At 49.8% G+C, this 70126-nt stretch overlaps 2 protein-coding genes across 10 annotated transcripts; both read right to left on the bottom strand.

Moving 5' to 3' along the window:
• Positions 1-588: 588 nt before the first annotated feature.
• Positions 589-31030, bottom strand: ILF3 (interleukin enhancer binding factor 3). 6 transcript variants are annotated; one of them, XM_027547729.1, is made up of 20 exons: positions 30868-31030; positions 19178-19277; positions 18400-18629; positions 18068-18245; positions 15891-16038; positions 14435-14526; positions 13940-14035; positions 13111-13222; positions 12586-12683; positions 11918-12029; positions 11704-11814; positions 10962-11161; positions 10447-10614; positions 9907-10044; positions 9624-9800; positions 9364-9517; positions 9168-9221; positions 5474-5839; positions 4744-4869; positions 589-4157 (listed from the first exon to the last, which is right to left on the bottom strand). In XM_027547729.1, the coding sequence occupies exons 2-20, from the start codon at positions 19178-19180 to the stop codon at positions 4021-4023; spliced, it is 2700 nt and encodes an 899-aa protein (XP_027403530.1). In that variant the 5' UTR covers positions 19181-19277; positions 30868-31030; the 3' UTR covers positions 589-4020. The 6 variants fall into 6 exon arrangements, with proteins under 6 accessions (XP_027403530.1, XP_027403533.1, XP_027403532.1 ...); XM_027547732.1 differs by having other exon boundaries at positions 9907-10032; positions 19178-19384; positions 30868-31022; XM_027547731.1 differs by having other exon boundaries at positions 9907-10032; positions 30868-31019.
• A 6261-nt stretch (positions 31031-37291) lies between these two features.
• On the bottom strand, positions 37292-70069 carry SLC44A2 (solute carrier family 44 member 2). Of its 4 annotated transcripts, none has more exons than XM_027547736.1 (22): positions 69949-70069; positions 51409-51457; positions 48241-48314; positions 48028-48112; positions 47397-47481; positions 47083-47193; positions 46935-46995; positions 46724-46847; positions 46507-46590; positions 46310-46422; positions 43682-43813; positions 43491-43590; positions 43313-43405; positions 43052-43136; positions 42181-42443; positions 42001-42095; positions 41362-41465; positions 41182-41255; positions 41022-41092; positions 40769-40857; positions 39293-39377; positions 37292-38868 (listed from the first exon to the last, which is right to left on the bottom strand). In XM_027547736.1, the coding sequence occupies exons 1-22, from the start codon at positions 69977-69979 to the stop codon at positions 38747-38749; spliced, it is 2130 nt and encodes a 709-aa protein (XP_027403537.1). In that variant the 5' UTR covers positions 69980-70069; the 3' UTR covers positions 37292-38746. The 4 variants fall into 4 exon arrangements, with proteins under 4 accessions (XP_027403537.1, XP_027403539.1, XP_027403536.1 ...); XM_027547738.1 differs by having other exon boundaries at positions 37292-38506; positions 69949-70068; XM_027547735.1 differs by lacking the exon at positions 69949-70069 and adding an exon at positions 51917-52147.
• Positions 70070-70126: the final 57 nt, after the last annotated feature.

Consider the following 70126-nt stretch of genomic DNA (forward strand, 5'->3'; position numbering starts at 1 on the left):
AGTACAGTGGACTTTTGCCACTGTATCACACTGAACCTCAGCTCAGTTGTTGCAGAACTCAAGCCGTTTTGTCCGTCTCTCAGCCTTTATTTTCACCTCTACTACACACAGGTTCTTTACCCAAAAATTGCTCTGGAGTACCACTCAGCCCAAGTTCTTTCTAGCTCTTTCCACAGCTCTCCGTTGTCCTCAGGATGAGGTTGAAAAGTCCTCTGCTTCCCAGTCAAGCCCCTGCACTGGATGGCTCCAGGCTTACATCAAGCCACACTTTTCCCTTCTCATGACCACAATGCTCACTCACCTGAATATTAGCTCCTTGAATTCCACTGACACCTCCCAGAATTTTCTGAGCATGCCAGTCCCTTGGCTAATCCTCAACACACCTTTTGGTCCCACTCAACCATACTGTCTCACTTGAGACACAGAATGCCTTCCTATAACACTCTACCCGAGCTGGGAAAGGGCACTCTTGGTGCCTGGAAGCTCCTTGAGGGCTAGGACCAGGTTCACTGCCATATTCCCAGCGCTCAGTACATGGCTGAAACATAAGCAATACCCAATAAACACATTATGTGAATGAAACAAATGAGCACAGTAAGTTTTCATTTATTCTGGAGTGGGTTAGAATGAGCATTTCAGCCAAAAATGCGTGCTGCATTGCTACCCAAAATTGTGTCCACACGTTTTAGAACAGGCCTGTGAAGGGAAGGAAGAGCCCCATGAGGCTCACACCTGGACACTGAATCCTGAGGCTCGACAGCCCAGCTGACTACACCAGAACAGGTTAACGGTGAGAGAGAGAACAAATGAATGTTTCCCTGTCAGGTAGAGGGCAGTCGGGCAGCTCAGGCTGCACCTAGGCACAAACAGGGCCCCAGTGACTACAAATCTACAGAGGTGTATGTCTCTGATTTTTGTCTCCACCATTGCTACTAAAGGCCCTCTTTCATCTGAGGTCACTAGTCCCCAGTACTTACACCCTGTGATCAGTTCAAATTGCTGGCAAGGCCCTGTCCTTCCCTGTGACATCATCTCCTACCACCATGAGGTGTTAAGTCATACTTTCTCCCTTCCTACCTTCCCTCCAAAAGCACCCTTCAGGGTGATGTCTGGTCCCAGGCCATTGACCCCCATGGCCTATCCACCAGTTGACCCTGTCCTGATCAACTCGCTGAGGGTGTAGGCCACCAATCGATCCTCGTGCTGAGGCTCCTGGTGCTGTCTGCTGGCGACTCAGGAACACGACACCATCTTCCAGCAATACATGGGCCAACGTGCCTCTCCATAAGCCAGCTGTTGCCTACCATGGCCATAGCTGAGGAGGAGCTGGAGACTACCTCCTCCACACTGGCCTCCAAGGCTTAGAGGACAACAGGCCTGGGAAAGCCTGGATCACATCTGAAGAGCTGAGGTGTGAGCAGCAAGGCCTTCTCCATGCTAAGGTATAGCCACAACTTGCTGAATCCAGCTTCCTGGGGTGGTAGGTCCCAAGGGCTGGGATACTGTCCATGGTCAGCTGCATCACTGCCACCAAGGTCCTTGAGTGGAATCAGGGTGACAAAGGACCTGTGATTCCAAGTGGGCTCCTCAGACAGGTACTCACTTTGCTGACAAGATGCTGTTGGCTCTGTGCTGTCCACACCTGACTACAGTAATCCTGATTGTGGCTGATGAGCTTCCAGGGCTGACAGCAGCAATGGTCGGTAGAACCTTTACCCAGCCTTGTACTGGGTCAAAATGTGTTCCCCCCAAAAGGCCTGTCCAATTCCTAACCACCGATACCTGTGAACCTAACTTTACCTGGGAACACATCTTTTTAGATTTTTTTTTAAAAAGGATCATAGGAAGAATGCATCCTAGACCAGGGTACGCCAAAATCCAGTGACTGGTGTCCTTACACAAAGACTCACAGGAAAAGTTCATGTGAAGACAGAGGCGGAGACTGGCATGATGCTGTTACAAGCCAAGGGATGCCTGGAGCCACCAGGAGCTGGAGGAAGCAAGAAGGCAATCCTGCTTCTTCCCAGTTAATTTGTCCTGACTGTGGGAGGGACTCGGTCAGGCCTCCATCAAAGATAAGCCACCCAGGCCCCGGCCCTTCCCCCAAGAGAGGACCATGGCAGCAAGTCCCAAGTCCCTGAGAACATGTCACCACAGGGACATCTTCCTCCGCTGCCTTCTTTGATCTTGAGATGCTTTCCCCTGTGGTGTCAGCATCCAGAAATGTGAATGGTGGCAGCAGATGCTGTTGAGAAACCCACGGTGAAAGCTGTGTGGAGAATGCAGGTCCAGAGCAAAAGTCATGTGGCAGGCAGTATGGGAGTGTTCCTCGCCATGGACTTCTGAGTGACACGGCTTCTGCCCACACCTTTATTATCTCAAATACAGGATCCCAGGGATCTCGTGTGGGCCTCTCTTTGTGGAGCCCCTGAATCGGTCTCCACTAGCACACATACTGAAGGGATACCAGGGCACTTCAGGCCCCATTCCCCAAGCTGGACCATTTGATATCCAGGGCCGCATCTGCTCTGGCAGTTGACAAAATTCTTACGATGTTTTTTTATTTAGTGCAATCACCTTTCCTTCACCTCCCCAAGGAGGCAAATCTTTATCCTCTGAAGGCATACTGGATGGCTTCTGCCTCGGCTGAGTGACTCTGCATCAAGAATGGTTCACACTTCTCCCAACGGTCAAGGTTAACCAAGCACGGGAGGCCAAGGTCCCACCTGGAGCTCAGAACTTGAACAGTACGTGGTCTGAGAGTGGAGAGGCGACAAAACTAGATAGGTTTCTGCAGAGAGGCAGTCCCAGGCCTCACCGAGGGGCTCCTTCCAGATAGGCAGGTAACACCACTCTCCCCCTGGGGCAGGACCGGAGTTGAAAAGGGCTGCTTGGGGAGGGGGGTGCCGCTCCTCCACTGCACACTGATGACCCGTAGGTGACAAATGTCCCCCAAACACTGTGCAAATGCCCAAGATGGAGAGGCATCCCAAAAGTGTACTCAGTGGAACAGGCCCCAGGAGGGGGCTGCTGGAGACACCAAGTGCCCTACTTGCAGGGATGGTTCTGGGGCTGCATTTCCCAAACCTTGGGAACCTTCAGCCAGATTCAGCTGGGCTTCTTCAAAGTCAGCTAGTGTACTGAAGTACAAGATCACCTTACTCCACGGTGATTTGAAATTGCACTTAAAAACTCTATTAGAATTCATGGAGCAGAAAATGAACCCTGCCCAATTATGTATGAGCAAAACCCAAACAGCAGTGTGGGCCTCCAGAAGCTGCCCTGCAGGCCGTCGGGAGAATGGTTTCGGAGCCACTGCAACACTGGGTCTCTGGCCCTGGACTTCTCTGGTGACCAGGAGCTGCCCTGCCCCCCACACCCTGCCTTCCTGCGCTGGGAACAGGGTGGAGGCACCCTGCCCATCCTGCTGCAGGTGGGCCAGACACCCAGGGCTACGACGGGCGCAGAGTTTTGTTTTTCTTTATTTGTCTACATTCAGCTCAATTCAGATGTACTGCTTGAATGATGCAGACATACCAAAAAAAAAAAAAAAAGAAACCCCACTCTTTCCCACTGGTTTTTAAAATAAAATCTTCACTTATAAAACTGAAACACTAAAGCATTAAAATACAGAAAGCTCGTTTAACTCACTTCACAAAAGCATTAACAGATGACGTATCCCTTCCGTGACTATTTAAAGACAAACTGAGTTAACACTAACACCAATCGTAAATAGACAGAGGGATACTTAACTGCAAGAACTCAAAAAACTCTACTCAGACAAAGTTGTAATGGCAACTAACAAACCATTGAAGACACGGAGTCCCAAACACGGCTAAATATGGGTCACAGGACGGGTCACAGGGGTGACCAGCTGCACCTCACGACACGGCAACGTGGACAGGGGAGGGCGGAGGGGCCTGGAGAGGCCGGTTGACATGTTAACTGTGATGCATAAAACTGAATCTTACAACGGGAGGGTTAAGTGCAGAAGGTACAAATCTTCACCCCTCGGGGGCTTTATCTGTATTGGTAGTTCATGCTGTGGTCTGCGTTTCTGCCATAGCCCCCTTGTGATGACTGGTAGGAGCTGGGAGGACCGCTGTAATTCTGGCCGGACCCTGGAGAGTTGTAGTTTGACTGTGACGAGTAGCCTCCTAATTGAGAGAGGAATGGGTCAGAAGTGAGGGGCACAAGACCCACCCCGTGGTCAGTGCTCGGGCATCAGCCAACACTCAACAGAGCTGTGTCTGTCCATGAGATACAGCAGCAGAGCAGCCCTGGAAGTGCCACTTTGTTAAGTGCCTTTCCAGGGTCAGCGGGCCTAGTTCTCACATGAGCCCTGAGAGGTGGGGCCATCAAGCAGGGCTTACAAGGAGTAGGGATCTGTCCAGTCACAGATGCGTCAGCCATAGGAGCTATGATCAGGCACTGCCTGAGCGCAAGGCTGAACTCACCACCCCCAACCAGAGTTCACACAGCAGGCTATTTGGCCCTCACTGTTCTCAGCATTTTCCCCTGCTGCTGCCAACACTTACAAGAGGGCAATTTCTGGACTTCTCTAGCAGGGGCAGGGGGCTCAGGTTTGATTGCTAGTAGGGGAGCTAAGATCCCACATGCTATGTGGCCAGAAAGTTACAAGAAGTAAAATAAATTTGGGTCTTAAGAACCCCTGTGGGCTCTGTTGGCTCTGAGTTTAAGCCTCCCCTCACCCCACTGTGCCACCTGCTTCCCCAGGCCCACCTTGTTTGCCTTGGTATGAGGAGCTGCCCCCAGAACCTCCATAGCCCCCATGTGACCCTGGGTTGTAGGACGATCCGCCTGAGCCGTAGCTGTTCCCGCCGCTTCGGCCTCCACTACCACTGTAGTCTGGAGCAGAGAAGACAGTGTGGTTAAGGGGCTGTGGCCACAATGTGGCTGGGCATGCTAGGTTTACCCTTGGCTGAGACCATAGGCCTTTGCAGAAATCCCTGTTTTAACTGTCTGAACTAGGCAACCTGTCCAACCATGAAGTGCCAGGGGTCACTGGAGTCCTGTAATGGCACCACATTCTGAAGCCCAATTCCATCCTGCCTGCTCCAAGCCTCCTCCCTTTTCCCACCTGGCACCCAGCGACCCCTGCCGGGCCCACTCACAGACAGCACAGCTTCCTTAAGGACAGCCCAAGGATGCCCCGAATCTTGTCGTGCTGTATCTCCACAGGAGGCGAAGAAGGGGGCAGTAACTGAGCATCTGCTGGGGGCTGTCTCCAGAGCCTAGCCCTGGAGGTGAGCTCATAGCAGCTGGCCTGGCCTCACAGGCTCTATCTATTCTGGTGCCCCAGCCTCTGGAACCATGGAGAAGGCAACAAGGAGGGCACAGCAAAGACCTGGACTGGGAGACTCGGTGCCAGGGTTTTCCTGACGCCTGCCCTGTAGCCAGCGTCGCTAGGCTCTCCACCATGCCTGGGGAGGTGCTCTGCCAGCCAACTCACTGAATTTGCTCTCGTAGCTGTAGTCGGATCCGCCTCCACCTCCAGGGGAGCCGTAGGAATTGGAGTACGAGGAGTAGTTGCCTTGTCCGTGATTGTAGCCTTTCTGCTTGCCCTGTGGGGGTCCGTAGTTGCTGTACTGGCTCTGGCTGTAGGACTGTTGCTGGCCTTGGTGGGGCTGGTAGCCTGAGCCATATGAGGGCTTCTGTTGGCCCCCGTGCGGCTGCTTCTTCCCGGCGTGTTTTGGGGGCACTGGGGAGTTGTAGTTGTCACCTTGGTAGTAGGAACCGTAGCCAGAAGAGCCACCACCGCCCCCGCCGCCGCCACCACCGGCATTCCCCGAATGCCCTCCGTTGCTGTAGAACTGACCTAAACAGGAAGGCAGCAGGTCAGGCGGAGGAGGGGGAAATGGGGAAGGGCAGGAGGGGGTGGTTGCAGCTGTGGGCCCTGAAGGCTGACCCACAAGCCCATGGCCCAGGCCGGGACAGAGGGACGGAGGCAGGACAGCGAGGAGTGGTGGCTCCGGTCCATCAGGCAGCCTGGCTGGGGCTGGCCCCAGCCTTCAGCTCCACTCACCCATCAGCTGACGACAACAATGGATCTTTGCCAAGCAGCGGCACGACAGCAGGCCGACAGCAGCTTTTGCAGCAGATGTCAACATTATAGTGAGATGGGCTCCAAGCGCGGGATGACATTCACGACTAGCTTGCTGCTACCCAGATGTCCCCAACAGTGACAGGAAAAGCAAAGCCCCACAGAAGCAGCCAGCTCCGACCCTGTCCTCCTCCCCTCGCCCCCCAACTCCCCGCTGTGCTGGGAAGAGGCTCGGCAGTCCAAGCCCTGTGACCTCAGGAGATATTCTGTAATGACGCCCCTAAAGCCAGAGCCATTCATGGAAGACTAGCTGGTCTAACCAATGACCTGGGATGTCTCCCGGGTGTGACTTCCACAGCCTCATGGGGAAATCAAACACCAGAGTTCGGTTCCCAACGCCCAGGTGAGGCCTCCCACAGGGCACCCCCCTCATTCCCAGCACAGCTGCCAGGCACAGGCGGGACCCAGTGGCAGGACTAACAAGTGTGCAGCGAGGCCACCACATTCTCAGGCCCTGAAGCAGAGAATGTCACAATGGATACCCGCCTCCCCAACGTTGGTCGCTAAGTATAGACCCTGGTTTGTTAACAGTCCCCAACACTCAGATGGATCCATGGGGGATGGGCCTGATAAGGCAAGGTGATGGAAGGCGGAGGTCAGGTCATGTGGGTGGCTCTCTGACCCAGCCAGGCAATCCCCGACGTTCACGCAAGGGCAGCAGAGTCCCTGGGGCAGGCAGACCTGGGCACACTACCTCTGGATGGCTGCTGCCCCTGACACAGCCAGCCATTGTGTGTGCCCGGGATGGGGGAGGAGGAGAAGGGAATGCCCCCACACACCCAGTCCTTCCTTCCTATATTTAGCAGCAAGTCTCCAGTCTTTTAAATGAGGTGAATCTGGGAGTTCTCAAGGACCTTCCACCCACTGCAGATATATGTCTCATACCACTGTGTCTTGGGTGGTTTGGACAATAATTTGGATAGAGCTAATTTGCCACATAAGTTAATTTCCTCGAGACCCCTCCACTCAGCCCACCAGAAGGCAGAAACACCAGGGAGAAGGCTGTGTCCCCAGTGCGAGAGAAAACATGCTTTGGTTCCTGGAGGAGGGGCGGTACCCCCTTGAGACTCCCCCCTCCTCTCTGCAGCCCACCACTTCAGCTGCCCACGGCCTGCACTGAGCGCCTCCTCGCCCCTCCGCCAGCGTGGGGATGAATGAAGACGCCAAGGACTGAGGGCTTGTTACTTTAACATGTATTGATTAAAAAAAAAAATAATAAAGGGGAGGGAAAGTTTTCAACGTCATTTCAGGATAACTATTTCCTGGTATAAAAAGACATTATTCTCAAACAATAACGTTCTTAAAAAAAAAATACATCATGCAATCAAAGTTTTCAAAAGTTTCACTGAATGTTTCAAACCCCTGGGAACAAACTATGGAATAACCGTTTTGACCAGTTTTTTTCCTGAATAAACGCAAAATCTTGCAAGTCAATGTGGAGGCAGGCTTTGCTGCAAGAATTGTTGATCAGAGCCAAAACCACACTCGTTCCCAAGAAGGGCTCCCGCCAGGAAACGAGGGTCTCATTCAAGAGCCAGAACGCCTTGGTGCACCTCTACATGCAGGGAGAAGCCCCAGCTCAAGCCTGCAACTTCCGGAGAGAGGGCAGTAGCTTTCCAGGCCTTTTGGAACCTGTCGTGGGAGCAGGCTGGCAGCACAGGGCCTGCTGGGGGGCTTGGCTCCTCACTGGAGAATTACGCGCTATGTATTAGGCTCTTTCTACTTGGATATTTTTAAAGCCCCATTTAAAAGAAAAAGGAAAAAAGAAAAATCCTTAAGAATCCCATGCATTTGCAGTGATGAGTAGGACTTGCAAAATTCTACGTTCTCATTTCCTTAAAGCCTGTCTGTTTCTTGCACTAAGAGTGGAAGCACAGCTTTGATACCTTTGAGAGTTCACCTCTAGCTAAAGCAGCCACAGAATATCGCACTCCGGAACAAGAACCCACCAGAGCAGTTACAAAAGATGGAAGAGGTTAACTTAGCACAATGTACAATTCCCCAACGTTCCCAATGTTTCACATGCTTATGGAAAAAAAGGCAGATTGCTCTGGATTCGGATGTGGTGAAACTGTTACTGTCAAAGGCATCAAAGAGATTTGGGGATTTGTTAAAAGGTTAAAAATTCATACAAAACCTGCTGTAAATTAAGACAAAGGTAGATTAAAATGCATTATTATCTGTCTCTTAAATAAAGTAATGCTTTCCATAAAAAGCAAAGGTGGGCTTTTGCCTTGATGCTGACCAACGCTGGCTCTAGAATTCTGTGCAGTTCTGCACAAAAACGCATTCTCTGAAAAATTGTTTTCCACTTATTGTGAACTTCAATAGGACCAAGTTCAAAGGCAAATCACGATAAAAACTGCCATTGTCTTAAATTCTGCAGGCTAAGAGTTTCAGACAAGCTGCGGTGACAAGCCACGGTTGAGAAACCCAGTGAAGCACAGGGCACAGCACGGACACTTTGGGTTTTGGAGTTCGAGAAAATTGGAGTAAAAAGTTGATTTTGTGTGCAATACTTTTAGATGCTCTAGGAAGACCCAAAATCATGATAGCCGTAGCAGTCTGTGAAAAAGTCACCTACAAAAGGGGGAGACAGAGCAGAGAAAAAAAATTAGAATTCTTTTGAAAAAGGGCACAGAGCGCCACATTTGAAATTCATGTTTTAGATTTCTCTGCTCCTGTAACCCCCCAATGAAGGCTCCTTCTCAAGACAAGAGCTGTGCACTGTCAGGAAAAGCGTATTCACAGGTTTGGTGCTTCGCATGGCTTAAAGCAGAGAAATTTAAAATTTTGATTTTTAACGAATTTGCCAGTTAGTTATACAATGTGAGCCTTAACACTTAGAGAGTAAATTATGCTTCTGCAGCATGGGGGCGCTGGAGGACCACTTGCCCTAACACCAAGCACAGGTGCCAGCCGCCCATGAATCTCAGGGAGGCTGTTGCTGCTAATACTGCTGGGCCACCCTGCTCTAACTCAGGCCACGGGAGCTAAACTGCAGTTTCTTCCCAAGCTCAGACAAAGAGAAACACGCACTTACTGTAGCCGGCAGTCGCTGAGTTGCCTCCATACCCGTAGCTGCCATACCCGGCGCCTGAAAGGGAATGGACAGGGTCACCAGGGTGGGAGATTGTCTGCCCCACCCATGCCTCTTATGCCAGGGGTGGGGGTGGTGTTCCCACCCACTGCAGGGAGCAGGCCAGGCCCCTGGGGACAGTGCAGGACAGGGTCCTCACCAGCATTCATGTAGCCTCCATGGTTGGCACCACCGAACCCTCTCCCTCTCCCTCGACCACGGATGTTCCCTCCTCTTCCCCGTCCTCGGAGGTTGGGGGGTGGGGGTACTTCATTGTGCATGGGACCCCCCATGCCGAACCCCGGGTTATGTGGCTGGATGGGAGGAAAGACAGACAGCTTACATTCACCTCCCACTCAAATGACCAGAGAACACCCGCCAAGGAGAGAACACCCAGAGAATTCAGGGCTGGACACTCACCTTAGCAGCAAATTTTGGGCCACCTCTCACAGGCACAGGGGCTCTCTTCTTCTTGTTGGCCTCCAGGGAGAGAGGGGCATCAGGGAACAGCTTTTCTAGTGCAGCCAGGGCGGCATATGCTTTGGCCACCTTTTTGTTTGAGCCAGCACCCTGAAACTTCTGGCCGTCCACCTCGACCTGGGAAGAACAGATGTGTGTCAGGGGTGACCCAATACCGCCCTTGGGGCAGGGACCTCTCCAAAGACCCCAGGTCCCCATGGGAACCACTTCTGGGACCACTCACCTCCATGACGAAGCGTTTGTCGTGGCTGCCCCCTGTCTCTGAGATGAGTTCGTACTTGAGGCCACGCCTCTTCTCGTTAAGTTCCATAACAGGGTTCTTGCCATGCTTGGTCAGGATCGGCCCCTGCTGTTTTACGTTCTCAGGGAAAACAGAAAAGAACACCAACAAACTCAGCTAAGGTCTTTCCAACAGGTGGCAGCCGCCCCTGTGTTAAGGGTCTGAGGCCCTCCGCTCCACTCACTGCTGCCCACCCCCTGGAAACCATCCGCGGGCTTGCCAGCAATGGGACCACCTCCCCCACGCCGTCTCTCTCAGGGAAACAGCCGAGCCTCGACTGCAGGCCTCCCAGGTGCAGCCCCCGGTGTTGGGTCAACGCCAGCACAGGCTTTGACAGCTCACACTTCAACTCTGCCCCCCCAGCGCCCTGGACTGGAAGGCTGTTATGCTTCTGGAGGAAGAGAACGAGGACCAGTGACTGTCCTTGTTCAGGGGACCCCAGGGCACTCCTGTGGGGCCTCACAGCACCCACCCTGTGCTCACCTCGGTGGTGGGATCAGAGGGGAAGGCAGCACTGGGCGTCGAGACGGTTTCCACCACAGGTGGAGGGGCCACCACGGCAGGCTTTGCCTCTGTCTCCTCAGCGGAGTCCTCCCCCTTGCTGGAGTCTCTGCCTTCAGCACCCGTGGGCAAGCCCATGTCCTGTAACACCTGCAGCGGGGGGAGACGCCACATCCCCAGTGAGGAAGGGCTTGCCCAGACAAGAATTCTCCCACATCCAGCACCCTGAATCAGCAGCTCTTAGGGAGGCATCCAGCCAACTGGAGGCACTTCCCTGAAGCTCCCAAGACCACCAAATGCCCACCTACATTTGGAGGCCCTGCGCCCCTCAATGACGGCATCCTGGCCGTGTGTGCCTTGGCCACTGGTCAGGTCTCTGTTTCAGTGTTCCCATTCCCTCCCTCAGCCTCGTGCTTGAACAGGGGGAAGTGGCTCTCAATGGGTGTAAAGCTGAGGGAGGCGCTTCGCCGTTCCACCGCATTGCCGGCCACACTCACCTTCACAGCCACGTGCAGCTTGGCCGTCTTTTTGGAGGGCCCAGAGGCCTCGAAGGAGCTCCCGTCCACCTCAACTGACATGGTAAAAATGGGGGCGTGCACTGGACCGGTCTGGGAAATCAGTTTGTACTGCAGCCCTGGTTTGAGCTGGTTCAGTCTCATCAGGGCATTCATTGCTTGTGGAGGCTCTGCCTTCTCCTCTAGAGAGAACATAGTAACGCCGCTCTAGAATGCCAGTCAATTCTGACCCTGACAGGGACACTCTCCTGACTGCCCCCCCACACACACCACGTGGTGGAATGGGCAGGAGACTGGGTGGCCAAATGTGCTGAAGGCCTGCCTGCCCTGCTATCCAGACCCATACCTTGACTGTGGTCACCAGCTGAGGTGCATCCATCTTAGTTGTGTTCCATGCCCATGCTAAGTTTAATCACTCCCCTTTATGGATCACAGCCTTGTCATGGCGAAGGGGCTTGCACAGCTCAAGGAAGCTATGAGCCATGCCATGCAGGGCCACCCAAGATTGATGGGTGGAGTTCTGACAAAATGTGTTCCACTGGAGGAGACTGGCAAATCACTCCAGCATTCCTGCTGTGAGAACTCCATAACCAATTACTCTCAAAAGGACTTCCACATCACATCCGAGAAAAACAGAACAAAAGCAGGTATGTCACCACTTTGAGCTAAACCTTCATGAAGCCAGATGGCAGCTAAAACAAGGACCATGCGTGAATGTTGGTACCTTTCTTCTGAATCTTCTTCTTCTTTTTGCTAGGAGACTTTTCCTCCCCATCTTCCTCCATGGGGCGTTTCATGGGCGTAATGGCGTAGGTGGTGCTCGGGGGTATTTGAACTGAAACAAGACAAGGAAGGCAGCAGCTCAGACTCTAGCCTGTCCTCCGCCAGGAGCCCATGATGACATCGCCGTCTGGGCCCAGGCCCCGCGGCCTCCGTACCTGTATAGTCCACTGGGTTTTCATTCTTTGGTTTCTTGGGCATCTTAGATGGCAGAGGGTCCATACCCAGTACTTTATGGAGCTGGCCGAATGCAGCTAGTCGCAGCGCGTGCTGGAGAAGGGGAAGAGGAATCTGACTCAGCCGCCCTGCACTCCCAGCCCTCATGTGTGCGCTCACTAATGCCTCCTGGAAGGGGTGGGAGCTGAGGTGGTTGCTAATGGTCTCCCCTATAACAGCAAGGGGTCCTCCGCCAGCCAGGGGAGGGCCTGATTGCCAGGGCCCAGCCTTGCTGTGGGGGAAGGCCAGCCTGTGACCACCCCCCTCAAAAGAATACAGGAGACCCCAACCTGGGGACTGGTTGCCACACGGAGCCACGGGGTGGGCCTGCGAGGGAAGGACCCCTGGAGCAGTCCGCACAGCAAATACGTCTCCCTGCTGAACTCGGGTGTCTAAAAACGGCACTCGAGCAGGCCAAGGGGGGGCAGGTGACAACCTCGCGTGGCGCCAGGGGAAAGAAGCAGCCCAGGTTGGGGCGCCCTGTATCAGGCCCGAGCCCCTGACCTTCGGGCCCCAAGCTGAGCCTACCCTGAGAATACCCAGTAATGGAACTGGAAGCCAGCGATTACAGACTGGGTAAGGGCTCACGTGGCAATGGCGACGACTATACCTGCGCACTCTGTGTGATATCTTCCCGTTGCTGTCTGTCTAGATGCCCAATAGCATCAGTGGCTTCTTTTTCACAAGGGTCATAAATGCCAGAACCATCTGAAGGCAGGAAACAAGGAAGATATGCAGAGGATTATCTTTTAGCATCTCGGAAGCGTGGTGCTGGGCTGAGGGAACCAAGTGCGTTACCCCCCGCGCCCCATCCACACCCAGCTCTGGAAAACACGCCGGGCTCAGTGACCCACTCGGCGACCAGCCCGTGAGAGAAATAAGCCACTTGTGTCTCAGAGCAAGGAGCTCGCGTGGGAGTGGGTCACTACTGCCCCGGATCCGCCCGGAGTCACAGCTGCGGAGCCGGCACAGGGCTGGATATGATGGTGCAAGAGGGTAGTCACATGCTTCACCCCTGGGGGGACACGGGGCTGCTGCTGCCCTACCCACTCAGGGGACCCGCCGGGAAGTGGCCTCGGGGCCTTGGTCCCTGTCCTTTCCTTTCCCTGCCACCTGCAAAGCACAAGGCCCCAACCTGGCATGACGATGCCCGAAGCCAGGCACTCCAGCACCCTCCGCAGGGCCTCGCCAGCACCCATGGGTCTGTTGGCTGTGCCGATGGACTTCTCACAGAGAAGCTCGAGGGGCTGAAAGGGAAGAGGGAGAGTTAGTCACCAAGTCCAGGAGGGAGCAGGCTGACTCTGAGGCAGTGTCCCCCTGTGTGTGTGTTTATCAGAGTCAAGGCCCTCCAAGTTCCCAAGCCAGATTCACAAGCCAGAGAAAGCACACCTAGGACGGGGCTCCACCATCTTCTCCGTAAAGGGAGTGATGTTAAGTCTCTTAGGCTGTAGGGGCCAAGAATTGAAGCTGTGTACTTAGGTACTTAAAATGCAGCATTTAGAAAGATAAAAACCAGGAGGGGATGTATGTATACTTATAGCTGATTCATGTTGCTGTACAGCAGAAACTCATACAACACTGTAAAGCAATTATCCTCCAATTAAAAAATAATTTTAAAAAAAGCCATTCTTCACCATAGACTATAGAAAGAGGCAACTGGCCAAAATAGGCCTGTGGGCCTCAGTCTGCTGACCCTTGTCTCAGAGCAGCTACAAAAGCGTCTACACGGAGTGGAGCCTGTTCCAGTAAGTACACCGCTGGCTGAGCTGTGCATCCTCCTCTGGGTTCCTCTCAGCCCCACCCAGGGTGTGGCACTCAGCAGGAGCTCAACAAGCAGCTCTGATGGGATGCATCGGCCACACCCCAACAGGCCACTCCAGCCTGCTGATCAGCAACACAGTCCTGGGGTCTGGGAAGTCTCTGCACACATGACCCAAGGTGACTACAGCTCCAAGGTGCCTTACCCATCCTCTGAGGGGACCCCAGGTGGGCACTCGGGTGCACAGGTCCCTCAGGACCCGGATGACAATGACACACGACTTCAGCCCGTTGGCTCTGGCCTGGAGGAACAAAGCACAGGCTCTTTACCCCAGGGCACCTCCCTGAACACGAGGCAAACATGAAAAACACAAGCCTCAGGGTGCTACTTTGTCAAGGGTAAACGAAGGTGAACGTTCACGACCATCAAGTGTGTGGTCGGCAGCAACTCGTTCAACAAGTGGACAGTAATAACGTCATTACTCTTGGCACAAAGCAGCAGCTCCCCACCTACTCGGTCACAAGCCTCCTGGGGGATGTGTCAAATTTGTCTATGCGTGCTCCTTTAGCAACCGCACGCCAGCAGTTGCTAAGTTCAGCACAGCGCTCTTCAACGTTACCAAAACTTTATGGTGAAAGTTAGCCAAGTTAAAACTTAGGAATTCTCTACCGAAAGACAAATAGAAGAACAAAATGCAAACCTGGAACCACTTGGCGTGTCGGAGGGACGCCAAGGCAGCAAGGCATTTCTGCCTGTCCAGAACGTCCGGGGGGTCGTTGACTGATAGCGTTTCTATTCATGGATGGAATAAGAAGACAAGGTACAGTTTGACCAAGGGGTTTCTGTCAGGTGGAAAGGGGATGTGGCAGCTTCCTAAAGGGCAGCTGAGGCTCCCAGAATCTCAAGTCCTCTCCACCCTTGACCAGGGAAGGAGATGCTTGAGCACACTGAACTCAGCCCCGAGAGGAGATTGTAAAAATCAGAGGCCCCCTCCAAAAAAAAAAGAAGAAAAAAAAAAAACCAAAAAGAAAAACAAAAAAAACAAAAAGAAAAACAAAAACAAAGTGGGAAGGTACTCTAAAAGGAACAATCCCATGGGGGAGGGGGACAGATAGGTGGACCCTATCTTCTAATAGATGGTTACCTTGCTTCCTCTCCCCAGGATCTCCCAGTAAATGAGCTATGCTAAAAAATTCATTAGCAAAAAGAAAAAACAAAAACCAAAACCGGAAAAAAAAAATAGGTGGGGGGAGTAGAAATGCACTCCCTCTCTGCCTCCCACAGGTCATCCCCTGAGGCAACCATGGCAAAGGGGACCACCTCCGCCCGCCAGGCGGGACTGCCCCAGCCCCAGCCCTTGACAGAGTCAGTCCTGTTGGTCAAAGGTCCAGCGTCCCTGAATTGATCAACTAGAGGGCTCTGGTGGTGAACCGGTATCGGAACCGAAGGGCACTGAGGAACCTCAACAAGGGTGCGCTTGAGCCTGTGCTGCAGCAGAACCGGGGCGTTTGTCGCTCCCACCACCTGTGCGTCAGGGGTTTGGATAAGGCCAGTCACCCATCCACCCAGAGATGCGCAAGGGGCCCTGGGCGGACTCGGAATCGTGAAAGCATGAGCACTGTCCGAGGTTCCAGGATTTGGTCTGAAAATTACTCCACTGTTAGAAAAAACTTTATCCAAAACTCTGCCCCAGCTCTCTGCATCTCGATCACGGCCACAGGTAACAGCAGCCAGTGGAAGAAGACAAACGAAGAGGCCCTGGTTCTACTGCAACACAAGCTGTTTGCACAAGTCCAACGTGATACTCATGCAGATACCATCTGGTTGTCTTCCGTACTTTAAAAACCCTACAGTCACCGGGGACACTTTTCCAAGGCCAGAGACTGGCTCAACCGAAAAAACACCTTTAACACTGATAAGAACATCCAAGGATTAGGGCGGTGCAATCCGCTCGGAAAAGTACTACTCACTTTTTGTGCAACTGTTTTTTCAACCTCCCAGAACGGAAACCCAATGGGAGATGTGAGCTCGAGTAAAGGTGGTCAAAGCTACACCGCTAGCCTTTTATCAGAGCAATCTAAAACTTCATAGCACATTTTAACAGTGAGGGGATACCACAGTGCCAACGCCCTGCTGGCCTTTCTCAGCCTCCCTACCTCCAGCTAATACTTTCTCCATTTCTTCTCTGACAACAGGGGAGGTCAGGTGGATGGTCAAGGACAATGGAGGCTCTTTTGTGTTTTTTATCACAATCGCAGCGTCATCAACAGACTGGAGTATTTCATACTTGTCATCTGTGACAGCCTACAAAAGAAAATTCAACTGTCAAACACTTGCTTCCCAAGACCATCAACAGTTCTTTTGAGCTCCTGATTACAACTACAGGCCAACTTCTTGGGTTGTGACTGACAGCAGCGCCTTCCACTAGGGGTCAGAACGCCCTCTTACTGGACAGGTCTTTGGCCATCTTCCAGGTACTCCAGGGAGGAGATGACTACTTAGCAGAGGAAGCTTTGTAATACAATGTTAAGAGTTAAGGGTCTGGGAGGAGATGGCCGTGTGAAATCCTCACTGTGTCACTTGGGAGTCACGTAACTTTCAACAGATCACTCCATCTCATCAAGGCTGTGGTTTCTGATTTGTAAAACGGACTTAGGGACACGACCGACACCCAAGGCGGCAAAGGAACTGAACCAGACACGGCACAGAAAGCACAGCACCCAGGGCGGTGTGGGCAGCCAGCCACCGCTGTTTCCACACACGGACGAGCAGCTATCACAGGGCGTGGAATGAAAACTGAGGGGTGCAACAGTTTCATATGGCAACTATGAAAGCACGTACTTGCTGCAAATGCATGCTACAAGGGTCTATAAAATGACGTTCATGCCTGTAACTTCTGCTTTCTTCTTTATACCAGTTTATATGCCCTATAAAGAAAACTTGAGTATTTATGACTTTTGTCAAAGAGAAAAAAAAAAGTTTCGGGGAGAACAAAAAAAGTTTTGGGGAGAACAAAGGCACTGTAGAGAATCCAAGCTGACTTTGCTCCACCTCAGCATTATTAGACGTGCCACAGACCACTCTTGGTGGCAGGGCGTCCTGTGCACTGGAGGACCTCGGAAAGCCTCTCCAGCCTCCACCTACAGATGCCGGCAGCACCACACCCACTCTGCTGAGATAACTTACACTACCTCTAAACTCACTCCATGTCCCCTGGGGTGCAAAATGTGCTCCAGTCAAAAAACACTCATCTATATGATAAACATATACTTTCTTGGGACTTCCCTGGTAGTAGAGACTCCACACTTTCAATACAGGGGGCACAGGTTCAATCCCTGGTAGGGGAACTAAGATCCCGCAGGCCGTGTGGTGTGGCCAAAAGAGAAAAACAGGGGTAAAAAAACCACCTTTGCATCTCTCCATAAACACTCTACGGAAATGGTCTTTCCTTTAGAAACATCTATGTCAACTTAATTTTCTACACTTAATATACTTTTTAATAGATAAAGATGGAAACTAACTTAAAAAACTATCACTAAAACAAAAACTTCAGGGCTGCCTTCCCTTTTAACAGCTCCCCAAAGCCTTTCCACACTGCATTAGCTGCTCATTTCAATTCTGACCTCTGTCCTGAATCCCGAGGGGTCAGTCACACATGACAGGAGATTTACATGGGAAAATGAACAGTGTATCTATGGGGTGAGAATTTCTACTTTCTTCTTTTCTTATCCTGTGGCTGAATCCAGGGTAATGTCCCCAGGAGGCACTGAGGGGCAACAACACACAGACATTCTGAAGCCCAGACATCTCACCAGCCGGGGACGCGGGGTCAGTTACTGAGTTCCCCGCACCTCAGTCCCATCCACTAGAGTACTTAAGATGATCAAGCCCCACTTCAGTCATCATGATGAAATGATGTGTGCAGAGCTTGTCTGGCCTAGGGCCTGGTTCAGTGAATGCTCAAGAAATGCCAGAAGTTACTATTTATATAGTACTTCTGCAGTGAGGCAAATAAATTGGTTAAAAACAACTTTTTTGAAGTCCAGGTTTGCATTAAGGAGGAAGACTTGATAACTGAATATCCTTTGCAGCCACCCGCCCATCCATCCATTGCTGGAGTCTGGATGTGAAGGTCATGCCCAGTGCCGCCTGGTGCACAGTAGGCTCCCGGCCCGGCTGCCGGGTGTCTCTGCAGCATCCTGTCGGGCAGCTACAGAAATGTGAGAACGGCAGGGGCCAGGCTGGGTGTGGAGCATGCCTCCCGGGGCACAGCACAGTTGGTCATGTGTTCCCCTGACCACCCTGCATCCCCAGTGGAAGTGGGCACACTCACAGTGAGCTGGATGGCCAGGTTGTCAGCCACCTTGTCCAGGAGGGCAGTTGTGGGCTTCTCCTTACACAGCAGCACCAACTCCAAGTCCAAGTCCCCCTTGAGCAGTAGGCCCTTTGCCACGAGGCCAACACGCATCACTCCCCTCAGGGTTCTGGTCATGTGCTCTGTCTTCTGCTCCCTGAGAACAGCCCAACACAGGCCCAGTGAGATTCAGGCTGGCCAGAACCCAGAGGCGCCAGAAAGGCTGGCGTTTCTTAGAAAAAGGAGAGGCTCAACCCTGCACTGGCCAGTCTCCCTAGATATAAGAAAAACACCTTACAAAGCCAACCTACCCAGCCCCTTCTTTGCCCTCGTCTTCCGCAGGCACATCCACATTCTCAGACTCGGCATGGTCGCTGCTGCCTTTCTCTTGCTCATCGATCCAGTCAGACACAGCTTTGAGAGCCCGCTCTGTGTGGGACACCATGTTCTGGACTGCCTCCAGCTCCTCTTGTGTTGGGTAAACGGAAGAGTGCTTTGCCATCACATGGCGATCATCATTCACAAAAATTCTCACTGGACGCTGGAGATGTGAAAACTTAGTTAAAAACGATGTAAGGAGACCAAGCAGCTTGATGCTTAATCTGTTCAGCTGTACAGCTCACAATTACACACATGAAAGTAAGACTATATGAACACATCTTAAGATCTGAGAAGGACAACCGGACATAGCAGCCGTGCTTTCTCTCGGCCACGGGAAGAAGGGGGCACGTTACACATTTCTGTATTACTACAGCTGTTACAGTACGTACTTAGAGAGTCTACTGAAAAATGACCATAAAACCAAATGCTCTGGGGAGGCAAGACCGGTGAAGGCTACTGAGAGGTACAAATTACCAAGTATAAAATAAATTAAAAGGACAAAATGTACAGGATAGGGAATGTAGCCAATATTTTATAATAACTTTATATGGAATATAAATATGAAATGACTGTTGTACACCTGAAACTAATATACTGTAAGTCAACTATACTTCAAAAAAAAAATCAAATGCTTTGGGGCAACACCACAAACATTTTTGTACGTGAATGAAGAAACAGTATCTATGATTAAGAAAATGAATTTCTTACCATTTTTACTTCACTTTATCTGCAGTGTCTGGAAATCAAATTTTTGCTTATCTTTTCAAATTGTGACAGATTTCCTTGCTGTTATCAATACTTCAACTATCTATAAGATCAGAAAATCTTTTTTAGTTTCATGTATTTCATCGGTGGAGGAGTCTGAGCAGTCAGATAATCCCGCAGGAGGAAAGCGATGCTGCCTCAGGAAGGAGTCTGTTAACACAGCAGGACACATCTCTATTTCCAAGTAATCACTAACCCAAGGTACAAACAACTAATTATAAAACTCCCCCAAAATGAAAACAGCTGGTTTCTAGAAGCCACGTTTGACTTCAGGCCCACACTCAAAATGGTTTTTACTTTAAAAAAAATCTCCTTTCAACATTTCGCGATATGAAGTATGCCAACTTTTACAAATAAACCTATTACCAAGCCTCCCCCAAATGGTATGGGTTAAAATGTTCAGCAAAATCTTGGTGTCTGGAGAAGGCAAAGAGAAGGAAGGAAGGCGCGAGCTCTGACCCTTGAGGGTTATGAAGACGTGGAAGGAGAGCAGGAAACAGAGGGCCCCAGACAGCTGCTGTAGATTGGTGAGGCAGGACCTTCCAAAGCGCCAGGGGGACACGCCCCCACAGCACGTGGCCACCCCTGGGCTCAGCTCTGCAGTGGCTGAGACCACTGAAGAGGACAACACAAGTCTCCAAGACAAACACAGCTATAATTACAATTTTGGACTCTAAATAACATGCTGGCTACAACCTACTCAATTCCCACTCTGTGCAAACAGTCTGGTCCACACTGAAATCTTCCAAATGAGTAAACAACCCAAAAAGCCTCATCAGCAGAGGAGGCAACAGATTGACTCCACCCATTCCATCCAACCACATAACAGCTAGCCCCTTCCATCCACATTGGTTGTTACCAGCCAGTGCAGTAGGTTCATCTCAGAAAGGCATTCACTTCAAGGATAAACACTGACAAGACTAGCCCAAATGAGAATTTCCCATAATGCTTTAGGACTAGCTAACTACCATTGAAAACTTAGGGGTTGCCAACTAAAGCCTGAAAATCTAAGGGTGGAATGAGAAGTGATATTCCTGCAGAATCAGGCAAGACGACAGATGGGGTCTAATGCTTCATGACGGGGACTGAGAGAAGGAAGAAGACCACAAGTCCCCGGGCTCAGCCCTGGCTGTGCCTGAGCCCTTGGTAAGCCACTCACTCAGTAGTCACCAAGTGGGAGCTTTTGCCACTACCTGTGTGGCCTTCAAGTTCCTTGGAGGTTCCTTCAACCCGCAACATGGAATCTACTCCTCTAGCTCTTCAAGGAGGGTGTGCAAATTAGATGAGTTGGCCTGTGGAAAGCATGGAGCACAAATCCCACAGACCCTAAAAAAAAAAAAAAAGCAATGACTTCTACTACAAGTACGTCGTCAGGTTGTTGTGGGGGCTCATAATAAGCACATGCAAAAGCACATCCTGGATAAGGAATGAATGACACTATGGCTGTGTTTGAAAAGAACGTCTTTACCTCAGATACACATTAAAGATAAATTTATGGCTTAAACTACACGCCTGATTTTTGCTTGTTTTAAAATACTTTAGTGAGGGATTTCCCTGGTGATTCAGAAGGTAAAACTCTGCACTCCCAATGAAGGGCGTCTGGGTTCAATCGCTGGTCAGGGAACTAGATCCCACATGCCACAACTAAGAGTTCGCATGCTGCAACTAAGACCCGGCTCAGTCAAATAAATAAAAATAAATATTAAAAAAAAACTAGGGGTGAGGTGGGGAGTGGAGAAGGGAACCCTAGGACAAACCAACACTGGAAAACGTTAATACCTTTTGAAGATGGAGATGGGTAGAATGGGGATCACTGTGCGTGTCTGAAAATTTCCATTATAGTTCTTTTTTTAAGTGCATAGCAAACTGAAGAATTCTTGCAAAAGTGCACCCATGGCAGGTAATCTAAAATGTAAGCCAAGTCTCAGAAAATAAATTCTAAACCGACAAGAAGCAGGCTGTCGGAAATCACAGCTGACTGGTGAGAAGCCCATGGTAAACAGTCACCGGTCCTGGACAAATCTACACTGCAACTTCATCAGTCTGATAAAGAAGGATGATGTTTAAAACTGCACTTAGTCAGAAGTATTCTCTGTGCACCTCCCCTGTACAGGCCCTGAGCCAGAGGCTGGGAGGGTGATGAACACAGCAGGCAAGCCCCCAGTTCCTGTGGACCTGGCCACCCTAAAGGACAAATGCCTTCCCTCCAAATCCAACATGGTGCCAGGAGCCAACGCATCACCACTCTATACTTACCACTTCTTCATCTTAGTCTTCCTCCACCACAGACATCAGATACAGAGGCTTAAAAGTAACAGAGGGTTTAAACCAAGATCCCAGGGACCAAAGACCTTTTTATTAAGGGCTTTGTAGGACTGATACTGTCTAAAATCTTCTAAAAGGAGCTCCCAGAAGAAGTAGTTGATTCAGCACCTGATGCAGAACCATGGTAGGTGAGCCCGGGTCAAAATGCAGTATCAGAAAGCCAGGAAGAGACTTCCCTGGCAGTCCAGTGGTTAAGACTGCACTTTCAAGATCAGACGAGATTGGGCGCCTTCAGGCTGATATGGCTGGAGACAAGACTGTGCTTTCAAAGCAGGGGGCGCACGCAGGTTTGATCCCTGGTAGGGGAACTTAACACCCCACCTGCTGTGTCGCATGGTCAAAAAATAAGAGTTGGAAAAAAAGAAAATAAAGGGAAGGAAGTGCTCAGTGATTACTGCTGGCATGTCCAAAGGATGAAGGAGCTGACTTGGGAGGGCTCCCACTAGCTATATTTGAGGCAACTGAGTATCAAAAACAAAAAAAAGGCCCATATGAAGTTCTCCAGCACAGCAAAAAACCCAAACTAAGCGGCAATTGCCTCCGTGGGATGGTGGCAGGGACACCTGGGAAGGGTGCCAGGAGCTTTCTGGGGTGGTCACAGTTTGCATCTGGATAATACTGTGGGGGATATGCATTGACCATGCATTGACCAAAATCCACTGAATGGTATATGCAAGATCTGTGCATTTATCTCAAAAGAAAAAAACCCCCAAAAACTGTAAGTAAATACTGGACTCTAGTTAATATCTAGAGGAAAGACCACAACTTTCTGCTACCTTGAAAAGTATCATAAAAATAGATACTGTTAACTCTAGGGCTTCCCAAGTGGTGCAGTAGTAAAGCATCCACCTGCCAATGCAGAAGACACAGGGTTGATCCCTCAGTTGGGAAGATCCCCTGGAGGAGGAAACGGCAACCCACTCCAGTATTTTTGCCTAGAAATTAGATGGACAGAGGAGTCTGGCGGGCTATAGTCCATAGGGTCGCAAAGAGCTGGGCAGGACTGAGCACGTGTGCAGACACAAATTAGCTCTATTTCAATGAAAATAAAGTGGCTGAAAGATGAGAATAGAGGAGAGAAGCGTGAAATACAACTGAAGTCAATGGCAGGACTCCGGTGTATAAACAGGCAAGCGTTGACCGTAAAACAGTGTCACTTTTTCTGTAAGTTTGAATCTTCTAAGAAAATGTTACAAATATATGACTAAAATGTATCCAGCACGTGAACAGTACAGGAGTCCACAATGATACTTATTTGACACCAATGGAGACATCCACACCCCAACTCCCTCATCCGAAGGGACCAAGGTTCACCCGGAGTTGATTCGGGGGATCTCTTCGAAAAACGCTATCTGACAAATCGAGACAGTCCAGAGAGAAAACTACCCTTGGACCGCTGGAGAACAAGACAGTCACTGTGTAGAACATCAGCCCTCGAGGACATCTGGCCAACCCCGAATGCTCCTGTCCTGTACTGCGGGGAGGCTTCCATCCGCTGTCTTCACCCCTCAAACTCAGAGCATGTCTGTGCCTCTGCTCCAGCAGCTGCCTCCCTTGAGGCAGGCCCAAGAACCCTTCTCTAAAGAGACTCACTGGCTGAGGCCGGCTGTGACCACCACTCTTGGACCATCTGCGATCCTTCCACCCCCAGGCCTCCTCCTCTGGGCCAGAGCTTAGTGGCAATACCTCCTGATTCAGGGGAACAAAGTGACTAGACTACCTATTCTAGACTACATTTAAAAACTGGAGGCAGGAATTCCCTGGTGGTCCAGTGGTGAGGACTCTGTTTTTACCACCGAGGGCCAGGGTTCAAGGCCTGGTCGGGGAACTAAGATCTCATAAACCACAAGGCGTGGGCAAAAATATTTAAATAAATAAAAATGAAAAACTGGAGCCAATGCGTTTTTGCTGAACGGGCCTCGCTTGTCTTTGTGTGAACCCAGATCTGTCATCCAAATCAGCCTATCAGAAGCCAGCTGCTCTGGTCCTGAATACCAGAGAATCCATCTCTCCTTTTCAAAACTGTGCTGTCAAGAAGCCCACAATACCCACCCATAAGCAACACTCCACTGCCCCCTGACAATCTTAAAGACAGGCTTTGAACTGCTCTTGCCACCTCAGTCAGAATTCAAACTGGGTCCAAGATGAAGCCTGATTTTTACCAGCCCCCAGCTTCTCTGAAAAGAAACCCAAGAAAGGAATGAGCAAAGAGCGAAGAATCAGGATCTTAAACTACCTGTGTGGTTTGGGATGTTCTAACCCACAGCGATCAGGTTTCCTTCTTTTGTTCTCAAAAGCAGCCCACCCACAGCATGCAGAGTTACAGAGGTTTAACAACACGCAGTGAGAGGACCATCTTTCTGACCTCTCACTAGCTGGAATATCCCAATCATGACGCTGGCAGTTGGGAAAGAAATGTGCCCAAGTCAGCATGTGTGGATCAACAAACGTTTGTAGAACTGAATGAACAGGTGTGGTGACAACACCCTAACAGGTATGGCCCCCACCTATCTTGCAGAATAAACTGCACCCCCTCACCGCCATCCAGGGTATTTCACAAAACTAGAGCCCTGGTCACTCTGGGAATACCCCTCTTGAAAGTTAAGTTAGTTGTCGTCATGTCCTACTCTGTGATTCCATGGACTACAGCCTGTCCCGCTCCTCTGTCCATGAATTCTCCAGGCAAGAGTACTGGAGCGGGTTGCCATTTCCTTCTCTAGATACTCCTCTTAAAGAGACCTAATTAGGTTTTGAAAGACACAGGACCCAACTCAGCTGCTGATTCCCGGACCTCTGGAGATACAATCCTACGTGGAAGTGAAATAATACGCACATGCAACTCTTCAGTGACTCTTAAAAAACTATTAGAGATTCACATCATCAAGGACATACGGAAAATAACTTAAACAAAGCAACCCAGCCAGAAGAGGCCAATCTAAAATCTGATTACAGATGCCACTCTGAGAATTTTTCAATTCAAGACAAACCTTAAATCCAGTGCGATGGTTCCCAGCTCTGTCTGCAACCGTGTTTTTGCTGGTCCATAGGGAGGTATAATGAAGTAGGAAATGACAACCCACTCCAAGATTCTTGCCTGGAAGATTCCATGGACACAGTAGCCTAGCAGGCAGGCTACAGTCCATGGGGTCGCAAAGAGTTGGCCATGACTGAGCACAGCAAGCAGGGAGGTATAAAGTTAGGAGTAAAGATTTTTCTCAAATATTTTCTTTCTTTGGCAGTGTAACATGGCATTCAGGATCTTAGTTCCCCAACTAGGGACTGAACCCATGCCCCTTGCAATGGAAACTGGGAGTCTTAACCACTGGACTGGCAAAGTAATCTTATAAATATTTTCCATTTACAGGAATGTCCTTTAATCTTATTTTCTTTCTAAATGTCCAGTGTTAAAACATCCCTTTTGCTTTTGAAATGATGGTGATGGCAATGGGTAACTGATTAAAAAGGTTTTAACTGGCAGATGCAGGTTGTTTCCCAAAATGTTTCTGGAACTCTTAACTGGCCCGTAAGACCTAGGCCTCCAGGCTCAGTGACACTGTGGAACGCCCGAAGGCCTTAGAAACACAAGCCCAGGTTTGCGCCCACTTGGGTTTTCCAATCTGGCCAGTGTGGAATCTTCAACAAATCACTTTATCTTTTCAGAATTGGGTCAAAAATGAGATTGAAACACCGCCTATACCTCTCAGTCTCAAACCATAAGGATTACTGAGACATGATGAAAAAACGCCCTACCAGCTGAGTGCTTAGTCGATTTTGACTCTGCCACCCCATGGACTGTAGCGGGTATCCATCTCCTCCTCCAGGGGATCTTTCCAACCCAGTGATCTAACTCTTCTCTCCTGCATTGGCAGGTGGATTCTTTACCACTAGTGCCACCTGGGAAGCCCTATCAGCTGTAAAACTACAAATGCAAGATGCTGAAGGAGTCATTTCAGCTACTTTTGGATGAACCAATAGAAATGTTTTTTAAAATCTGCCTGTGAGAAGACATGTCACGGCAAAAAGGTTTAACAGGATTCTAAGTGGGGATTATCAAACTCTCTTTGCAACATGCCCTTCAGGCAGCAGAGTTAAGTCATGTTAGAAATCTGAGAGGGAGAATAGAGACAACTTTCCCACATGTCCCCATGGGGAAAGCCTCAGATTTTTAAAAATCAGTTGCTAATTAAGGAAAAATCAAAAAATGACTGCGTCTCAAAGGATGTTAAATATTAACATGCAGATTGTGAGTTATTTTAATGGGTAGGGGTTTCTTTTTTAAAATATTTTATTTGGTTGCCCCGGGGTCTTAGCTCCCTGAACAAGGATAGAATTAATGCCCCCTGCAGTGGAAGCGCAGACTCCCAACCAGTGGACTACCAAGGAAGTCCCAAGAGTTTCTTTTTTAAATGAAACTTTTCATCTTGTAGCTTCTTATGCAGCTCTAAGAACAGAACCGTCTCCCAAGTTCTCCACTCAGTTTCCCCCAATGGCAACATCTTGTCAGAGCTGGAGCACTATCACAATGGCAATCCTGATACTGACACAGGCACAGACTGCTGCGGTCACAAGGACCACTCCTGTTGACCGTGTATAGTCACACTCACCGTGCAACAGTGAACACACTGTGTATGGTCAACCGCCCCCCACCCATGCTTAACCCCTAGCAACCACTAATCCACTGAAGGTTTCTGTAATCTTGGCATTCCAAAAATGTTATATAAATGGAATTGTAGAGCTTACGACCCTAGGATGAGCTTGTCTCATGCAATGACTGACTCAAGATTCATCCAAGTTGTGTGTGTACTGACAGCTTGTTCTTTTTTATTGCCTTGTAGTATTCCATGATAAGGAACCATTCAGCCACAAAAGGACAACTGGGTGGGTTCCAATTCTTGGCTATTATAAACATTAAGTGCCACTATAAGCCATGGAGCCAGGCTGCCCATTTCCATATTAGGGAAATTTGAAGGTTTTTTAGAATTATGAATACATAGTAAGGATTGAGTGAGTGAAGTCACTCAGTCGTGTCCAACTCTTTGCAACCCCGTGGACTATAGCTATCAGGCTCCTCCATCCATGGGATTCTCCAGGCAAGAATACTGGAGTGGGTTGCCATTTCCTTCTCCAGGGGATCTTCCCAACCCAGGGATCAAACCAGGGTCTCCCGCACTGCAGGCAGATGCTTTACCGTCTGAGCCACCAGGTACTGCCATGCTGCATGGCAAAAACTCTACATGTGCCATGGAAAAGCAAGCCCAACTTGCAACATTCATCCTTTAGACATACACATACCTCATGTACACTCTGATAGGAAGAAGAAATCAGTTCAAAAGAAAGCAGCAAAAAAGCCAAGTGGCCTGGAATATTATTCCAATAAGACCTTATCCTTGAGCATGAACTACAATACTAATGGAGATAATATGAATGGCTGTTTCAAGGAAAATTACCCTGACCCTCAAACTGCCAATAGCACCATTTCTCAAGAATCATCTAAGACTATTCAAAAAAAAAAAAAAAACTGGAGCAAATTTACAGACTGTACTAAAGGGACACATATTCAACTTTGTAACTAAATGATCCTTTGTGATCATATACAGACAAGAAAATAGCCCTTGGTCAATAAACTCATTTCCCCATTAAAACTAGTAGCTACATTTTCAATTTCTTCACTACACAGACATTCAATAAGAAAAAAATTAAATTTCAACTAGACACTATTTCACAAAACATCTGAAAACAGCTGATGAAAAGTCTGACTGAATCTCCCATTGTAATTTATAACAGGATCACCTATCAAGTGATGTCTAGGAAAAATCTCACAGGGATTTAGCAGAACATAAGGTGGCAAGAACCAATTCATTTAAAAAAGTCAGCACACTCACAAGGCTCCACAACAAACACACACCCACCCTGCATTCACTATTATTTCTGTGGTGCTAGCACTACTGAGGCAGCACCAAGCTGCCCTAAGTGACAAAGAGGGAAGCTAGCTGTTTCAGCCAAAACTGTCAAATGCTGGGCACGACACTAAAGCCAGCCTTGTCCCTTCAGGACCGTGAGCCCATTTCACTAACCAACAGTGTGTAGCCTCCTGTCGAGTCACTTGTTTAGTTGCTAAGTCCTGATTCTTTGGGACCCCATGGACTGTAACCTGCCATGCTCCTCTCTTCATGGGATTCTCCAGGCAAGAATACCAGAGTGGGCTGCCATTTCCTCCTCCAGAGGATCTTTCCAACCCAGGGATCCAACCCGCGTCTCCTGCACTGCAGGCGGATTCTTTACTGCTGAGACATCAGGGAAACCCCATCAAATCACCAACTGCCTCTAATTCTAAATCCTTCCACTGGAAGCAGAAATCAAATCTTTCTTGCCCAGGTCTTTGCTAAAATAAAAAGATGCCAATATACAAAGCTTAGAAAATCTAATTCTTCAGAAAATTCAATGCAGGCAATATTCAAATAAAATTATCACCATTTTGTGGGCCACATCTGCTAATACTAGGTGGTGACACTTCACACATCTTTCAGAACTGCACATAGTTAAAAGCAACTTGATGACAAAATGTAGCACGTGGGCAAGTCCAAGGACATAAAACCCCAAGTTTCTGGGGGAAAAGAATCATTCTTCTAAGACGTAAAAGGTGAAATCTGGAGGAACTGGGGAGAAAGATGAGAAAAGTTAAGAGGGAGCTGTCTCTGCCCAAAGAAAACTTCTAAAGCCTTTCTCAAAAGCAAGAACATTTCCAACTCTCACATCCTGCTAAAGCCCAAAGACAGACAAGATGCTGCCTGTATTTACCCAAAAAGAAGAGACTTATATGACTTGGAAGGAAAGTTATGACCAAGCTAGATAGCATATTCAAAAGCAGAGACATTACTCTGCCAACAAAGGTCTGTCTAGTCAAGGCTATGGTTTTTCCAGTGGTCATCTATGGATGTGAGAGTTGGACTGTGAAGAAGGCTGAGCGCTGAAGAATTGATGCTTTTGAACTGTGGTGTTGGAGAAGACTCTTGAGAGTCCCTTGGACTGTAAGGAGATCCAACCAGTCCATTCTGAAGGAGATCAGTCCTGGGTGTTCTTTGGAAGGAATAATGCTAAAGCTGAAACTCCAGTACTTTGGCCACCTCATGCGAAGAGTTGACTCCTTGGAAAAGACTCTGATGCTGGGAGGGATTGGGGGCAGGAGGAGAAGGGGACGACAGAGGATGAGATGGCTGGATGGCATCACTGACTCGATGGATGTGAGTCTGAGTGAACTCCGGGAGTTGGTGATGGACAGGGAGGCCTGGCATGCTGCGATTCATGGGGTCGCAAAGAGTCGGACACGAGTGAGCGACTGAACTGAACTGATATGACTTGTAGACAGCCTGTTCTTCATCAGTGACTCACCCCACTTGTCCCTATCTGGCGAACTTAACCAGGGGTGCATGACACCATATTTGTGACATCAAAATATTGCCAACCACTCTTGCCAATGTCATTTTTTTTTTAATAAGAAAAAATTAAGAAAAAGAAAAAACAGTCTTAGATTTCTCATTCCCAATAATATGGGCATCTCCTCAAGTATCCTGGAAGATAAAGGAATTTTTCCCTACAGGCACTAGACAAGTCGAATCAGGAAAAGGAAACAAAAACTGCAAAGGGTTAGGTACCACTCCACTCCAGGGAGAGGGTGATTCCCAGGCTGGCCCAAGCTCCAGCAGGGTAGGGAGCCTCTGATAAATCAGTGCCCAGTGTTGGCAAGGCCACCTCTGGCAGTAATTGCCAGCCTCCAATCAACTCAGACAGCGCTAGGGTCTGCAGAGATTCTATTCACAAAAGCCAGGGACCAAGAGCTGTCCACATGGCCAAGAAACAACTCAGGACTACTGTCTGGAACAGTAGCACTTGCCTGTGCCCTGGGGCCTTTCCACCGCTATTCCAGCTGTGAATGAGCTTCAGATTCCCACAGTTCATTCACAGTCTGAGCGGCTGCTGTAGCCACATCCCACGAGACCACACACAAAGCATAGTGGCAGCCGCTGGGAGCAACCGAAGAGATTCCCAACCACAGACACTTGAGGGAAAGAGTAAGTCCTAAATTTTGAGAACCAACTTCAGGAGCACCTTGTGTTCTCCCATGGATTCCAAATACACCACCAGACCACTCATTTTAAAGAGATCACAATCCTAAGCAATAACAAAAGATTCAGAATCCCTGGAATACCTGAGTCAATTAAAAGTTAATTGATGCTTCCTTGCTGATCAATCAAATCCCCTAGGCAGAATCCCAAGCAACTTTCAACCAGTTCTAGAAATGTTAAGAAAAGATGGCCTACTCTTTTAGACAATGACTGGGGGAGAGCATGCAGATGACTGTACACCCAGAATAATACCCCCCCAGGCGTAGTATTATGGGACAGAACCTCAAGAGCAACCCTAGGAGTCTGTCCCTCAACTACTTGAGAAAATAAGGCAGAAACGGGTTTCAAGCTCTCATGCTTCGGTCCCCATTTTGCAGATAACGGGACACTCAAATATCGCACCAGATCAGTTTTGGGAGTGAATGCAAGTCCTAAACAGTCTGGGGGAAAAAAAGCCAACATCAACGAATCGCCTGAAGAGAGAAAGCTTAAATCCTCCGCTAGAATTGGTTCCTAATCTAGGGGAGGGCTGGCTAGCCAGCGATTTGAGGACCCCCAAGCAGCTTTCCCTGCAATCCACCTAAGTATGGATGGGGTTCCAGGGAAGGGGTATGCCTCTCTGTCCCACATAAGGACAAAGGAGGAAATGTTTCCCGCCTCGGGAACCTGGGACCCTCCTGAAACTCGGGGCGGGACTGGGACAAAGAGAAGGAGAGGTAGAAGGGGGGTCGTCCTTGCATCGCGGGTCAGGATGCTCCGGGCCGGAGGGGGTGTGTGCTCCAGGCACGTGCGCGCGTGCGCCGCAACAGACAAAGCCCGGCCCGGGGGAGGCGGCGGCTGGGGGCCCGGTGCGCGCGCACCCCCCGCGAGAGGCGCCGCCGACGGCCGAGGGGCCGCGAGGGGGGGCGGATGCGCGCGCACCGGGCCCTCGCCGCCGCCGCCGCCGCCGCCATTTTGTTTCCTCGGCACAATGGGGGAGAGTAACGGCCGAACGCGGGAGCGAGGCTGACAAGGGAGGAATGGGCCAGGCGCCGGGGCGAAAGGACCGGGCGGAGGCGAGGAGCGCGGGGCGTCTCAGGCCTTGTCACGGCTACTTCTTAGCGGAGCCCGCGCTGAGTGGGAGGACCGACAGAGGGGAGGAGGAGAGGCGGGAGCGGGCCCGGCCGCCGCCACATTGACGCTTACCTCGTCCGCGTCCCCTTCTCCGACCGCAGCCGCCGCCCTCCTGCCAGAGCCCACCGGGGTCTCCCCCCAAAAGCCACGCGGTGCGCACCGGGCTGCTGAGTCCAACTGCAATGGCGAGAAGAGGAGGAGGAGGAGCCGGGGCCGGGGGCGAGCGGGCGGGCGCGCGCCGGGGAGGTGCGAGAGCACGTGACCGGCCGGAGCCCCGCCCCTTCGCCGCTGCGTTGCCGCTCGACGCAGGCCCAGCCGGAAAGGGAAGGAGGGACAAAGACAGTGAGGGCCCTAGTCACGTGTCAGAAACGTAGCTGTTACGTGGCGTCGGACCGGTTCCCCTGCCCCTTTCCATGCCTCTGCTTGATCATGTGACAGTGGCAAATTCAGAGTTCTCCTTGGCCACGTGACAAGGACTTTTGTGCCTTTACCTTGTCTGATTGGTAGGCCTGAGTCATGTGACAGTACCGGCGCTCTTTTTTTCAATGGCGGTTTTTGATAAGGCCTTACCAGGTGATGCAGGTTGAGGGGCGGAGCCTCCTGCCGCTGCTAGTTTACACGCCTGCGCGGACGCCATCTTACACTCGAAGTACGTTGGCGGAAACGACCCTTAGAAGCAGGCGTGTCAGCATCCTCGTAGCGGCTGGGTCTCGGTAGCGGTTTCATCGTTTCTAACCGAGGCGTTCCGGCGAAACTTTCTCCACACTGTCCGCATCTTCACGAGAGGCCGGGCAGACTCGAGGTGCCTGTGCGAGCAACGGCCGGGCCGAGCTCCTCGTTGCTGTCCCTGGACTGGTCAGAGCGAACACCTCGGGTCTTTGGTGTTAAAACTTTATCCGATGTAGCGCCCGGCCGGATTGCCGAGCCTCCGAAGAGCAAAGCCGAGTCGGTCGGGATCTTCCAGTCCCCCCTTCGCAGATGGACAAACTGACGCCGGATCCAGAAAAAGACCGGACTGGAGGCTTCCCGGTCTTTCGTGGGAGAGCAGGGGCTGCGACAGTTGCAAGACCAACTACATCTTGGGGCTTATAATTGGGGCTTATAAGTAAAGTTATCCGGGACCCAGCGCCTTTTCTTTACAAGCCTGGTGTCGTTGACTCCTCCCGAGCGCTTTGTGAGATCCCTGTTGTACAATATACCTAAACTAAACCCCGCTCCCCTTCAGTGTCGGCGTCAATTTCCTGGAGAAGGCGAGAAGTCGTTTAAGATTTTATGCCCTAATTTTGGATCTTCCTTACAAAAACGTAAGGAGGGAGCGGCTAGTTCAGAATGCAAGAACCAGTGTCGCCCGAAGTTTGAGTCTCCAGGTATGACCAAGAATGGTACACTTCCCTGGACCTCCGTATCGTTATCTTCAAAATGGTGATGATTTTGTTAGAAGTACCTAGCACAATTCTTTGCGCAGAACAAATGCCCCAAAATTATAGTTATTGTTAAAAAGGTAAGGTGTAAAAATATGATTACAGAATGAGTGCATGCTGTACCCATTAGTTTTCATTTTTATTTACACTTAGGGTCTTGAACCAATGATTATTCACGTAATACAAAATGTCAAATGTGCAAAAGTATGGAAGAAAACGGAGTCAGTTTGCCTCTTCCAGACACTGTTCTTGGCAACCACTGTAAAGTTTTTCGGTGTATCTGCAGAGATGTTTTATTTATTTTTATCAGTGTTTTTCACGTAAATGATAAGCATTCAACATCTTGCCTTCCCCACCCCACCCTAACTTGGAAATCTTTTTTAAATAAAGCTTTAGGTTGAAGAATGTTTTGGTTAAATTAATGGGATATGTATTCAGACAAAATTAGCTAAAATAAGTTTAGATTGTTCCAGAGCACCATAACAACAGAGCTGATAATTTGGCTTTAGCCGGAAGTTAGAGATCAGATTTCTTTGGAAGGAATGATGCTAAAGCTGAAACTCCAGTACTTTGGCCACCTCATGCGAAGAGTCGACTCCTTGGAAAAGACTCTGATGCTGGGAGGGATTGGGGGCAGGAGGAGAAGGGGACGACAGGATGAGATGGCTGGATGGCATCACTGACTCGATGGACGTGAGTCTGAGTGAACTCCAGGAGTTGGTGATGGACAGGGAGGCCTGGCGTGCTGCGATTCATGGGGTCGCAAAGAGTCGGACACGACTGAGCGACTGATCTGATCTGATGCCTCTGTGTGACACTTGAGGGAAGATGCACAGAGGTAGGGCAACTTGACCAAGCTAACAGCGCTACCAAGTGGCAGAACGAGGAAGATTTCTAGTTTTCTGACTCTCAAGTCCTTAGACCTCTCTCGGAAGGGTCCCAAGGTTACATTTTCTTTTTTGGCGAAGTCACTCAGCTTGCAGGGTTTTAGTTCCCTGACTAGGGTTCAAACCCGGACCCCCATCAGTGAAAGCACTGAATCCTAACAACTCATAGGAGGCAGCGTATTCCCAAGATTACATTTCTGAAAAACTGGCTTTTGAGTATCTCATTCTTCTAAGGCTGCTGCTGCTGCTAAGTCGCTTCAGTCGTGTCTGACTCTGCAACCCAATAGACGGCAGCCCACCAGGCTCCCCTGTCCCTGGGATTCTCCAGGCAAGAACACTGGAGTGGGTTGCCATTTTCTTCTCCAATGCATGAAAGTGAAAGTGAAGTTGCTCAGTCGTGTCGGACCTCAGCGACCCCATGGACTGCAGCCTTCCAGGCTTCTCCGTCTATGGGATTTTCCAGGCAAGAGTACTGGAGTGGGGTGGCATTGCCTTCTCCGCCCCTATTAAATCTCTGATATAGGGGCAGATAAGATCATGACTAGGCTTCCCTGGTGCCTCGGTGGTAATGAATCCACCTGTCAATGCAGGAGACTTAGATTCGGTACCTGGGTGGGGAAGATCTGGCAGGAGAAATGGCAGAAGATCTGGAGAAGGAAAATGGAAACCCACTCCAGTGTTCTTGCCTGGAAAATCCCGTGGACAGAAGAGTCAGACACAACTTAGAGGCTAAGCAACAACAGTTGCTTTACAGTGTTGTGTTAGTTTCTGCTGTACGGTAGGGTGATGGGTTCATACATATGTACTGTTCAGTCACTCGGTCGTGTCTGACTCTTTGCGACTCCATCGACTGCATCACACCAGGCTTCCCTGTCCTTCACTGTCTCCCGGAGCTTGCTCAAACTCATGTCCATCGAGTCGGTGATGCCATCCAACCATCTCATTCTCTATCATCCCCTTCTCCCGCCTTCAATCTTTCCCAACCAGCAGCATTAGAGTCTTTTCCAATGAGTCAGTTCTTTGCATCAGGTGGTCAGAGTACTGGAGCTTCAGCGTCAGTACCTCCAATGAATATTCAGGGTTGGTTTCCTTTAGGATTGACTGGTTTAATCTTTTTGCAGTCCAAGTGACTTTCAAGAATCTTCTCTATAACCACAGTTTGAGAGCATCAATTCTTTAGCACTCAACCTTCTTTATGGTCCAACTCTCAGGTACACAACTACCGGGAAAACCATAGCTTTGACTATATAGACCTTTGTCAGCAAAGTGATGTCTCTGCTTGTTAATATGTCCAGATTTGTCATAGCTTTTCTTCCAGGGAGAAGAAGATTTCATGGCTGAAGTCACCATCTGCAGTGATTTTGGAGCCCAAGAAAATAGAGTTTGTACTTGTTTCCATTTTTTCCCAATCTATTTGCCATGAAGGAATGGGATTAGATGCCATGATCTTAATTTTTTGAATGTTGGGTTTTAAGCCAGCTTTTTCACCCTCCTCTTTCACCTTTATCAAGAGGCTCTTTAGTTCCTCTTGATTTCTGCCACTAGGGTAGTGTTACCTGCACATTTGAGGTTATGTACATATATATGTGTGTGTGTGTGTGTGTGTATATATATATATATATATATATACACGTATATATTCTCTTGTTTAGATTTCCTTCCCATTTAGGTCACCACAGAGCATAGAGTAGAGTTCCCTGTGCTAAACAGGGATCATCAAAAAAGCAAGAGTTCCAGAAAAACATCTGCTTTATTGACTACACCAAAGCCTTTGACTGTGTGGATCAAAACAAACTGGAAAATTCTTCAAGAGATGGGAATACCAGACCACCTGACCTGCCTCCTAAGGAATCTGTATGGTCAAGAAGCAACAGTTAGAACCAGACATGGAACAACAGACTGGTTCGAAATTGGAAAAGGAGTATGTCAAGGATGTATATTGTCACTTTGCTTATTTAACTTGTATGGAGAGTACATCATGCGAAATGCAGGGCTGGATGAATCACAAGCTAGAATCAAGATTGCAGGGAGAAATATCAATAACCTCAGATAAGCAGATGACACCACCCTTATGGCAGAAAGTGAAGAAGAACTAAAAAGCCTCTTGATGAAAGTGAAAGAGGAGAGTGAAAAAGTTGGCTTTAAACTCAGCATTCAGAAAACTAAGATCATGGCATCCGGTCCTTTCACCTCATGGCAAATAGATGGGGAAAAAATGGAAACAGTGACAGATTTTATTTTTCTAGGCTCCAAAAATCACTGCAGATGATGACTGCAGCCATGAAATTAAAAGATGCTTGCTCCTTGGAAGAAAAGCTACAACCAACCTAGACAGCATATTAAAAATCAGAGACATTAGTTTGCCGACAAAGGTCTGTATAGGCAAAGCTATGGTTTTTCCAGTGGTCATGTATGGATGTGAGAGTTGGACTCGGAAGAAAGCTGAGCACTGAAGAATTGATGCTTTTGAACTGTGGTGTTGGAGAAGACTCTTGAGAGTCCCTTGGACTGCAAGGAGATCAAACCAGTCAATCCTAAAGTAAATAAGTCCTGAATATTCATTGGAAGGACTGAAGCTGAAGCTCCAATACTTTGACCACCTAATGCGAAGAACTGACTCATTGGAAAAGACCCTGATGCTGGGAAAGATTGAAGGTGGGAGAAGGGGATAACAGAGGATGAGATGGTTGGGTGGCATCACCGACTCGATGGGCATGAATTTGAACAAGCTCTGGGAATTGGTGATGGACAGGGAAGCCTGGTGTGCAGCAGACCTTGGGGTCACAGAGTTGGACACGACTGAGGGACTAAACTGAATAAAGTGTAACTGTGTCAATCCCAGTCTCCCAATTCATCCCACCCTGCTTCCCTCCTTGGTATCCACGTTTGCTAAAACAGCTTTCAGTGAGCAAGGTAACTTCCTGGAGGCGACACCTGAGCTGAAAGCAGGAGGATAAGGAGCTAGCTGTGAAAAGAGCCAGGTGGTGCCAGGTTTCTGGCATAAGCCCTGGGGCCAGGGCGGTTGGATGAGGTCAGCCTGAGCGCATTAAAGAGGGCAGATGGGGCAGGGCCCTGTGGGTTGCTTTGGCTTTCACTCAGTAAAAGGGATCCGTGGAGGGTTCTTGAGCAGAGGAAGTGTGTGAACTCAGATGTTTGCAGGAGCCCTTCTGGGCCTGTGGGAGAAACTGAAGGAATGGGGGCAGATGAGTTGATAATGAGGGTTGGGAGCTGAAAATATGGAGAGATGTAAACTGGTTTGGGCTTTCCAGGTGGCACTAGTGGTAAGGAACCTGCCTGCCAACGCAGGAGACACAAGACTCAGGTTCAGTCCCTGGGTTGGGAAGATCCCCTGGAGAAGGGCATAACAACCCACTCCAGTATTCTTGCTTGGAGAATTCCGCGGACTGAGGAATCCGGCAGGCGTAGGGTCGCAAATAATCAAACACGACTGAAGCAAGTTAACACACAAGTAGGTTTAGGAGCTATTTTGGAGGCGGGGTTAACAAGAGATGGCGGTAAGAAAGGAATAAACCCAAAAGATTGAGGTGAACAAGCAAACTAGAGTGTCTGTACAGGATAGAAGCCGAGGGCTTTGAGGCAATGAGACTTAAAACTTCTCATCCCCTTTCCTGCTGGGCGACCTTCAGAGACATTGCCAAACTTCCCTGCCTTAATGAGTGGGGACTGTATGTGTGCAGATAAAGAGTACTGCAAAAATGGTAGCTATTTACAAAAAAGGCAACGCTGGGGGGAGAAAGAAAATTAACAAGGTGGAGCAGTTGGCCCAGAGGTGACAGTGACAGGGCTGGCACCAGGGGGCAGTAGCGAGCAGGGTGGGGCGGCTTGGCTGGTCTGAAGCCACTTAAACTAGATTGTGGTGCCCAAGTGCTGGGCCCAGGACAAAGCATGCCTGGGGGCACGTGTCCCGGCAGTGTGCCGAGGAGGTGGGCAGGTCACTGCCGCCTTTTGGAGTTTGGGGATCAGAGCCTAATAAGGGGTATTTGTTCAGGAGAAACCTGAACGACTGCATGGTAGAATTCAGTCGGAGGCCAGCAGACAGCGGGCTTCCTGCCCTCCCTCCTTCCCCCTGGAGAGAGTCGCCCCAGCTCGGAGGATCTCAGGGCAGCTGAAGCTGGGGTTTCCCCCCACCAGCCTCCCACTCTCCCCGACAAACACTCCAGGCCCAGGCGCTGTACAATAGGCACTTTATTAGTGGTTGGAATGCAGTTACACGTAGGGGTGTGTGAACAGAATCGGGGAGGGGGCAGGCAGGCACAGGAGACAGAAACCCCAGGGTGGGATTTCTCCAGATCCTGGATTGGGGGGCCTTGAGATATGGCGAAGGGAGAACGGGCACACCAGTTCCCCCGAATTCAACACATTTGGCAAAAGGATCCTCAAAGCGAGGAGACTGGGGGTGGGGGGTGCCCATTTGCCCAAGGCATCTACCCCTATCCCCCCTTTCTTCGAAATTGTCCCTTGGGTGGATTCAGTTTCTTATCTCTCTTACAAAGAGAGGTGTGTCAATAAGTGGCAGAGAAAAGGGGAAATTCGGCCCGACTCAGCCAGCCAGCCGGTTTCCATTAAGCCGCTATTACCAGCCTACTCCCTGCTCCCCACCAGCCTACCCCCAGCCTCCCTGCCCCCAAAACCTACCTCCCTCTTCTCCACCCCATCAACACCCCAGCTACTGCCTCCTTGGCCAGGAGACACCCCTACCTGGGCACACACAGCGACACCCGAGGAGGGGACATAAAGCATTCTTTAAGTGGCCCCATCTCAGCCGTGAAGACAGAGAAAAAGCTAACAGACCCTTTAATGCGTGTCCAGGTTTAAAAATAAAGAAATGCCTGCAGTGGCCAGTAGCCGGTTGTTCAGCCTGGAGAAAGGGTTCTGGCATCCTGGCCAGAGCAGACGCAGGTTGCAGTGGCCTTGTTGCAGCCACCGCTGTTGCAGACACAAATACTGTCCTGTTGTAAGAGGGGGCAGGAACCGCAGGGCAGCCCACAGAGGCCCCTCACATGTTGGATATTAAGAAGCCCCACCTGGCTTCTCATCCCGGCTGGTGGGGGGCAAAGTAGTGAGGCAGGGAGGTGCCCAGAAAACTCCGACTGGCCCTTGGCATAAGAAGGTGATGCCCTAAATCCTGCAGGTTCCCTGGTGGTAACTGGATGATGGGTGGGGCAGGAAGGGGGCGGCAGTGATAGGACTTCAGGTCAGCCCGATGGGCTGGGGGTTCTGACCCAGCTGCCCAGCACCCATTGCGAAACTTCCAGGGAGGGTGGGGGCAGGGCCTCTAGGCCTCCGCCTGCCTCTTGTTGGTCTTGTTCAAGATCTTCTTGAGGGTGAGAGACATGAAGTAAGGCCTCTCGGGCGTCCCATCGTTCCTCTCCAGGTCCTCCACTGTGGAGAGAGGCCCCAGAGCAGGAGGCATGAGGGGAGCCCACGGGCAGGGGCACCGGGGGATTGGGTGGGTGGGTGGGGAGTGGGGTGGGCCAGAGAGAAGCCTCAGAGGGTTAGGAAGCAAGAGGCGCTGGGACTGGAGCAGGGTGGGAATGGGGGACGCACACACACACTGATCCCCACTCCCAGGCCCAAAAGCCCCGCATGCACCTGCCCTGATCTACAAGCCAGCCTCCCTCTCTACTCCTCGACTTCCGCCCGCTTCCCCTCCTCCGCACTCCCCTTCAACAGGATGTCTCTCAGCTCGGGCGACATGAAGTAGGGTCGCTCCTGAGAGCCGTCATTTCTTTCCAGGTCCTCACCTGGGCTCCCCCAGGAACCAGCAAGGGGGAAAACAGGGTGGTCAGGAAGGGAGGGGATGAGGGAGGTTCGGGGCAGGGGAGGTTTCAGGGAAGCCAGCAGGCATGGAGGAGAGGAAGAGAAAAGAAAAAACAAAAAACAAAAAATAGACGGAGAGACCAGAGTTAGTGGCAGCCACAGATGTCCCCCACAAAGCCAGAAACTCCAAAGCCGAGGGCCCAAAGGACAGTGTTCCAGCTGCAGCCTGACCAAAGGACAAGAGGATGGAGCAGCTCTGAACGCTGGGGAGAAGCTGGGGGGGGGGGTGGGTGGGAGGTGGGGCAACCTGGGGCCCTAGGGACAGCCAGGCTCTGGGGAGGCCGCGGGCACCAGGTGGGCAGATGGGAGTCAGGGCCCAGCAAGGGTCGGGGGTGAGGGGTTACTCACAGAAACAGAGGAAAAGTGTGTCCACACACATGCCATAGACACTGAAGAAGCCATGGGCGATCAGGTAGGAGCCAATGACCACCGTCTGGGCAAAGGACAGACAAGCTGTTTCCACCCTTCTGCCTAAGGCAACCTCTACCCACCACCTCATCCCTTCCCAGCTAGCAGCATGCCATTTCCCTGCTGATAAGCCAGCCCCTCATTTAAAGCCTTTGGTTGCATTTTTTAGGGAATAATAGGTTTTTCCAGTATTCTTTTTTCTTTTTAATTTTTTTGGCTGCACTACAAGGGGTGTGGGATCTTAGTTCCCAAGCAGGGATCGAACTCATGCCCCCTGAATTGGAAGCAGAGTCTTAACCTCTGGACCGCCAGGGAAGTCCCCAGTGCGTGACAGCTGTAATGCCCACATCCCTATTAGACTGTGTCTGTCCCATTTATATCCCCCAGCAACCTGGAAACTCAGAGGGCCTTGGTAGGTACTTGATAAACATTGATTGACTAAAGTGAGCAGATTAAATAACTTGCCCAGAGTCACTCAGACTAGCAAACAGAAATAAAATCGAGGTCACTGGGCTCCAAGCCCTGCACTCAGATACTGTACTGCTCTTAGGGTGGTGACCTAAACCCCCAGCCACGGCCCCATCCTCTGCCTGCCCGATCTCCACCTCCTCATCCCTTCACTCCCTCCACACCAACCACACTCATTTGCTCACTGTCCCTGGCATAGACCTGCCTCAGGTGTTTGTCCCCTCTGCCACAATATTGACTGCATCTCTTTCAGATCTTAGACATGACATCACTTCCACAGGGAAGCCCTCTAGACTCCCACACCTGCCCACATCCTCCACTGCAAGCTCTAACACTTGGTTCCTTGTAATTCTTCTTCTGGAACGTACAACTTTGCAAGCATACATCTAATTTGCATCATCATGGGCATGTGGAATATGTGGGATCTTACTTCCCTGAGCAGAGATCGAACCTATGCCTCCTGCATTGGCAGCATGGAGTCTTAACCCCTGGACCACCAGGGAGCTTCCATGTCTATTTACTCCTAAACTGTAAGGCCTTTGAAGGGAAGCCGTCCCAGGTCATGCCTGAACATGGTTGTGCTAAGTCGCTTCAGTCGTGTCTGACTCTTTTTGTGACCCTATGGACTATAGCCCACCAGACTCCTCTGTCCATGGGATTCTCCAGGCAAGAAGAGTGGAGTGGGTTGCCATACCCTCCTCCAGGGTATCTTCCTGACTCAGGGATCAAAACTGCATCTCCTTTAACTCCTGCACTACAGGCGGATTCTTAACCACTGAGTCACCAGGGAGGCCCCGGAACATGGTTGGTACTTAATAAACGTTTGTGGCCTGAGTTAATCAACCATTCCCCACCTCTGCTTCCATTCACATCTGTCCAGTCAGAGGAGCCCAGGCGAGTCCCGACATCTCCTTTCCCCAACCCCTGCCCACCCCCAAAGGTTCATACCACTACAGGGACCCAGTAATAATTGAGGGATGGTGCTGTGTCCTGCACGATCCTGATTCGGTGAGTGAAGAAGAAGAAAGCCAGGATCCCTGGAGAGCAGAAGGAAATGGAGATGGTTGAGGGTTCTAGATAAAGGAAATGCTTCCCCCACCACCAAGAAGACCCCAGAGAAGACAGTTATCGTAGAAGACATGGGGGCCGATAGCAGCTCACAAATGGCCTCCAACAGTCTCCGAAGCCAGACAGCACTCACCCACGCTACCGACTATCAGAAGTTTGCCCAACAGGAAGAGGAAGTCGGTGACTTTATCCAGGACAGCCACCCTACAGGGCACAGTAAGAAGCAGACATGAATGCTGGCTCAGGGCCTGGGGAAGGAGGGAGGTGGCCAGAGAAGGGTGTTTTTCCCTGACCTGATGATGTTTCTCATGAGCAGGAAGAAGGCGTTTCTGGCTGAGGTGCAGAAGTTGGTGCCGTAGATGGCAATCTGGAGGGGGGTGGGAGCGATTGATCAGCCCCACCGGGCCAGGGAATAAGGGCTCCTCCAGCTAGAAGCAGCTGGTGGGTTAGTTCCTGGTCCCAGGCCTACTCACCATGATGTAGGCGTTTCTGTTGAGGAATTTGATGAATTTCTCCAGACACCAAAAGCAGCATTTGAGACAGCTCATGAGGAACTTTGCAAACTTGTTCTCTGCCGCTGGTAGATGAGAGAGATGCAGAGGTGAGAGGAAACCCCACTCGGCCTGGTAGGAGCCCCTACTTCCTTGTTTCACACACTTGGCAGAGTCCAGGACTCTTAGAGCCTCCTTCTCGAATAGACAAGGAAAGGGAGACTTGATTCAGAACCCTCGGGGTCCTGCCCCGCACGCTGGTAGGAACCAACAGTGACTCTCAGCCCAGTCCCCCAAAACAGGCATTCAGCCCAGCCTCGAAGATAGGAATAAGTGACAACCCACTCGGCTACCCTGGTCCTGCCTCCCAGGCAGAAGCCAATCCTTGAGACCTCCTTGGCTCCACCCCAATATACAACCAATCCCAGCCTGACCGTCTCTTCTGGAACCAATGGCGGCCCCGCCTCTTGTTCCCGCCCCTTCAAAGGAAAGAACTCCTTTCAATGGGCTCTTCCAGCCATTCCAGCAATTTAGCCCCACCTCCCTCCAAGAATCAATCCCAATCTACTCCCTTAGCCCCGCCCCCCCATGGGAATCACGTCAACCACCCGTGGGCCATACCTTTCAAGCGCTGATCCAAGTACTCCAGTATCACTCGGATGACCTGCACGATGGCCAGAAGGAGGGAGCCAAAGGCCAGGGAGCCTGTGTGATACCTTTGAGCCGAGGGGGTGGTCAGTGGCCGGGCCAGGCCTCTTCCACTCCATCTTACCCCCACCCCCAGCCCACCTGGGTCCCCACCTGAGCGCCCGGCCAAAGGCAGAGAAGAGCGGGAAGGCAGGCAAATCATCCGGCTTGTTCATGGCCCAGTAGTAGGAGGCAAACGCCCCGGCTAGTGTGACCTGGCCCAGTGCCAGCACGAAGTTGGCCAGCCAGAAGAACATGAAGACGTTGAAGATCTGCAGGCCCAACAGGGCCCGGTGGTAGGTCGATTCACCACCATAGAAGGCGAACTGGCAGTGGGCTCCAGGACACAGGCGGGATTCATTGGAGGAGGGGAAGGTCTGTGGGAGGGATGCAGAGCCTGGTCATATCATAGGGCCTTGTGGTTCAGAGTGGGCTCTGGGCATCAGGTCCAGGTCAGGTGGACCATGGGGTGGGACAGGAGTCATGAGGAACTAAGTCAAGGAACTAGGAGTTTACAAGAAGGGCTTGCAAAAGCGGTTCTAAAAGCAAGATCAGAGATCATTGTCTCAATGGGCATCAGGGAGGCAGGATAAACTATCATGAGGATCAATGGAGTGGCCATGTGGACAGATCACAAGTGGCAGAGATCACTATGAAGACCACAGAGGGCAGGTGAGGGGCTTGTGAAAAGCAAGGACAGGGTTCTGGAAGCAAGAACTGGCCACCATTGGGTGAAGAGAGGGCTGCAGTAGCAGGAGACAAAGTCAAGGGTGGGGGGAAGGTGAGTGGATCAGCACTTAGGGAGTAGGGGGGAGTGGGGGCCAGGCTGGATCTCCTCCCCCCACCCCATGCCCCCTGCATCTGGCACAGGACATACAGCAGGCGTCAAATGTTTGCTCCAATGGTCCCCAAGTGGGAACAAGAGATTTCAGATCATCTATGGGCTATCAGAGAAACAGCCATCCCTCTATTTGGGGACACTCACCTCGGGGTTGCAGGTTTTCCCAGCAACTGGGCAGCTGGTCTCATTGAAGATCTTATAGACAGCTTCGTTGGAAGTGGACAGGAAGCTAGAAGCTTGTTAAGGAATCTAAGTTCAGGGCTTAGGGACCACAGGGGCGCATAGAAAAAGAATCCATTCCCACACCAGGTTCTGGCCTTGCCCCCAGGCTGCGGGTCATCTCCAGGCAAATTGGGCACTTTTAGCCATCCCTGGGGTCAGAAACCAGGATCTGATGGTGGATACATAGCAGTGCTAGCCCAGTAGGCGATGCAAAGGCACAGCAGGAAGAAGGTGACCAGTGGGTACAGCAAGGAGCACATCACGTATCCCACAGCCCTGGAAAGAGCAGAGGCACAGACATCAAAGCCCGAGCAGCCCCCACGACTGCCCCAGCCTGACCCTCTGGCACCCCAGCACCCACCTGCTGGCTTCTTTGATGAGTGCGATGGCAATGAGAATTCTCTTTCGTAGAAAAATGAGCAGCAAGATGATAATAACCTCAACGATGCTCAGAATGATCACTGTGGGGGGCAGAGGGTGAATTCAAGTCTGCCACCTGCCTGGGCTCCCCGCTCCCTCCCAGGCCTCACCGAGTGGGGAGCTGGTACTCACTGAAGGCCACCCAGGTCTGCCGCAAGTGCAGGTACACTCGGAAGTCCGTCTGGAAGCCAAGGTCCACCAGGGAGACGTCAGAGCCAGCCTCACCACGCAGCCGAGCATACTCCATGTAGCAATGCAGTATTCCTGCTCAGGGGAACCACTGTGCTACCACTGACCTCAGCCCAACCACCGCTCCCCCAGCGCTGCAAAGCAGGTACAATCATATCCATTTAACAGAAAACAAAAACCAAGGCTGAGAGGGCACTGCTGTTGCCTCAGGGCCTTTGCACTGGCTGTTCCTGCTGCCTGGTTCAGTCTCTCCCCAACTGGATCCCTTACATCGTCTAGTCTCTGCTCTAAAGTCACCTTCTCATGCAACCTTCTAGGATCCCTTCCCCCCTTTAGAATAATACCCTCTTACACTCCAAATTCTTATCCCCCTTCACTGTTTTGACATCCCAGAGGTTATCTGGTTTGTTTCTTGTCCATCTTGCCCATACCCCCCTGGAATATAAACTCCACAAGAGTAAGATTTGTCCTGGTGTATTCATTGCTGTAAGCCCAGGACCTAGAAGACTTCCCAGGACATAGTCATTCAATACAAGATGGATGAATGAATGAGTGAGCAGGTATCAGGGTTGTGTGACCTGAGGCTTTCCTGACCCCTCTTCATGCTCAGTTGCTTCAGTCATGTCCGATTCTTTGAGACCCTAGGGACTGGAGCCCATGGGATTCTCCAGGCAAGAATACTGGAGTAGGTTGCCATTTCCTCCTCCAACCTGACCCCTCTGTAACAATGATTCACAGGTGGGGAGGGAGGACATGGGTGCTAACATCCAGTGGGGCAGCATTAGGGATTTTCAGCATTCTCTTTAGCTCTCTGTAGAAGAAAATTATAAAGTACAGATAACATACAAAAAGCTAGTCACCGGGGATTTCCCTGGTGGTCCAATAGTTAAGACTCCAAGCTCCCAATACAGGGGGATCAGGTTCAGTTCCTTGTCAGGAAACTAGGTCCCATATACCACAACTAAGCGTTCGCATGTCACAACGAAAACATCCCTTGGGCCCCAACTAAGACCCAGCACAGCCAAGGGTAGTAACAAGATGGTAATGGTGGTGATTTAGTCGCTAAGTCACGTCCAACTCTTGCAACCTCATGGATTGTAACCCACCAGGCTCCTCCGTCCATGGGATTTCCCAGACAAGAAAGCTGGAATGGGTAGGTAGCCATTTCCTTCTCCAGGGGATCTTTCCAACCCAGGGATCAAACTCAAGTCTCCTGCATTGCAGGCAGTCTCCTGCATTGCAGGTGGATTCTTTACTGTGGAGTCACCAAGTAACAAAGACAATAAAACTAACTATTTAAAAAACAAAAACAAAAATGCTAACCACCTAAACTGCCAGCACCTAGCTAGAAACCACTAGTAACATGAATATTTTGGGAATTCCCTGACAGCCCAGTGGTTAGGACTTTGAGCTTCCACTTCAGGGGCCATGGGTTTGATCTCTGGTTGGGGAACTAAGATCCTGCATGCTGCGCAGTGTGGCCAAAAAAAAAGAATTATTTTAATGTCTGTGTCCCCAGTTTAGGTTGCGCATCTGGCAAAGTTTAAATGAATAAACAGAACATGAAGCACTGTGTTCAGAGTCACAGGGCCCTTCCCCATCTCATTTACACCCTATCTTCTCATCAAGTCTCTGAACCGGTAAATACTAATTATTCCCATTTTATGGAGGAGGACATTGAGGCATGGGGAGGCTGAGTCACTTGCCCAAGGTCATAGAGCAAGGAACTGGAAGAGGCTGTATTCAGACCCTGGGCTCTCTGGTGCCAGAGCATGTGGCCTTAACCACTGTGCTAGATGGTCTACTTGACAATGACTTTGCTGTCAACAAAATACAGATCCAGCCCTGTTTGGGAACATTATGATCTAACCCATCGCACATAAATGAGCATGGAAGTTGTTTCCAAGTGTCTGCTCTCATAAACAATGTCGAGATGAACATCTTCACAAATATTACCAGTGAAAGACATAGAGAATGTCTGATGGCTCAGGAGAATTTTTTTTTTTTTTGGTCATGCGTTGCAGCCTTCAGAATCTTAGTTCTGTGATCAGGGATCAAACCCAGGGCCTAGCAGTGAAAGTGCAAGTCCTAGCCACTGGACTACCAGGGAATTTCCTCAAGAGACGATTCTGGGTTTTTTTGGCTGTGGGATATGTGGGATCTTGGGCTTCCCAAGTGGCACTAGTGGTAAAGAACCCGCCTGCCAATGCAGGAGACATAAGAGACACGGGTTCGATCCCTGGGTTGGGAAGATCCCTTGAAGGAGGGCATGGCAACCCACTCTAGTATTCTTGCCTGGAGAATCCCATGGACAGAGGAGCCTGGCGGGCTATGGTCCATAGGGTCACAAAGAATCAGACACGACAGAAGTGACTTAGCACTGCATGTGCGATCTTAGTTCCCCGACCAGGGATTGAACCCACGCCCCCTGCATTGGATGCATGAAGTCTTAAGCACTGAACCGCCAGGGAAGTCCCAAGAGAAGATTCTTGATGGGTCAATGACAGCTCCAAGGGCACAGGAACTTTGCAGACAGTGGGGAGGGGAGGACACAGGGAGGGAGAGACTTACCGTAGCCTAGGACCAGGATCACCATGACGATCATCACCCAGACCATAATGCCAGCCAAGAATCGGAGCAGGATGATGAACAGGAGGCTCAGCACCATGGCAATAATCAGGCCTCTGAGAGATAAAACGGGGACATAAGTGGATCCTGATCCCCTCACCAATCTCAGATAGGGTAGCTTACCTTCCCTCTCAACTTACATGATAATCCAGTACCAGGAGACTGTGTAATCTTCAAATATCCTCATGGCCAGCTGCCGAGCCTCCAGGATTCCACTGGCCTTCCTGAGGGAGGGCAGACAAGGCTTAGGTAGGATCCCAATCCATGACTGGGCCAGCCCCAGGGGATGCCCTGTTCCCTACCCAACCCCACCCCCCAGGAAAGCACAGCGCTGGGGTGATGGGTCGAGGTCCTCACTTGGCGCCTTCCACCAGCTCCGTGATGTTTTTCCGAGAGCCAAGCCCATCCTCGTAGGTTGTCTCGTTGCCCACCATGAGGATCCCCTTGTGGGCATGGACAGCCGGGAAACATCGCTGGGCAACTATACGGAGTTGGAGATGGGACCAGTCAGGTGGAGCCCCTGAAATCCCCTCAGGCCCCTCCAGAGCCCATGGGATCCCAGACTCACAGGGTTTGCTGGGAATGAGGACAGCGGGGCAGTCTCCATCTCGAAGGACTTCAGCCACACCCTGCCAAGAGACAGCACGTGGTCGATCCTGAGGGCCAGTACTCTGGACCTGCCTTTGCCCAGGCTCCCTGGACAGTTATCCACTTACCTTGTTTTTCTGGAAGCCAGGTAAACAGTACTGCTTGTAGTACTCAAAGTCCTCAGATGCATGAGCATTCAGGTAGGTGAGGTAACGGCTGGGACATTTCTCCACACAAATCTTGGGAGGGGTAGGAGGCAGGGGTTGGGTGGGGTCAGAACAGACACCTGATCCCCTCTTAGGACAGAGGTCCCACCCTCCTCCCCCTTATTCATCGAGGGGAGAAAGAGGGCTGGGAGAGAAGCTACTACTAGAGGAGGAAAAAGGACCTGATTGATGTAAGCAGGGGGCGGGGACAGGAAACAGGAGGAGAGGGAAGTTACCTGGGGGGTGGGACACTGGAATTCCAGCAGGACCAGGGGGCTAGCACACTTCACGATGTTGAAATAAAACAGGAAGGGTTTGTTCCTGGGGTTGGGGAAGGGAGACGGAAACTGTCAAGACTTCTCCATCAGCCTATATGGAATTTCTTAATGAAAATAGAAATAACAACCATAATAACCACAGCAGCAACTTCATGCCAGGTGCTGTTTAAGCACTGGACATGCACTGGCTCATTTAACCATCAGAAGAGTCCCATGAGAGTGGGAATGTCAGCATCCCCATTGCAGAGATGAGGCCCAGAGAGTCTGAGACACTTGCTGTAGGTCACACAGCCAGGGAATGGCACAGCTCATTTTGAGCTTGCCCATTTGCCTCACCTGACATCAGATCTAGGACTGTCTCTTCTCTGTCTCTCCCCTAATATATGGGCCACCAGAGGATAAGACTCTGAATGTCTCATTTAGAGCCCTGTCCCCAGGGCCTAGAACAGAGGCTGGGGATGGTAAGAGTTTTATAAATACTTGTTGACTGGACTAGTGGATTGATGGAGGTGAGGGAAGCCTAGAACCTTCTCCCCAGTACTGAGGAAGCTCCCTCCAGACCCAGTAGGCCCCAAGGAGCCACACTCACTCATTCTTCGTGCCCTTCTGCCCGCAGAATTGGCCTCGGCTGTCAGTGGGGTAGATCACCTTTCGAGGGTCTCCATGGGTCCAAGCTGTGGAGGGATCCAGGAATGTTGAGGTGATGGGACTCCACCACCAGCTCCCCTTTTGCCTTCTGCCCCAGACGCTGTGGGCTGCCCACACACCCAGGAACCGCCACCCCATCCCCTCCTTCGCTTACCTATGATGCCTACAGCTACATAACCCACAATAGCCAGGAAGAGGAAGACACAGCAAATGATATCTGTGCAGCCTCTGTGGAGGAAGAGACCGTATCAGTGTGGGAGTACTGGAGCCCTGGATATCATGGACCCAACCTGCCTTGTGCATGCGTCCATGCTCAGCCATCAGTCGTGTCCGACCCTTTGGTACCCCGTGGGCTGTAGCCCGCCAGGCTCCTCTGTCCATGGGATTTGTCAGGCAAAAACACTGGAATAGTTTGCCATTTCTTCCTCCAGGGGATCTTCCCAACCCAGGGATTGAATCCGAGTCTCCTGCATTGGCAGGTGGATTCTTTACCTCTCAGCCACCTGGGAAGCCCTGTCCTGCCTTGTAAATGTACCACATCCAGGTGTTATTTGGACACACGTTCCTGAGTGGTACCAATGCTGTATATTTTAACTCTTAATGCCTTTCATTGCAGCACTATTGACAATAGCCAAGATATGGAAGCAACCTAAGTGCCCATCCATAGCTGAGTGGATAAAGGTGTGGTATATGTGTATACAATGGAATATTACTCATGTGTGTGTGTCTGTGTGTGCATGCACTCAGTTGCTCAGTCGTGTCCAACACATGGCGACCCCATGGACTGTAGCCCGCAAGGCTCCTCTGCCCATGGAATTCTCCAGGCAAGAATACTGGAGAGGATTGCCATTCCCTTCTCTAGGGGGTCTTCCCAACCCAGGGATTGAACCCACATCTCCTACATTGTCGGTGGATACTTTCTCTCTTTTTTAAAATTTTATCTTTTTTTTTATATCTGTAATTTTTGTATGTGCATTCTTTACTGCTGAGCCACCCGGTAGCCCTGGGATATTACTCAGCCCTCCATGAAGAATGAAATCTTGCCATTTGCACAACATGCAACAGACCTGGAGGATATTCTGCTAAGTGAAATAGGTCAGACAGAGAAAAACAAATAATGTATGCTTTCACTTATATGTAAAATCTACAAAACAAAACAAAACAAATAAACAAACAAAACAAAACAGAAACAAACTCACAGATGCAGAGCACAAACTGGCAGTTGTCAAGAGTGGAGGTAGGTGGGGGAATGGACAAAACAGGTAAAGGGGATTAAAAGTTACAAACTTCTGAAGAGGTACAAACTTCCAAGTACAAAATAAATAAGTCATGGGAATGTAATACACATAGGGAATGCAGTCAAAAACATTCTAATAACACTGTATGGTAATGGATGGTAACTGGTCTTATTGCAGTGATCATTTCATAACATATAAAAAAAACTGAATTACTACATTGTCCACCTGAAACTAATATAATATTGTCTATTAATTATAACTCAATTTTAAAAAGCAAAAAATAAAAATAATGTTAATACCTAATGCTACACTATCCTCAATGCAGGTTGCAGCATTGTTTAGCTCTCTTTTGATTAAGTGCCGATTTCACTACATCCTTACCAGCATTATGGATTAATGTTTTTTAAAATTTAAGCTATTTTGTGGTGATCATTTTGCAATGTACAGAAATACTGAATCACTATATTATGCACCCAGAATTAATTAAGTGATGTAGGTCAGTTATACTTCAAAAACAAAGAAACTAATTCATAGAAAGAGAGACCAGACATGTGGTTACCAGAGGTAGGGTTTGGGAAGTGGAAGGGGGTATTGGATGAAGGTATTCAAAAGGTACAAGCTTCCATTTGTAAGATAAATAAGTACCAGTGATATAATGTACAACACGGTAAATATAATGTTGCATGATAAATTATGAAAATTGTTAAGAGAGTAGACCTTAAATTATTTTTTAATATCATAAGATTAAATATGAATAGGATAAAATGTAAACCATACAGGGATATACTTAATTAAGAACTACCTCCCACATAATCCTCCTCTCCATGAGAAACCTCTGTTAATGATTTCTTGTGAGTTTTTTATTTACTGGTACAAATGTTTTCCAAAACAAGTTTTTTTGGTTAACCCAGGTATGATTATGCTACACCCACAGTTTGTGTCTTGCTTTTTTCACTATTATATGGAGAGGGATCCATGTGAGGACTCAGAAGGGCTCTTGTACATTTTAGCAGCTGTGTAATAAAATAACCTAAGGATGCACTGTAATGTATCTAACTAGTTCCCAGACGTGCAACTCAGATTGTTGGTTTTTGCCCATCTAGGCAAGGTTTGTGGAGAAGGAAATGGCAACTCACTCCAGGATTCTTACCTGGAGAATCCCATGGACACAAAAGCCTGGTGAGACCCAGTCCACGGGATCGCAAAAGTCAGACACTACTAAGCGACTAACATACACAGGTAAGGTTTGGGCTTCCCTGGTAGCTCAGCTGGTAAAGAATCTGCCTGCAATTCAGAAGACCTGGGTTTGATCCCTAGATTCTAAAGATCCCCTGGAGGAGGGCATGGCAACCCACTCCAGTCTTCTAGCCTGGAGAATCCCCATGGATAGAGGAGCCTGGCGGGCTACACTCCATGGGGTGGAAAAGAGTCAGACACGACTGAGCGACTAAGCACAGCACAGCACAGGCAAGGTTTACTGAGAGAAATTTTTTCACATAATCTTAATTTCTGGAACGAAGAGCGGTACATTTTTTTTAAATGTCATATTTCCTAATTCCCTCCAAAAAAGACTGTATCAATTAGTTTCACAGCAGAATATGTGTCAATCTTTTTTTTAATTGAAGTAACATTGCTTTATAACATTATGTAATTTTCATGTGTGCAGTATTGTATTCCCACTTGTGTATACGCTAGTGTGTCTTTTTTTTTTTAAGTGTGTCTATTTTTAACCTCTGCTAACCTCTGAGGGGGAAACTCTATTTGGTTCCTGTTTTACATTACATTCCTTTACTTTCCAGTGAGTTTGAGCATTTCTCCATAACTCCACTGTCTATAGTATTTCTGGTTCTATTAAATGATCTGTTCCAGTCTTTCGCCTAAACTGAAAAAAAAAATGCATTTGTAAAGACTCTCTATAGGTGAAGAAAATTCCTTTATCATTCTTTTACCACTCTTTTATCTCTAAGTTGCAAATATGTATAACCAGTTTGTTGGAGAACAGATGTGGGTGTGGGTGTAAAGAAACAGGGGTGGAAGCAATGTTAGCTGACACTCCTCCCCTCCCAGGAACCCAGACCCCTTACCTGTTGTAAATGGGTCCTCTGAAGGCGGGGTCATACTTCTGCGGTGTTCCTGAAAATCAGAAAGATTGAACCGGGCGGTCCAAGATGAAGCTGGCAGACCACCCTTCCCCAAGATGTCCCCAGGGATGTCTCTAGCCACAGAAGAGTAAGATTCAGAGATAACTGTGGATTTTCCGTGAACTGCCCCATTTATCACCCGGCGACCACTCATTGGAAGGACTGGGAGCGGGGCTAAAAAAGGGGCTGCCCGGGAGTCCGGTGGAAGGGGGAGGACCCAAAAATGGGATCTGGAGAAGGAGGCAACGAGGCCAGACCTCTGGGATGCGGGAGTTTTGGAGGGACCTCCGGGTGGGCCTAGGGGCTGAGGGGTGCTGGCAGGTGATGCGGAGGCGGGGCGGGTACAGACTGAGATCTGCCGTTCTGCGCTCCCCTCATCCCCCCTACCCTGGGTCCTCCCGCTGCTCCCTCCAAGTTGCCAGGCCGGCGTGCGGAGGGGGGCGCTGCCTACCGTGCTTCCCGTAATAAAGCTGCTGCTCCTTCCCCATCCCTGCGGGCGCCCGGCCCCGACGGCGCCTGCCTGCTCCCGCAGCCGCTCCCCCTCTGCCCTCCGGTCCGGACGCGCGGGCGTCCCCAGGGGAGGGACCGAGGGACCGACTGGCGGCGGCTCCTCCCAGCAAAGAGCCAGGCGGGACGGCCCAAACCGGTCAGACCGGCCCTAGCCGAGCGGCTGCCTCGGACCTACTGGACCCAGAAACGGAGGGAGGGAGGGAAAGAGGGAGGAGAGAGCGGGGCGGGGCGGCAGCTGCTCCCGCCACTCACCCGCCGCCCAATTTAGCCCTCTCCGCCTGCCGCCCGCCACCCCGCGCCCAGCCCCCACCCAGGGAACTCTGGCTTTACCCAGTGGCCTGGGGTAGCCTCCGCTCCCCCCAACGAGGCGACACAGCCCTAAAACATCTCTCAACCCTGGAAGGCACCTAATAATTGTCCCATTCTGCAGATACGGAAACTGAGGCATCAGTGTCTGGCCAGGCACCCCAAAACAGGCAGATGGCTGAATCCAAACAACCAATTATTCAGCCCATTTGGGCTGAATGCTCTCCAACCTGTGGGTGCATTCTTTAAAGAGTAAGTGCCAACAGTTAAATATTGAGACAGTCCATATAAAAATCCACACCCGTGTCTCCTGAGAACTCCCAAATTAGAAATGACAGCCTGTTCCCCTACCCCATGCCACATCCCTATCTGGCACTGCTCCCTGCTGGTTCCTTTGTGGCCCCCACGGCTACACACGTCAGCTCGCCATCCCTGCACCCTCTTACAGCTGATAATCCTGAAGCATTTGCTTTGAAGAACATGCATTTATTGAGCACCTCCTGGGTACAGTGGCATTTGTGAAACCCAGTCTTGGGGAGCTGACATCTACAGGGTAACCCTGGACTCAAATGAGCCTACCCTATCTGAGCCAGAGGATACTCAGGTCAGTGCTTTGTGTTCTCTGAGCCTCAACTTCCTCATCTGTGAAACGGGACTAAAGTGTAAAACCAAAACCAGCCACAATGGGGACTTCCCTGGTGGTCCAGATGTTACGAATCTGCCTTGCAATGCAAGGGACGTGTGTTTGATCCCTGGTCAGAGAACTAAGGTCCCACATGCCTCGGGGCAACTAAGCCCACTGGCTGCTACTACTGAACCCTTGAGCTAGAGAGTCTGTGTGCCTCAATGAAAGATTCTGAGTGCTGAAACTAAAACCCTATACAGCCAAATAAATAAATAAAACAAACACCAGCCAAAGACCAGGCATGGGATAGATACCAAGTATACAGTTGGCATAGATGTACTGTATTGCCAGTAGAGGGGTATTCAACTGATGTGGAGGTATACAGTAGGTATGGGGTACTGGTGGTATGGGGTATATAGCCCATCAAGAGCTATACAATTGTGGGGGTATAAGGCCAGCGTGGAGTTGTAAAGCTGGTAGGATACACCCCCCTGCCCCAGCTATCCACCCCCAATTCAGCAGTATGCTCCTTTGATCATGCTCCTGTTCAAACTGCTTCTCCCAACAGCCCTGAGGCCAGTTGCAAATGTCACACTACATTCAACTTTACAGGTGACAGGGCCTGATACAATTGGTATGGGAGTGTAGGCAACAGGAAAAGATATCCAGGGTGGGGCACACAATCAGCACGGGGTTATCAATGTGGTCATACACAGTTGCTGTTCAATAATTGTTGCTCCAAGTCAGGCACCCCCTGGTGGGAGTCTGGTCACCAGCTCAGCTTGTCCCTAGAGAAACATCACCTCCCGGAACTCCCAGGTGGCTCAGAGGTAAAGAATCCACCTGCCGATGAGAGAGATGCAGGTTCGATTCCTGGTCTGGGAAGATCACCCCTCGAAGCAACTAAGCCGAGCGCCACAACTTCTGAGACTGTTCTCCAGAGCCCAGGAGGCGCAACTACTGAAGCCCGTGCACCCTAGAACAAGAGAAGAGCCCGTGCACCCTAGAACAAGAGAAGAGCCCATGCTCTAGAACTAAGAAGAGTCACCACAATGAGAAGCCCGCCCAATGCAACTAGAGAGTAGCCCCCGCCTGCCGCAACTAGAGAGTAGCCCCCGCCTTCCACAACTAGAGAAAAGCCTGCACAGCAACAAGGACCCAGCAGAGCCAAAAATAAACAAACAATGAAAAAAAACGAAAGAAATGTCACCTCCTCCCCAGTGGCTTCTAGCTGTCAAGGCCCCACTTGCCCCCTGGCCCACAAACTTCAGCAAACAGGCGAGGCCCAAGGCTCCAAGCCATGCCCTTGGGTGACCAGGCCTCTCAAAGGAGCCTTGTGGTTCCCGTGGTCCCTGCCAACTCAAAGGCAAACTGGTCCCACCCTGCCCAGGGCAAGCAGTGCCCAGGCTGAAGCTTCTTCTCTTTCAGATGTGCTAGGTCCCCTGGGGACACTCCTACAGACTCCAGCTCCACCCTGATGATGCACAAATGTGGGTCTCTGGGGAAGGCCTCACCCCTGAGTGGCACGGTCCTGTGGCACGTGCCCCCCCCTCAGCACCCCACATAGGGGCCTCATGGCACACCTCCCATTCAGCACGACTATATCAAACCACCATGGTCCCCCAGGCTGCTCTGCCCTCCTGGTGCTCAGGCCAGAAACCTTGCACTTCTCTTCCAGGATCCAAGAGCTTCTCACCCCCTCCTCGGCCCCCCACCTTGTCATGTGGCTGTCATTTCCTGCCTGAAGAGTGCAGGTGTCTCCACACTGGTTTCTGAGCTCTTACACTTGAACCCCACTGTCTATTTCCCCGGTAGGGCCCAGTGGAGGCAGTGATCACCCGATTCAGGGTATGTCCCTCCTCTGCCCTGAACCCTCTATGGGTCCCACCTCACTCTGAGCCAAAGCCCAAGTCCTCCCCATGGCCCACAAGGCTGTGCCCACTCTGTCCTGTCCCCTCCCTGCCCTCAGCCCCTCCTACTTTCCCCTTTCCTTCTCCATTCCATTCACTGGCCTCCTGGTTATACTGTAGGTTATACTGGTTACAGCTTCCCAGGTGGCTCAGCGGTAAAAAAGCTGCCTGCCAATGCAGGAGACACAGGTTCGATTCCTGGGTCAGGAAGATCCCCTGGAGGAGGAAATAGCAAATGGCAATCCACTCCAATATTCTTGCCTGGAAAATCCTGTGGACAGAGGAGCCTGGTGGGCTACAGTCCACAGGATTGCAAGTTGGATGTGACTGAGCGACTGAGCATGATACTATACTACACTCTGTTATACTATGCACTGTTTTTTTTTAAACTTTTTCACTTTTATCAACGGTTGTGACCATGAGGGATTCATAAAATGTCACAAAACTCTATTTGCTATTGAACTGTCTACTTCTAAACAGGAGACAGACACTGGTACAGCAATTGCTTTTATGTGGAAAGTTAAATTTTTTTGAGAAAAGGTTGACATATATATATATATTTGTTCCCTTTTTGAATTTCAACCCTCCAAATATTCCAGCAAAACAACAGTAACAACAACAACAACAACAAAACCAAGGGAAATTGGGCTGGGTATCTGCTGCCGAGGATGGTGGACTTGCCACCATGAGCCCTCATCCCCCTTCTATTGTAAACACACCAGGCACGGTTCTTACATCAGGACCTTTCCACGGGCTGTTCCTTTTCCCTAGAGATCTCTTCCCTGAGAAAGCCACCTGGCTCCACATTTCTTTTTTTATCTTTATTTACTTGGCTGTGCCAGGTCTTGGTTGAGGCATGTGAACTCTTAGTTGCAGCACGTAGGATCTAGTTCCCTGACCAGGGATCAAACCCAGGATCCCCGCATTGGGAGTGTGGAGCCTTAGCCACTGGACCGCAGGGAAAGTCCTGCTCCACCTCTTTCAACCTCAAACATCACCTCCTTAGAGAGGCTTTCTCTGATGATCCTCTCTAAACAGCATCCTTTCCCCCGCTCCTGTTACCCTGTTTTATTTTGTGTCTTACCACCTGCCACATCACTTATTTACACATGGACAGTTTACTGTCTCTCCCCATGGCTGTTGGCTGCACAAGGGCAAGGATTTCTGTTTTCTTCATAACACTGTCCCCAGCACTCAGCATTGCACCTGACACAGAACAGGCAGTCAGTCAGGATTTGTTCAATGAATAACCGCAATATACTATTCACGTATATATAGCTAATGCTGAAAATAAAAAATGCAGCTTAGAGTTTTCCAGAAGCATGTATTTTTAAAAATTAATTTGCATTAATTTTACACATAGAAGAACTGAATACATGATAAATATCCAGTGGGCAGGGAAAGGATGAATCAGTCAGTTGCCTTGACTATGCGTTAGGGAGAAAATAGTTAATTCCACTCTCACACCACGAAGCAAAACAAATTCCACACAGATTAACCATGCATACAAATATATAAAACTCAAAACTTCAAGTATGGTGGGAAGATGAAAGAGCATATTTCTACCATCTGAAAGCAGGTGAAACTGGTAAGGTGGGTGGGGAGAGAGAAAGGAGCACTGGAATTTTCTCATGTCAGCCAAATGGCAGCCTGATTGGCAGAGTGGAAACAGTCAGATAAGAACAGCTGGTGCTAGGACTTCCCTGGCAGTCCAGTGGCTAAGATTGCATACTTCCACTGCAGGGGTCACAGGTTCAATTCCTGGTCAGGGAACTAGGATCCCACAAGCCACCTGGCACAGCCAAAAAAAAAAAAAAAATAGGACTTCCCTGGTGGTCCAGTGGTTAAGAATCTGCCTTGCAATGCAAAGGACGTGGGTTCCATCCCTGGTCAGGGAACTAAGATCCCACATGCTGTGCAGCAACTAAGTCTGAGAGCCACAACTAGAGAGTCCATGAGTTACAAGGAATAGATCCAGCATGATACAAAGAAGATCCTGCATGCTGCAACTAAGACCTGAAGCAGCCAAAAAAAAAAATATATATATATATATATGTTGCTGTTCAGTGGCTCAGTCATGTCTGACTGTCTGTGACCCCATGGACGGTAGCCTGCCAGGTTCCTCTGTCCATAAAATTTTCCAAGCAAGAATACTGGATCAGATTGCCATTTCCTACTCCATGGGATCTTCCTGACTCAGGGATAGAACCTGCATTTCTTGCATCTCCTTCATTGGCAGGTTGATTCTTTACCACTAGTGCCATCCATATATATATATATATATAACCCACTTTACGGGGAGGAAGCAAGTGGTCAGTTCCTACTCCAGTTTTGAAGGGTGAGTGGGAGCCACTGAGGGTGTCTGAGCAGGAGCATTATGAGGGAGGGGAAGACGCATGGGCGGGCAAGTCTCAGCTCTCAGGGAAATCGGTAGCCATGGATGGGACAGGTGGGCTATGGCCTTGCAGTGTCAACTTGAGTTATCCTTCCATAAGACGGAATTAAAGATGCAGAGAGAGGCACCTGGTTTAGCCTTGGCTCAGGGCCTTGCTTTGTGGGTGGCTCAGGAAATAAAAAAAGGAACATGGGTACTGTGGGGCTTCCCCCATGGCTCAGCAGTAAAGAATCCACCTGCAAGGCAGGAAATGCAGGAGACATGGGTTCAGTCCTTGGATCAGGAAGATCCTCCGGAGAAGGAAATGGCAACCCACTCCAGTATTCTTGCCTGAAAAATTCCATGGACAGAGGACCCTGGTGGGCCACAGACCATGAGGTCACAAAGAGTCAGACGTAACATAAGCGACTAAGCACGCACAATTGGTATTGTCGTCTGATCTGTTCCATTAGCTCTTATTTTAACATTAGCCAAGTGGGGTGGAAGGAGGGGCAAGGCGAGTACTAATGGTTTGATAATTGAGCCTGGTTCAAACACTCCAGGACAAAAACTTGCTGAATCTTTGCAACGATGATGCAAGATAATATGAACAGTAGAATGCCCCAGTGCCTCCATATTACTGTGTGCCAGGCAGTCTTCGAAAACGTTACGTGGTGTACCTTGGATCACCCTTATAGCAATTCTGCGAGATTGATTCTGTCACTGCTCCCATTTGACAGACACAGAAACTGAGGCCCAGAGAAAAACAACACGCCAGTGGCCACAAAAATGACAAGCAACAGAGCTGGGCCACCCAGCTACCGAGTTAGTGTTTCCTTTGGACGCTGTAAGCAATTACCACCAACTTGGTGGCTCAAGACACAAATTTATGGGACATTCCTGGTGGTCTATTGGTTAAGACGTCACCTTCCAGTGCAGCGAGTACAGGTTTGATCCCTGGTTGGGCAGTTAGGACCCCACAGGCTTCACAGCCAAAAAAACCAAAACATAAAACAGAAGCAATATTGTAACAAATTTAATAAAGACTTTAAAAGTGATCCACATTTTTTGGATCATTTGTTTGTTTCTTCATTATTTGGATCATTTGTTTCATTTGTTTTGAAAACAAAACACACACAAATTTATTATCACAGTTCTAGAGATCAAGTGTTCAAAGTGCATCTCACTAAGCTAAAATCAAGGCGTTGGCCAGGCTATGTTCCTTCTGCAGTTTCTCAGAATCTGTTTCCTGGGCTCTTTCCAGCTTTTTGGCTCACATCCTCCTCCTCCATCCTCAAAGCCAGCATTCCCATCAAGCCTACATCTATTTCCATTGCTGCGGCTCCTCCTCTGACTCCCCTACCTCCATCTTTTCTTTATGAGGGCTCTTGTCCTTGGGCCCATTAGGATAACTGAGAATAATCTCCCCATCTCAAGATCCTAAACTTAATCCCATCTGCAAAATCCCTTTTGCTGTGAAAGGTAACACATTCATGTTGTTTTAGTTGCTCAGTCATGTCAGACTCTTTGTGACCCTATGTACTGTAGCCTGCCCAGACTGCTCTGGGCATGGGATTCTTCAGGCAAGAATACTAGAGTGGGTTGCCATTCCCTTCTCAAGGGGGATCTTCCTGGCCCAAGGATGGAACCCAAGTCTCCTGCATTGGCAAGCAGATTCTTTACCATTGAGCCACCGGGGAAGCCCACAGGGTTCCAGGAATTAGGACATGGACATCTTTGCATGTGTGCTAGGTTGCTTCAGATGTGTCTAACCCTTTGTGACCCCACGGACTATAGCCCATCAGACTCCACTATCCATGGGATTCTCCAGGCAAGAATACTAGAGAAGGTTGTCATTTCCTTTTCCAGGGGATCTTCCCCACCTCAGGGTTCTGGCATTGGCAGGTGGGTTCTTTACCACTAGCGCCACCTGGGAAGCCCATGGACATCTTCGGGGCGGGGGGTGGGGGGGATACTATTATTCTGTCTACTATGGCATCTTAACCATTTTTTTCACACTTTAAAAAGAATAATTTTTACTATCTTTTGGTTACACCATGCAGGATCTGCGTTCCCCAACCAGGGATTGAACCCAAGCCCCCTGTGGTGGAAGCATGGAGTCTTAACCACTGGACTGCCAGGGAAGTCCTCATGTCTTAACCATTTAGGACAGGAGTTGTCAAACCATCCGTCCCCCATTGTGCAAATCAGTCCACCATGTTTTCATATGGTTCAGGGCTAAGAACAGTCTTTCTGTTTTCAAGTGGCTGACAAACATCACAAGGAGACTACTTTGTCACATTAGATTTGAATATCAGCAGACTTTCCTGGTGGTATGGTGGATAAGAATCCATCTGCCAATGCAGGGGACACAAGTGTGATCCCTGGTCAGGGAAGACCTCACATGCCTCAGAGCACCCAAGCCCGAGTGCCACAACTACTGAGCCTGTGCTCTAGAGCCTGGCACCCACAACTACTGAAGCCCCCCACCTCTAAAGCCCTGACTCCGAAACAAGAGGAGCCATCACAATGAGAAGCCCGAACACAGCACAGAAGAGTAGCCCCCAGCGGTCACAATTAGAGAAAGCTCGAGAGCAGCTACAAACACCCAGCGCAACCAAAAGTAAAGAAAGAAAAAATTTAAAAATTAAAATGTCACCAACTATAAATCAAGTTTGCTTGGCACATGGCCATTCTCATTCGTTTTCATATGGTCAGTGGCTGCTTGCTTTCATGTTGTCTGTTATCTATGGCAGACTAGAGTAGCAGTCATAGATTGTATGTGAAAACATTCACTCTCTGGACCTTTACAGAAGTTCACTGCCCCCTGATCTCCAGGCCATGAACCAACAGGTGTTGGGCCCAAGTCTGTGCCAGTGTGTTGTGTGTGCTCTGCTTATAGTGGTAAACAGTGGCAATACAGATGGGGAAATTGACAAGCCCTTTCCTTTTGCAGTCCGCTGTTTTCCTGTGTGGAGAATGGGGCTCATACTTGCATTTGCTGGTAGGTGTTGCCAGGGCTTGATGCTCAGAAAGCACTTAGCAGGGGCTTCCCTGGTGGCTCAGTGGTAAAGAATCTACCTGCCAATGCAGGAGACACGGGTTCGATCTCTGATCCAGGAGGATCCCACATGTTGCAGAGCAACTAAGTCCATGCACCACAGCTACTGAAGCCCTCTTGGCTACAGGCCTGTGCTCCACAGCAAGAAAAGTCACTGCAATAAGAAGTCTCAGCACCACAACACAATGGTCCCCACCCACCACAACTAGAGAAGGCCCACGCAGTAATGAGGACCCAGGACAGCCAAAAATAACTAAAAAAATTTACATTAAAAAAAGAAAAGAAATGCTACCTAGGGACTTGTCTGGTGGTCCAGTGGTTAAGATTCTGAGCTTCCACTGCAGAGGGGTACAGATTCCATCTCTGGTCAGGGGACTAAAATCCCACATGCCACATGGCCCAAAAAAGTTGCTAACCAGGAATATGGTATCATTTGACAGAGGAGGCAAACAGAGGGCACGTGCTCAGACCACATAGCTGATGAGGGATGGAGCTCTGAATCAAACCGAGGCTCCTCTGGCTCCAACCCAGGCCTTTTGGGGGCACGTACTGGGAGAGGCAGAGCTAAAAATGCGACTGTGGTCGGGGAGAAGGCATGGGAAGTCAAACCGTTAGATCAGGCTCCGGGAGGAGAGGCGGCTGTTGGGTCCCTCCCTTGCTGGGCATGAGGGCCAGCCCACCCAGTTCTATGGGTGTAGGAGATAAGGGAACAGGCTGTCCAGCCACAATTCTAATGGTCAGGACATTAAGTGCCACCCAGCCCTTGTAGCTTCTGGAGACAAGCCAAGTCCCCAAGGCCTCCCCCACACAGCCCAGTCAGCCCTCCCCTGCCTTCCCAGAAACCTCTGCCTGGGTAATGGACATCCCAGCTGCCCAGACAAGTCCCCTTGACAAATATTTCAGGACAGCAGCTGGGTAGGAAAACTAGAAGTGATTCTACTGACCACAATGCTAGAGGCAAAAAACTGAGTGCCTACTGTGTGCTAGGCATCAAAACAGAAATTTCCTTCTAGGAACTCAGTTTATTATTCTATTTTATTTATTTATTTTTAGCTGTGCTGAGTCTTCGTTGCTGCATGGGCTTTTCTCTAGCTGCAGTGAGTGAGAGCTACTCTCTAGTTGCTATGGGCTTCTCATTTCGGTGGCTTCTCTTGTGGAGCACAGGCTTCAGTAGCTGTGGCTCCTGGGAACTCAACAGTTGTGACACACAGGTTGAGTTGCTCCTCAGTACGTGGGGTCTTCCCGGATCAGGGATGGAACCTGTGTCTCCTGCATTGACAGGTGAATTCTTTACCAGTGAGCCACCAGCGAAGCCTTAGGAACTCACGTACTCCTTATGATGAAGGACTTTCCTGGTGGCTCATTGGTTAAGACTTTGTACTTCCACTGCAGGGGATGTGGGTTCGATCCCTGATAGGGGAACTAGGATCCCACATGCCTTGTGGTCAAGAAAAAAAAAAAAAAATCCTTATAGCAAGGCTCTGAGGGCATGTGCTATGCTGTGCTTAGTTGCTCAATTGTCTCTGACTGTTTTGCGATCCCATGGACTGTACCCTGTCAGGCTTCTCTGATCGTGGGATTCTCCAGGCAAGACTACTGGAATGGGTTGCCCTGCCTTCCTCTGGGGGATCTTCCTGACCTGAGGGCATATTGCACGAGGAAGCAGAGACACAATGATGCTTTCTGACTTGTCTGAGGGACACAGAGCCAGCAGGAGCTGAAATTTTGAACTCTGCTCCTGATACCATGCTCTTCTTTTTTTCCCTTCAAACCTTTTTCAATTTTTTTTGGGGGGTCGCACCTCGAGGCTGGTGAGATCTTAGTTCCCTGACCAGGGAATAGAAACCAGGCCCTTGGCAGTAAAAATGTGGAGTCCTAACTATTGAGCCTCTGTGCTGTAACTACTGAAGCCTGTGCGCTTAGACCCTGTGCTCCATCCACAACAGTACCAAGCAATTCCCTCAATTTTTATTTTGTATTGGAGTATAGTTGATTTACAATGTTGTGTTAATTTTAGGCGTACAGCAGAGTGATTCAGTTGTACATGTATGGTTTAGTCGGCTAAGTCATGTCCGACTCTTTGCGACCCCATTGACTGTAGCCCGCCAGGTTCCTCTGCCCATGGGATTTCCCAGGCAAGAATACTGGAGTGGGTTGCATTTCCTTCTCCAGGGGATCTTCCCAACACAGGGATTGGACCTGCGTCTTCTGCATTGGCAGGTGGATTCTTTACCACTGAGCCACCAGGGAAGCCCTCAAGTCATGCTGTGCAGCTAAAAGCAACAGTAACAGCAGAAACAAACAGGGCTTCCCTGGTGGCTCAGTGGTGAAGAATCTGCCTGCCAATGCAGGAGACATGAGTTCAATCCCTGATTCAGGAGGATCCTACATGCTACGGAGCAACTGAGCCCGAGAGCCGAAACTACCAAGCCTGTGCTCTACAGCCCAGAAACTGCAACCAATGAGCCCATATGCCACAACTACTGAAATCTGAGCCCTAGAGCCTGTGTTCTGCAACAAAAGAAGCCGCTGCAGTGAGAAGCCCCTATACAGCAACTAGAGAAAAGCCCGTACAGCAACAAAGACCCAGCACAGCCGAAAAGAAATAAATAAAAACAAGCAAATGAAAACAGAGGCCCAACTCCTCCCACAGCCCACAAAGCCCTACACACTCTGCCCACTCCCTCTCTTCCTTCACCTCTTCCTATTCCACCCTTTTACCTATTCACTCCAGCCACAGGCCCTCCTGACAGCTCCTTCTAGACACAGGAGACATGACCCCGCCCCTGGGCCTTTGCACAAGCCTTGCCTACAGCCTGAGAAGTTCTACAGGGCTCCCTTACCTATGCCTCTAGTGACCTCTGAAGAGTGACCTGTTTCTATTTGAAGTTAAACCCTGCCTCCAGGCCCAATAGATCACTGCCCTCCTTCCTTCCTGATAAACTTTTCTCCAGAGCCCTTCTCTGAATGGAGAATTTTCTCCATTCATCTTAGTATCTTATCTGGGGGTCCCTTGACAAGGTCAAAGGAAATGGCAACCCACTCCAGTATTCTTGCCTGGAGAATCCCATGGACGGAGGAGCTTGGTGGGCTACAGTCCACGGGTCGCAAAGAGTCGGACAGGACTGAACGACTTCACGTTGACAAGGTCAGCTGGACAAGGGCTGGGTCTCCAGAGTCTAGGACAAAACCTGGCCCATGGTCCCTGCACAATAAATGTTTGCTGAAAGAAGTTAGGAACCAGTATGCTTATCAAGATTAAAAAAAAAAATTCAGGGAGCCTTTAGACTAAGAAAAATCACTCTTCCCTGGTGGTACAGTGGATTAGAACCCGTCTGCCAATGCAGGAGGCACAGGTTCGATCCCTGGTCCGGGAAGATCCCATGTGCCTCAGAGCCGTTAAGCCCAGTGCCACAACGACTGAGCCCACGTGCTGCAGCTACTGAAGCCTGTGCTCCGCAGCAGGAGAAGCTACCGCATTGAGAAGGCCACGCACCGCAACCAAGAGTAGTCCCCATCTGCTACAACTAGAGAAAGCCAGTGCGCAGCGATGAAGACCTAGCACAATTTTCTAAAAATAAATAAATCACTAAAAAATACAAAGGGAAAACCACTCTCCCTCTCACCCCTGGCCTAGAGCCATTACTTCCTCTCTGGGTGGCAGAGGGCAGTTCCTCTCACTGGTTTCCCTTCTGAACACTGTCCACAGGTCACATACCCAGGCAGATTTCTAGCTGTACAGTTCAGTTCAGTTCAGTCGCTCAGTCGTGTCTGACTCTTACTGACCCCATGAATCGCAGCACGCCAGGCCTCCCTGTCCATCACCAACTCCCGGAGTTCACTCAGACTCACGTCCATCGAGTCAGTGATGCCATCCAGCCATCTCATCCTCTGTCGTCCCCTTCTCCTCCTGCCCCCAATCCCTCCCAGCATCAGAGTCTTTTCCAATGAGTCAACTCTTCGCATGAGGTGGCCAAATTACTGGAGTTTCAGCTTTAGCATCATTCCTTCCAAAGAAATCCCAGGGCTGATCTCCTTCAGAATGGACTGGTTGGATCTCCTTGCAGTACAAGGGACTCTCAAGAGTCTTCTCCAACACCACAGTTCAAAAGCAGCAATTCTTCGGCGCTCAGCCTTCTTCACAGTCCAACTCTCACATCCATAGATGACCACTGGGAAAACCATAGCCTTGACCAGACGGACCTTTGTTGGCAAAGTAATGTCTCTGCTTTTGAATATAGGTTGGTCATAACTTTCCTTCCAAGGAGTAAGCATCTTTTAATTTCATGGCTGCAGTCACCATCTGCAGTGATTTTGGAGCCCAGAAAAATAAAGTCTGACATTGTTTCCACTGTTTCCCCATCTATTTCCCATGAAGTGATGGGACCGGATGCCATGATCTTTGTTTTCTGAATGTTGAGCTTTGAGCCAACTTTTTCACTCTCCACTTTCACTTTCATCAAGAGGCTTTTTAGTTTCTCTTCACTTTCTGCCATAAGAGTGGTGTCATCTGCATATCTGAGGTTATTGATATTTCTCCTGGCAATCTTGATTCCAGCCTGTGCTTCCTCCAGTCCAGCGTTTCTCATGATGTACTCTGCATAGAAGTTAAATAAGCAGGGTGACAATATACAGCCTTGACGTACTCCTTTTCCTATTTGGAACCAGTCTGTTGTTCCATGTCCAGTTCTAACTGTTGCTTCCTGACCTGCATACAGATTTCTCAAGAGGCAGGTCAGGTGGTCTGGTATTTCTAGCTGTACTTATCCCTAATTCTTCACTCCCCTCGTTTCCTTACGCACCCCAGTCCCCACTTTGCTGCTTCACAGCCTAACAGAATTAGACATTGTTTCCCCATCAGCAAGGTTAGACCTCCTTCATCTTACAAGGCAACATAGTAGCCCATTCTAGGAACAGTGCCTTTTCTCATGAAACCAGCCTGAGGAGCTTTAAAAAGATACAGATGCCACGCATACACACAGAAATAAACAGTCTAAGCTCTGGAAAGTCTTTCTGGCTGCCTTACCTCCCAGGCAAGGACAGTGAGCTGAGAGCATATGAAGAGTTCTTTCACTTCGAAACCTAAAACTTTCTGTGCGGTTGAGGGCTTATTTTTAATTTTCAGCCCTAGCCATCCCAGTAGAGAGAATACATTAATTTTCTTATATGAGTTTTAAATCCTATTTTAAAATAATTTTCCTTGGGACTTTCCTGGCGGTCCAGTAGTTAGGACTTGGCACTTTCACTGCAGGGGCCTAGGTTCTAGTCCCTGGTCAGTGAACTAAGATCCCACAGGTCACCTGGTGTGGTCAAAATAATGAAAATTCTTCTATTGGGGACTGACTGGGAAGGGGCAGGAGATAACTTCCTTATCAGGAAAGAAGGTTCTTATCAGAGATCTGCACATTTTTTCCTAAGGGTAAAGTGTTAAAGATTTTAGTCTTTTTGGTTAGTATATTGCCTTTCTCATATATTCTTCTTCTTTCAAGAACCACTTAAAAATATAAGATCCATACTTAGTCCTTGGGCTTCCCTTGTAGCTCAGTTGGTAAAGAATCTGCCTGCAAGGCAGGGTTTGATTCCTGGGTTGGGAAGATACCCTGGAGGAAATGGCAATTCACTCCAGTATTTTTTTTTTTTCCAATATTTATTTATTTATTTGGTTGTGCTGGCTTTTAGTTGCAGGATCTTTGATCTTCATTGCAACAGGCAGGATCTTTAGTTGGGGGCTTATGAACTCTTAGTTGCGGCATGTGGGATCTAGTTCCCTGACCAGGGATTGAACCCAGGCTTCCTAAACTGGGAACATGGAGTCTTAGCCACTGCACCACCAGAAAAGTCCCCCACTTCAGTATTCTTGCCTGGAGAATCCCATGGACAGAGAAGCCTATAGTCTATGGGGTCACAAGAGCTGGACACGACTTAGAGACCAAACCACCACCTTTCTTAGTCCATTGGCTTTACAAAAACAGGTGACAGTCAACAATATAAATAACAATACTTAACACTACTGAGCTGAACCCTTAAAAATGGTTTTGATTATAAATTTCATGCTATGTATTTTACCAAAAAAAATTTTTTTTGATTAATAATGATAAGCCTTCCTTGGGCATGAGGAGATTCTGGGAGATAGTCATATTTTCCACCTGATCTGGGTGCTGGTTACCTGTGAAGACTCCTGGAGCCTCATACATTTAGGATCTGTACCTTATTAGGTATGGATTTTCAACCACAATAAAATTTTAGGGAGTGCCCTGATGTCCTAGTGGTTAGGATTCAGTGCTGTCAGTGCCATGGCCCAATTTCAGTCCGTGGTCCGGGAACTGAGATCCTGCAAGCTGTAAACATGGCCCAAATATAAATAAATAAAAATAAAATTTCATCTTAAAAAAAAAGTTTAAAATAGTCCCCTTGATTTGTTCAATATAAAGGGTCCACCCACAAATACACAACTTATTGCAACCATCAACAACAATTAAGCAGGATTTCTAGGAACACGATGTAGAACAGGAACTCAGTGTAAAACACCTTTCATTCAACAAATATTTGTTGAGAACCTACTATGTGCTATGTGCCAGGCACCGTGGATACTTTCAAACCAAACAGACATGTCTTCCTGACTCATGAAGCTAGCTGACATTTTTGTAAAAAGGCATTTTAAAAAATCACTAAATAAAGAATTTGTATATAATTCCATGTGAAGTCCTAAGCCTAGACTCTGGAAGAAAACACAAGATTTTGTAACATGGATGCATGAAGGAAGTGTGAGGTGGGGGATGGAGAAGAGGAATATTTTTCTTAATAAAGCTTGCATCTTTTGTCTTTTGAACCACGTGAATGTCTTATCACTTCCTCCAAAAAAGTTGTAATTAACAATAACCTCTCCCCACAATATTTTTAAAAGCTCAGATGCCAGAGCCCTCCTACTGGCTGAGTTGAACTCTTTAGCGAATGGGGCCTTGGAATCTGCTTTTAAAACAAGTACCGTGAGCAGCCTTCACTGGCAGTCCAGTGGTCAAAACTCTGTGCTTCCAATGCAGGGGACATAGGTTCAATCCCTGGTCAGGGTACTAAAATCCCACCTGCCTTGCAGCACAGCCAAACAAAATAACAAACAAAAAAACAAGCACTGTGACTTCTTTCTCAGTCCCGCACCCCCATCAGAGTCTATTGTTTTAGGTTCTAGAATATTTTTCCATGCTGGTCATGTCAAGGGTGGGTTGGAAAGGATGGCAGTGAGCCTCGCTGACATCCGTCAGGGCCAAGAGCCATTTCCTGGCTTCCTCAGAGATGCTGCCTTCCTCTAGATATGATGTGTAATAGGGAGGAAGCTTTCTGTCCTGCCCAGTCTTATCTAAGTATATGTCCTGACAAAGAGGGCTGCTTCCACATCAGCTCCTAGAAAAATCCATGTCCTCAGGATCACCAGTCCCAGAGCCCTCCTGAGTGTCTCCAGATAACCAGGCACTGTGCAAAGCACTTTTCACCTGCCAGTACAGTTTGCCCAGCCCTACTGATGAAAATACCGAGTCTGAGAGAGGTCACCAATTCACCTCCAGCCGCACAGCTTGTATGTATCAGAACCAACCAGGATTTGAGCCTCTATCGGTCTGACATAACCTCCTAAATTCACAGTGACTGATAGGAAGACGCCAGAGTACAAGGGAAGTATAGGGGACCCACTCTTTCCAAAGCACAATTTCCCAAGGGAAATCTCCCTGTTTTCTGGCAGGGACTTCACAGGGCAGTCCGAGGACCCTAGATTTTTGGTTCTGATGAGAATGAATGACTTACAAACTAAGCAAGATATCCCCATCATCACACCCACCTTTTGCAGCCACTTCAAGGAGTCAAACCCTGTGGCCCCTCTGGAGGAGGTCCAGGCCTGGCTGCAAGACCTGTCTCTCATTCTGAAGTCTCCATCTCACACTTCCCTCGACTTCATAGAGAGAAATCATGAAGCAACTGTGTGGTTAATTTGCTGTTCCCTCTGCCTGGACCACACTTTGCTTAAATCTTCCCATGGCTGGCTCAATCTCCAGCCGTTGGTCACCTAAAATAATCCCAGATGATTCTGCCCCCAATACACATAAACACACACACACACACACACACTCAAAGACAGACACACACACACAATGTCCTGTTCATTGCCTCACAACGCATACAACAACCTAAAATTACTTATTTATTCAAGAATTTTTCCACTCCGTTCACTGCTGTATTCTGTGTCTAGACACTGCCTGAAAAAAGGATGCTCAATACATACTTGTCAATGGAATGTGTTTCTAATGCCCAGCACAAGGTCTGTTGGACACATAAGTCCCCTGTCTCTGGTGTGGTCCTGGCAGGTCTATGGCTGGCTCCCTTTGGCCAAATACCGGGTGAATCACATTATTGTCCCCTCTGTCCCCAGGCTCGCCTCCCAGAGACCAAAGATACCAAAGGTGCTGCCCACAGACAGGCAGGACCCCAGGTGGAGAATTCCAGATCAGAGAAAGCCAGCCACACCCAAGGGACACACAGCACTGGGCAGCCACGGGGTCTGGGCTTGGGCCAAAACCGAGAGTGAGGGGCCCCTCAGGAGGTCGGGGCTGCCCGCTTCAAGCAGGGAAGGGAGTGGCTGGGCAGTTGCCAGGCTCTTGGCTGGGCTGGGCAGGGACAGCCTGGTCTATCTGTCTGTCTTTGCAGCCTCTGAAGGCCGCAGTCCCTGAGGAGAGGGAGGCACAGCTCTTCTCGGCTTGTTTTTCTTGATTATTTTTAAGTGGTTTCCGGCCCCCTCCCCAAGGCCCTTGGGTCTCTCACAGTTTCCAGGAAGTTTCAGTTACACAAGAAGAGGTGGTTGAGCCCCTTTACCCCAGGGCAGTGCCACGTGGGGCGTGTGACCAGCTGGGCCCTGGGGACCCAAAAATGGAGAAGAGAAAAGAGAAACTGAGGACTACACACCCCTCCGTGGGAACCCGGGGAAGGGAAGCACCACAGGGCGTGGGTGGGGAGGAAGCCTCATCATTGCCCCGTCCCGCGGACTCAGAGGCTAAGGCCGCCCTCAGAGGTTGGCGGGAGCGGGTACCTGTCGCCGGGACCCCTTCCAAAGACGAGCAAGCCCCCTGGCCGCTGGCGCAGGGCGGGGAAAGTTTCTCAATTGTTTCCTGCTTCCTTCCTGCCCCTTCGCCGGTGGCGCCCCTATTTCCGCCCTTCCCAGACGGCGGGCGAGACCCTATGGGTTCCCATCCCAGGACTGGGTCCGCCGAGACCTGTCTCAGTTTCCCATCTGACCGAAAGCCCAGGACGGTTACTTCTAAGGGCGTGTGAGCAGGAGGAAGAAGTGGAGAAACGGAATTGGAAGAGGAGGAGGATCTGGGGGGAGGCTGGGGCCCTGGTCCTTTTCTGAGCCCCGATCGCCGTGCCTCCCCTCCCCCGCCCTGCATCCGAGCCGCCCAGATAACGGGACCTCCCCGAGCGGAGCATGCGCCATGCGTCCCCGCTGATCACCCGGAGGGGTAGCAGGGGCTCCCGAGAGGGGACGCGGGGCGACCAGGCGGGAGCAGGGGGTGTGGGCTCGGCGCAGAGCAGGATGCAAGGCCGGGAAGCAGGAGGAGGCCCTTAGCAGCAGCGCGTGTGTTTAAGATCTCAGATGTCCCTTTCCCAAGGCCCCCCAGCTCATCAGAAGCGGACGAGGGCCAGAGGCAACTCCTACCATAGGATCCGTCCTTCCGCTCGTCCACCATGGCCGCGGCGGGCGGGGAGGGGTGTCCGGGCCAGCGCGACCCCAGCCCGGCCGGGCTGGAGGCTCCGCGGGCTGCAGCTCCCCGCCCAGGGCCCGGCCCCGCCCCTCCCATAGGTCAGCCCCTCGCACTCCCACCAATGGGAGCCCC

The sequence above is a fragment of the Bos indicus x Bos taurus genome, chromosome 7, assembly GCF_003369695.1.
Source record: "Bos indicus x Bos taurus breed Angus x Brahman F1 hybrid chromosome 7, Bos_hybrid_MaternalHap_v2.0, whole genome shotgun sequence".
NCBI classification, from domain to species: domain Eukaryota; kingdom Metazoa; phylum Chordata; class Mammalia; order Artiodactyla; family Bovidae; genus Bos; species Bos indicus x Bos taurus.

What these genes read in the sequence shown, in the direction of transcription:
- ILF3 (XM_027547729.1), bottom strand. An exon ending in CCTCTGATCCCACCACCGAG is followed by an intron (nt 10,045 to 10,446) that starts GTGAGCACAGGG and finishes GTTTTCCCTGAG; the next exon opens with AACGTAAAACAGCAGGGGCC. An exon ending in GCCCAAAATTTGCTGCTAAG is followed by an intron (nt 9,518 to 9,623) that starts GTGAGTGTCCAG and finishes CCTCCCATCCAG; the next exon opens with CCACATAACCCGGGGTTCGG.
- SLC44A2 (XM_027547735.1), bottom strand. Translation starts at nt 51,953, where the DNA reads ATGGGGAAGGAGCAGCAGCTTTATTACGGGAAGCACG. An exon ending in GAGCTGGTGGAAGGCGCCAA is followed by an intron (nt 46,591 to 46,723) that starts GTGAGGACCTCG and finishes GCCCTCCCTCAG; the next exon opens with GAAGGCCAGTGGAATCCTGG. An exon ending in TCTGATAGTCGGTAGCGTGG is followed by an intron (nt 40,858 to 41,021) that starts GTGAGTGCTGTC and finishes TCTGCTCTCCAG; the next exon opens with GGATCCTGGCTTTCTTCTTC.